Raw genomic sequence first — 72,089 nt, forward strand, 5'->3', positions numbered from 1 at the left:
CACCTGGAGCAAAAACAATAACAAAAATTTGATCACAGCCTCTCTTACAGGAGGAAGTGGCAGGGAAGGGAAGAATACTCCAGAGTTTCTTCAGCCTATTGCTGGGTCACAGAATGCCATGATTATTGAACCATTAAATGGCTCTCTCCCCTTCCTATATTTCTTATTTGCAGGATGATTGATTGACTTAAATGAATCTCCACGCCTTCTCGTGCAGGTCACTTGCAATAGATAGTGAAGAGATATTTGCAACTCTACACAAGGAGTCTGCACTTTTCAGAGAGAAGGGCGTAATGAGTAGAAATTTTCTATATTTCATTTATTGTTTGTCTCCAGGTCACTTCATTCACCAGGGATGTCTTCAGTGTCATGTTGTGACCACACGGTTTAATCAAAGGAATCACATATCAAACAATCGAATGTCACTGACTTAAGGCTTTTTATTATTTAGTTGCTCAGATCGACCCATTTTATTAGAAATCGTATTGGGATCACAGAAAGCCCATGCAGGGAGTATATTATTTATTTTTATTCAAATGATTTTTCTTTTAAATCTCTTCCTAAATTTTTTTTGTGGCTGACGTTTAACCAAAATCATTGACTGTAATAGCTTATGTGTGTGGATCTTGCCATGCGGCATTCACATATTGCTATATTCCAGAGTGTGAAATTTTCAATAAACTAAACATCAGCTCTGATGGTGTAATAACGTGGGTACCGGTGGTATAATTACAAAGAACAATGCAGCATAGGAACAGGGCCTTCAGCTTTCCAAGCCTGTGCCAACACATTTTGCCCTGCCATACTCGAACTGTCTTCACTTACAGGATCCATATCCCTCTATTCCTTCCTACTCATGTATTCATCCAGGTTCTTCTTGAATGCTGCTAATGTGTCTGCTTCCTCAACCTCCTCCGACAACGCGTGCCATGCACTCACCACCCTCTGTGTGAAAAACCTGCCTTGCACTTTTAAACTTCACCCCTTGCACTTTGAACCTGTGTCGCCTGGTAATTGACCCATCCACCCCAGGAAAAGTTTCGTACTTTCCACTCTTTCCATGTCAGTCACAATCTTGTAAATTTCTATTAGACCGCCTCTCAAAATCCTGTGTTCCAATGAATGCCAACCCAGTTTATCCAACCTTTCTTCATAACTAAAATCCCCCATACAAGGCAACATCCTGGTAAACATTTTCTGTGCCCTCTCCAAGTACCCACATCCTTCTGATAGTGTGGTGACCAGAAATGTATGCAATATTCCAAGTGTGGCCTAACTAACTATCTTAAGAACTGCAGCATAACTTGTCTGTCGTTAGACTCAATACCCCTTCCAATGAATGCAAGCATGCTGTAAGCCTTTTTTACTACCCTATCTACTGTGCTGCCACCTTCAGTGATCTGTGGATCAATACACTCAGATCCCTCTGCATTTCAATACTGCTAAGGGTTCTGCCATTCATTGTACAATTTCCACCTGTGCTTGACTTTGCAAAATGTATCACCTCTAGATTAGACTTCATCTGCCATTTTTCTGCCCATGTCTCCAACTGATCTACATCCGGCTGTATCCTCCAACAATCATCCTCACTATCTGCAACTCCACCAATCTTAATATCGTCCACAAACTTATTAATCAGAGCAGCTGTATTTTCCTCCAAATCGTTTATGTAGATCATGAACAGCAGAGGTCCCAGCACTGATCCCTGTGGAACACCACTAGTCACAAGTTTCCATTCGGATAAGCATCCTTCCACTGTTACCCTCTGTCTCCTATGACTAAGCCAGTTCTGTATCCATCTTACCAGCTCACCCCTGATACCATGTGACTTCACCTTTTCTACTAGCCTGCCATGAGGGACCTTGTCAAAGGCTTTACTGAAGTCTATGGAGACAACATCATCTGCTTTTCCCTCATCAATCATCTTCATCACCTCCACAAAAAACTCAATCAAGTTCGTGAGGTATGACCTTCCCTGTACAAAATTCCATGCTATCACTAATAAGTCCATGTGCTTCTAAATGTGTACAGATCTTGTCCCTGAGAATCTATTCCAATAATTTCCCTAACACCGACATGAGACTCACAAGCCTGTAATTTCCAGGATTACCCTGCTTAAACAATTGGACAACATTGGTTATTCTCCAGTCTTCTGGGACCTTGCCTGTGGCCAAAGAGGATACAAAGATGTCTGTCAATGTTCCAGCAATTTGTTCTCTTGCCTCCCTCAATATTCTGGGATAAATCCCATCAGGACCCAGGGATTTATCTGCCTTAATACTTGTTAAGACTCACAACACCTCTTCCTTTTTAATAGCGACTTGGCTTAGAAACTCGACACTCCCTTCCCTGAGATCATCCTCCATCAATTCCTTCTCTTTGGTGAATTCTGACACAAAGTTTTCATTTAGGATCTCGCCTACTTCCTCTGGCTCCACGCATAGATTCCTTCCTTTGTCCTTGAGTGGGCTGACCCTTTCCCTGTCTACCCTCTTGCTTTTTTCTTATGTACATGAGAACTGGTGGTGTAATAATCATAGTAAGATTATAAGATATAAGAGCAGAATTAGGCTATTCAGCCCATCAAGACTGCTTCACCATTCCATCTTGGCTATATTTTCTTGCCTTCTTCCAAAATCGCCTTACTTGCCTTCATTGCCCAGACCTTTGAGTATAGGAGATGGAACGTTGCAGTGTACAGGACCTTGGTAAGTCACTTTAAGTGTACTGTGTACAGTTCTGGTCACTCTGCTGTCAGAAGAGTATTACTAAACTGGACAGTGTGCAGAAGAGATTTACAAGGATATTGCTGGGACTGGAGGCTTTGAATTATAAGGAGAGGCTGGATAGGCTGGGACCTTTTTCCCTGGAGCATTGGAGGTTGAGAGGTGACCTTACAGAGGTTTATAAAATCATGAGGGGCATAGATAAGGTGAATAGCAAAGGTCTTTTAACTAGGGCAGGGGAGTTCAAAACTAGATGGCATAATTTTAAGAGAGGGTCATACAGCATGGAAACAGACCCTTTGCTCCAATGAGTCCACACAAACCATGTTCCCAAACTAAATTAGTTCCACCTGCCTATGCTTGGCCCATTTCCCTCCAAACCATTCAATTCATGAATTTATCCAAATGTCTTTTGATCTTTGTAATTGTACCCACATCCATCACTTTCTCTCTGAGATAATGGGAACTGCAGATGCTGGAGAATCCAAGATAATAAAATGTGAGGCTGGATGAACACAGCAGGCCAAGCAGCATCTCAGGAGCACAAAAGCTGACGTTTCGGGCCTAGACCCTTCATCAGAGAGGGGGATGGGGTGAGGGTTCTGGAATACTCTCTCCCTATTTATTCCAGAACCCTCACCCCATTCCCCTCTCTGATGAAGGGTCTAGGCCCGAAACGTCAGCTTTTGTGCTCCTGAGATGCTGCTTGGCCTGCTGTGTTCATCCAGCCTCACATTTTATTATCTCCATCACTTTCTCTGACAGTTTATTCCACACATGAAACACTCTCTGTGTGAGAAAGTTGCCCCCATGTCCTTTCTAAATCTCTGTCTTCTCACCTTAAAAATGCGCCCCATAGTTTTAAACTTACCCCACCCGAGGGAAAAGACCCTTGGCATTTATCTTGTCTATGCTCCTGTTGATTTTATGAACCTCAGTAAGGTCACCCTCAACCTCCTACACTCCAGTGAACAGTGTCCCAGCATTTCCAGTCTGTGTTGCTCCAGTCCCAGCAACATCCTGGTAAATCTTTTCTGAACCGTTTCCAGTTTAATAATATCCTTCCTACAACTAAGTGACCAGAACTGCACACAGTGCTCCAGAAGAGGCCTCAACAACTTCCTGTACAACCTCAACATGACATTTCAACTCCTGTACTCAAAGGTCTGAGCAATGAAGACAAGCGTGCTAAAAGCCATCTTAATCATTGTCTCTACCTGAACCTCAAGGTTTGTCTCTTCTACAACACTAGGGCCCTACTATTAGTTTTATCAGCCCTGTCCTCCATTTACCCAAACTAGCTAATAAACATACCGGTCCAGAGAAGATACACTCGGCTGATCCTGGGTACTGAGGGATTGCCTTATGAGGAGAAGTTGAGTCTGTACTCATTGGAGGTTGGAAGAATGAGAGGCAGCCTTATTGAAACTTATCAGATTCTTAGCGGCTTGACAGTGTAAATGTGGAGAGTTTAATTTCCTCTTGTTAGAGTATAATCTCAGAGTAAGAGGTCAGCCAGGTAGGACAGAGATAAGGAGGAATTTCTTGTCTCAGAACGTAGTGAAGCCGTGGAGATCTTTGACAAAGAGGGCTGTAGTGGTTAGTTCATTAAGCATATATGAAGATAGACAAATGTCTAATCAATGGGGGATTATGGGGAAGAGGCAGGAAAGTCGAGTTGAGGATTAATAGATCGGCCATAATCTCATCGAATAGCAGAGCAGATTGGATGGATGAAATAGCCTACCTCTGCTTGCACGTATTATGATCTTCCAAAATGTCATCTAAAAATACATCCATTTTGACATGTACACTGATGACTCCCAGCTCTACCTCATCACTCCTCTCAACTCCTCCACGACCACAAAAACTGTCAGCTCACTTTTCCAACATTTGTGGTTACAAAAGTAGAAATTTGCTCCAATTAAATATTGGGAAGACAGAAGCCATCACTTTTGATTCCCCATCAGAAACCATGTTCACAAGCTATGGATCTATTCCTCTGATATAACACAGTGTGAAGCTGGAAGAATACAGCAGGCCAGGCAGCATCAGAGGAACAGGAAAGCTGATGTTTCGGGTCGGGAGATCTTTGGACTGTGGGAGGAAACCAGACGAAACCCACACAGACACACGGAGAACGTGCAAACTCCACACAGACAGTCGCCCGAGGGTGGATTCGAACCCAGGTCTATGGCACTTGGAGGCAGCAGTGCTAACCACTGAGACACTGTACCGCCCCATTGAATGTGGTCCCCACTGAACCTTGGCAGCAGCTGCCCCAAGCTTTAGTGCGCCCCTCAGCATGCAGTCCTGCTCCTTGGAATGTGCCAGTCTGCAGCACTCGGTCAGAATCAAGTCCTTGTTCAGGAAGACCAGTAGGTTTCAGGCAGACCGCAGAGCATCTTTCACTGAGCTGATGGTCCTCCAGGCGCAGTCAATGGTGGCTCGGTGCGCGTCGCAGGGAACTGACCGCTTAGTTGGCTGGACAGCTGGTTCGTGATGTAGAGTGACGCCAACAGCTTGTGTTGAATTCCCACTCTGGCAGAGGCCGCCATTGAAGACCCCATCCTCTCAACCCCTCCCTCAATTGATGCGTGATATCCCCCAGCTTAACTCACTGCCAGCCGTCTCTGTCTGTTTCCAATGAGAGAGCAGTGGTCCAGTGACTGTGATGATTTTATCTTAATTCTGCCAGTCCTTTAGATATAACGGCCAGCATTTCATTAGCTTTCTTGATTTTTGACTGCGCCTGTTTGTACATTTTAAATAGCTGTGCAGCTGAGCCCTCAAGTCTCTTTGGACATCCATTGTCTAGAAAGTGCCCTGATTAATCCCTTTTCAGAGCAAAATGGATAACCTCACCCTTGCTCAAATCAACAGTGAGGATTAGAACTCGCTGTAATCTGGCAGGAATCCAGCAGAATTAGGGATAGTGGGTATAATGATTGGAACAAAGTCAGCCAGGTGGATGTCATTGAGTATGAGTTCCCTGACTGGGGCTGTTAGCCTGGGCTAATCAGGGAGCCCTGGCTGAAAGATATAAACAGGACTTTCTAGGATTCTCCTCATTCTAGGGACTGGCTGGTCAAAGCCCATGTGCTGTACACATGTAAATAAAGGGTGACAGATACTGGCCTCCATGGAGTTATTTCAATGGGGGGGAACTGAAGGGGGAGTCTGATTAAAACCTACAGAATTCTGAGAGGCCTGGATAGGCTGCAGAAGATATTTCCACCAATAGGAGAGACTAGGTCCTAAGGGCACAGCCTCATAGTGAAGGCCTAACTCTGCTCCACTATCTATAGCCTTATGGTCTAAGAAGAAGGGGAGATAGTTCCCAAACAAAATTTAATCCTGGCTACGCTATTGCAAACAAAGCAAAACCACTTTCTCCTGCTCCCACCTCAATGCCTCAGAGCGAAAGCGAGAGCAATGAGCATAAAGGAAGCTGCAGCAAGTTGACGAGTAAATTTGTGTCACTTTTACACCCTGATTCCGTCATGCCAGGCAGCTTTGTGTCTCTGAATCACACGATGATTAATGTGTTTTTTTTTGTAGAAGCCTCTCTGACACACTTTATCCTTCTCGGTCAGGGCTTCTCATTACCGATGTATCTGTGCATCAGAAACAGCGAGGGAAAGAAAAATATTGGGGCTCTTTTTGTAATATAATGGGTTGACAGGCGAATGAGGGCTATATTAATATTAGAGGTGGTGCTGGAGATACACACAGGAATGAATAGATCTGTCAGCACAGGAGCTGCAAATAACATCCAAGGTTCTCACCATCACTTTTCAGCACTGACCATGCGTGCCTGCAGTGCTCAGACCTCTCGCAGTCAATTTCGTCATTGGACAAGTACAATTAATTTGCCTTGCCCTCAGGAGCCCTTAGTTCCTGGACGAGCCCAGCTGGCCAGCTGCTGATAAGATGCATCTATTCGATTTGAGACGTTTGATTGCTTGAGCTGACAGGTTACAATGACTGGGCAGTGGGACACCTCATCGCTCTGATTGACAGATCTATTTATCCTCTGTCTTCTTCTGTCTCCCCCCACCACCTCTGCCTCCCCATCTCACTCTTGCCCATTAAGAGCCCAGTCTGAGTTTGCAAAGGGGATGGGATTGAAAAAAAACTCTCTCTTTAATATCACAATGAATATGTCTGCCATTCCCCGAATTCAGAAGAAGATAAAAACCCATCAATTCAATGTGTTTTTTTTTCTGCCTCTAATTCTGGGCAGTTTGATTAATGAAGTAAAGTGCAACCGGATCACTGTCCCCAAATCCCTTATTGTCTTCCATCCTTCCTTCTGTCAGCCATCACAGAGGGTCAGAAGTCAAATAAAACCCATTGAGGAACCAGCCTCACGTCAAATTAAAATAAAACCTTGCTGTTGCTGAAAGTCCAAACTTTAAGTGCTCCAGATATTTTTTTCCTCCAGCTCATAGTACAATGATCTGCAGTAATAACTTCTCATCCGACTGCTGATGGTAAAGGGATTTTTATCCATATGCTTTGATTAAAAGGGACACCCATAGATTCAATCGTCATTCCTTCACCTGAAGTGTCTGATATGAGGTAGAGCTGAACTGATGCCTGTTGAAAGGCCCTGTTAAACAGTAATGTTTCTTTACAATCTCCCCTTCTCCCAGAAAGAAGGATAATAAAAATAAAGGCAAACATTTAGACAACATCTTATAGAATCATATAATTTTACAGCACAGAAGGAGGGCATTCAACCCATTGTCTCTGTATTGGCTTCTGAAAGAGCTACCCGGCTGGTCCCAGCATCCAGCCCTATCTCCATAGCCCTCTAATGTAATAGAACATAGAACAGTTCAGTACAGTACAGGCCCTTCAGCCCACAATGTTGTGCCAACCTATTATCCTATTAAGATCAAACTACCCTGCATACCCTACATTTTGCTATCCTCCATGTGTCTATTCAAGAGTCGCTTGAAAGTCCCGAATGTATCTGACTCCACTATCACCGCCAGCAGCACATTCCATACCCCCACCACTCTCTGTGTGAAGAACCTATCTCTGACATCTCCCCTTTACCTTCCTCCAATCACCTTAAAATTATGCCCCCTCAGAATAGTCATTTCCGCCCTGGGAAAAAGTCTCTGACTATCCACTCTATCCGTGCCTCTCATCATCTTGAACACCTGTATCAAGTCACCTCTCACCTTTTCTCACTCCAATGAAAAAAGCCCTTGTTTCCTCAACCTTTCCTCATAAGATCTGTTCTCCAGTCCAGGCAGCATCCTGGTAAAACTCCTCTGCACCCTGTCTACAGCTTCCAGGTCTCTCCTATAATGAGGTGACCTGAACTGAACACAATATTCCAAGTGTGGTCTACCCAGTGTTTTATAGAGCTGCAGCATAACCTTGCAGCTCTTAAACTCAATTCCCCAGTTTTCTTCCTGAGTTCAGTTCAGTTTCTAGTCAATAGTAACCCCAAGGCTGTTGATAGTGGAGGATTCAATGATGGTAACAGCACTGAATCACAGAGTTATAGAGCCACAGAGCTATAGAATGGAAATAGACCCTTCAGTCCAACTTGTCCATACTGACCAGATATCCTAAATTCATCTATGAACCTACACTCCGAAGTCTCTCTGTTCAGGACCTTACCATTTGCCAACGTTTGGCCCATTTCTCTCTAAACCCTTCCTGTCCATATGCCCATCCAGATGCCTTTTAAATGCTGTAATTGCACCAGCCTCCACCACTCCCTCTGACAGCTCATTCCATACACACACCACCCTCTGTGTGAAAAAGTTGCCCCTTAGGTCCCTTTTGAATCTTGCTCCCCTCACCTTAAAGACATGCTCTCTCATTGGGGATTCCCCTACCCTGGGGAAAAGACCTTGACTATTCACCCTTATCCATGCCCCTCATGATTTTATAAACCTCTATAAGGTCATCCCTCAGCCTCCAACGTTCCAGGGAAAATAGCCCCAGAGTATTCAGCCTCTCCCTGTAGCTCAAGCCCTCCAAACCTGGCTACATCCTTGTAAATATTTTCTGAATCCTTTCAAGTTTCACAACATCTTTCCTTTAGCAAGGAGACCAGAATTGCACGCAGTATTCCAAAAGTAGTCTAACCCATGTCCTGTACAGCTGCAACCAGACCTCCCAGCTCCTATACTCCATGCACTGACCAATAAAGGCAAGCATACCAACTGTCTGCTTCTCTATCCTATCTACCTGCGACTCCACTTTCCAGGAACGATGAACCTGCACTCCAAGGTCTCTTTGTTCAGGATCTTTCCATTTAGTGTATAAGTCCTGCCCTGACCTACTTTTCCAAAGTGCAGCACTTCACGCTTATCCAGATTAAACTCCATCTGTCACTCCTCGGCCCATTGGCCCATCTGATCAAGGGTACGGTCTTGCAGGATCAGATTTTAAACTGAGGTCTCGTCTTGCCCTCTCAGAAAGGACTGAAGGCAGTTAAGTAAATTAACAGCTGCCTTACCACTGATGTTTAGATCATAGTTTTCAAAAGGGGATTGGAAGGAGACAGCTTCAGTGCAGACCTCACAATGGCACAGATGGACTGAATGGCCTCTGTCCTACTGAATAGCTCCTTATACACTTAGATTAGATTCCCTACAGTGTGGAAAGAGGCCCTTTAGCCCAACAAGTCCTCACTGTCCTTTGGAGCATTCCACCCAGACCCATCCCCCCATAACCCCCACACACCCCTGAACACTATGGGCAATTTAACATGGCCAATCCACCTAGCCTGCACATCTTTGGACTGTGGGAGGAAACTGGAGCACCCGGAGGAAACCCACGCAGACACGGGGAGAATGTGCAAACTCCACACAGACAGTTACCCGAGGCTGGAATCGAACCTGGGTCCCTGGTGCTGTGAGGCTGCAGTGCTACCCACTGAGCCACCAGGCCACCCTGTACCACATAGTGGTAAGATCTTGAACAAAGAGACCTTGGAGTGCCAGCTCCTGGAAAGTGGAGTTGCTGGTAGATAGGATAGAGAAGCAGGCAGTTGGTATGCTTGCCTTTATTGGTCAGTGTGTTGAGTCATTGTACAAGGAGATTTTCTCACGTTGGTGTGAGATTTGCAGGACAGGATTAAACTGCACGCACAATTGCGGCTTCCAGATGGCTGTGCCTCTCAGAGTTTAACTTCACAAAGGTAAAATGGTTGCCCTCATCCATTCGCACATACCCAGCTCCACCCATCCCACCAGCATAATATTACATTTTAAACTGGGCAAAACACAGCCATAATTCTGATCGGTAAGTAAATCTCTTTGCTGAGGTCCCCCAGTAAAAAGAAAGCTGATGCATTGTCAGATAATGTCACATGGCACCTGCTATTAACTTATTCATTTGCAGTCCCTACAACACACCTCTGGAGTCGGTGGGACCTAAACTCAGGCCTTCTAGCTCAGTTAAATGGACACTACCACTGCATCACAAGATTCCTCTCACACTGCACTGCTGCAGAGACCAGGCTTAGTTAACATTCATTTGCAGCATCAATGTACAAATACTTTAAAAAAAACATAAGAACTTGTTGCTATCTTGAGATTGTTGGGCAAGGCGATGGACTGCATAAAGGTTTAAAAAGCTGGAAATGCAAAAGGCCCTTTAAATAAAACAAAAATAGCCTGTGAAACTCAAGCTGGGCAGTGACCTCAGCCGAAGCTGCCATTTCACACGGACTGACAACATCAAGATCATTCTGGCTGATATTGGCTACAATAGAGATGAACTGTGGCCCCCATCGATCACATGACCCAGACCAAACAGAACAGAAACCCTCTCAGCTGCTTGTCTTCGATCAATGTTGTGTGATTGACGCACAACACAAGAGATTGGAAGCCAATTGGGAATCGCCTTCACTTTCAATCCTTTTTCATTTTCTCCTGCTTCTAATTCATGTAGCAGCAACAATTTGCATTTAGATAGCACCTCTGACATATCCCGAGGCACTTCACAGGAATGCAAAGCGTGTAAAGAGATATTGGGTCAGAAGACCAAATGAAGACAGTTTGAAGGAGCTTCATAAAGATGGAAAGAGAAGCCGGGGAGGTTTAAGGAGGGATTTCCAGAGATAAGGACCCTGGCAGGGGAAGGCGCCACTCTTGTCAGAGTATCTGGCCTTTAAAGGTGCCCACTCAGCATCAGTGCAGTTGCCCAGTGGGTCACTTTCTGAAATCATCAATCTGCATCAATCTTTCTGATCCACTTCGAAGCTGGGGAAAATCTGAGCCAGGCTCACCATTTCAGTTATGTGACCCCTGCACCCACAACATGCCCGCCCACCCCGCATACTCTGGTAAAGTGAACTGATGTATGAGGCCTGCCATAGTCAGTCTCACATGTAAACCACGGGCACTCAGGTGTGAGTGTGTACAGCAGGCAGTTCCAACAGAGGCTGTCAAAGGAGCCTTCAACAGATAAAATACTGAATATTCGGTGACACCGTATCCAGCCCTGCTCCTGGTTCAAGGTGTGGAGCGGAATGAACACAGCAGGCTAAGCAGCATCTGAGGAGCAGGAAGGCTAATGTTTTGGGCCTAAACCCTTCTTCATAAATGGGTCCAGGGGCGAAACGACAGCTTTCCTGCTCCTCTGATGCTGCTTGGCCTGCTGTGTTCATCCAGCTCCACACCTTGTTATCTCAGATTCTCCAGCATCGGCAGTTCCCATTATCTCTGCTCCTCATTCAGGCAACTTTTCTCTGATATGAGATAACGTTGGCAGAGAGGGTAAAGGAGAATCTAAAGAGATTCTGCGAGTATATTAAGAGTAAAAGAGTAACTAAGGAGAGAATAGGGTTCAACGGGGCCACCGAAGTGTGGAACCACAGGAGATGGGACAGATACTAAACAAATATTTCTTGTCAGTATTTTCCATATGAAGGAAGACATGGAAGCCAGGGAATTTGAGCAAATAAATAGTGATGTCTTGAAAAGGATCTACATTGTGTAGGAGGACGTACTGGAAGTCTTAAAATGCAAAAAGGTAATAAATCCCTGGGACCTACTTAGGTGTAAGCAGGGCATTATGGGAAGTTAGGGAGGAAATTGCAGGGCCCTGAGCTGAGATATTTATATCATTGAGAACCACGGCCGAGGAGCAGAAGGCTGGAGGGTGGCTAAATGCTGTGCCTTTATTTAGGAAAGGAAAAGCCAGGGAACTAAGGAGCGATGAGCCTGACATCAGCGCTGGGTAAGCTGAAGGAGGGGATTCTGAGAGACAGGGTCTACGTACATTTGGAAAGGCAAGCGCTGACTAGGGGTAGTCAGCATGGCTTTGTGCATGCGAAATCGCTTCTCACAAATTTGATCCAGTTTTTTGAAGAGTGACCAAGAAGATAGATGAAGGCAGAGCAGTGGACAGTGTCTACATGGACTTCAACAAGGTTTACCTGGTTAGATCTCATGGGATCCAGTCAATTGGCTTGACGGCAGGAGGCAGAGGGTTGTGGTCGAAAGTTCTTGCTTAGGCTGGAGGTCTGTGACCAACAGTATGCCACAAGGATCAGTGCTGGCTCCATTGTAGTTCATCATTTACATAAACAATTTGGATGAGAATGTAGGAGTCATGTTTAATAAGTTTGTGGATGACACCAAAATTGCCAGTTAGCTTAACATCTGTCCTTGGGAAAATCTGAGAGTTTATTATAATGGATGCAATAACAGTGTATTTAGAAACACACAGCAATATTAGACAGGGTCAGTGTGGTTTCATGAAGATGCCTGTCAAATGTAATGGACTGCTTTAAGAAGGTAACAAGCAGGATAGATAAAGGGGCAGCAGAAGATGTAATATATTTGAATTTTCAGAAGGCATTTGAGAAGGTACTTCACATTAGGCTACTTAATGAGATAAGAGCCAATGGTGTTAGAGGCAGCATATTGGTCATGGTAGAGAATTGGCTAACTAATGAAAAAGACAGAGAAATGTGGAGAAAGGAGGTATTTTCAGGATGGCAACCTGTAGCTAGTGAACTGCTGCAGGGATCAGTGTTGAGCCATAATTGTCTACAACATACTAATGACTTGGATGAGGAAAAGTGTATGTACTGCAGCCTTACTGGGAAGGCAAGTGGCGACGATAATTCAAAGGGTCTTGCAGGGAAAAATGCACGTGAAGAGAATGAGCAAGAGCTCGGCAGATGGACTATAATGCGGAAAATGTGAGGTTATGTGCTTTGGCAGGAAGAATGGGAGGTGAATATTATTAAAATGGGAAAAGACTTCAGGAATCCACAGCACAGAGGGATTTGAGAGTCTTCATGCATGAATCACTAATTACTAGCATTCAAGCTTAGCAGGTAGGAGGTAAGGCAAATGGAATGTTGTCCTTCATATCAAAGGAAATGGAGTATAAAAATAGGAAGGTTTGGCTAAAACTGTACAAGGCACTGGTCAGATCACAGCAGGAATACTGTGAGCAGTTTTCTTCCCCTTATTTAAGGAAGGATACATTGACATTGGAGGCTGTCCAGAAGAAGGCTCATCAATTGTCTTACGAGGGAAATCTGAGTAGGTTGGGCCTTTATTCACTGGGATTTAGAAGAATAGAGGGGGGGACCCCTTGGAAATGTATAAAATTCCGATGGGGCTGGACAGACTGGGAACAGGGAGGATGGTCCTCTCCTGGACAGGGGTATAGAACCAGGAGACACACTGTCAGGACACAGAGTAGACCATGTTGGAATGAGATGATGTGAATGTTCACTCAGAGGGTAGTCAACTTGTGGAATTCTGTACCACAGAAGGCTGCGGAAGTGAAGTCACTGAATAAATCTGAGAAATAAATAAGTATCAAGGGGTGTGGGGATTGAGATGGAGATCAGCCATGATCATGTTGAATGGTGGAATGGACTTGATGGGCCGATTGGACTCTCCTGCTCCATGTTTCTACTATCAGCTTTACTGATGTGCACGGGAGGATGTGTATTGGCTCAGACACTGGCGAGAACAGCCTTCTTCCAAATACAGGGGGTCCTGGGATTATTTCACCCTCGCACCACTCCCTCCTCTCCCCCCCCCCCCCCCCACACAAAAAGGAGCCTTTAATTCAACTTCTCTTCTGAAAGACCACACCTCAAACAGTGTGGCACCCCCCAGTCCATCACTGGGCCATTGGCTGGGAGTTGTGTTCAAACCCTGGGGGGAAGGGGGTGATTTGAACCTGGAACATTGTGACATGGGCCTGGAAACGCTTACCAATGAGTTTATTGATGGGGTCAGAGAGATTTATTCCCAGTTAGTGCTGCTCTGCCTGGGGCAAGTTCACATCCCATGAGCCTCCCTGACAGGATGAGAAATAGAGGGCATTAATTTGCCAGTTCCTAACTGGCCCTGGAGAAGGTAGTGGTGAGCTGCCTTCTTGAACCACTGCAGTCTACCTGCTGTGCTTTGACCCACAGTGGCATTAAGGGCGTTCCAGGATTTTGACCCAGCGTCAGTGAAGGAACGGCAATATATTTCCGAGTCAGGATGGGGAGTGACTCGGAGGGGAAGTTGCAGGTGGCAGTGTTGCACTGGTTGTGGGTTTGGGCAGATGCTTTTGTAGGAGCCTTGGTGAGTCGGTGCACTGCATTTTGGCCGGCAGTGCACTTCCCAGCCAGAAATACTTGCATCAGAAATAATGGGAACTGCAGATGCTGGAGAATCCAAGATAACAAAGTGTGGAGCTGGATGAACACAGCAGGCCAAGCAGCATCTCAGGAGCACAAAAGCTGACGTTTCAGGTCTAGAATCTTCATCAGAGAGCTCTCTGATGGAGGGTCTAGGCCTGAAACGTCAGCTTTTGTGCTCCTGAGATGCTGCTTGGCCTGCTGTGTTCATCCAGCTCCACACTTTGTTATCTTGGATTCTCCAGCATCTGCAGTTCCCATTATCTCTGTTAGCTAGTGCTCATTCCTGGAAAAAGTGGTCAGACTGCTCCCTCTGCTGGTGTCCCAAAGTAGTGCGCCGGTGGAATTTCAATGGGATAAACTTGTCAAGGGGTGAGGTGGAGGCCAGCTGACAGCCCTGGAAAAATGTGAGGGACAAGCAGTCATTGTTTGAACACCTGCAGGCCTGTCTGCAGATGGTAAGTGTTAATGACTCCCAGCTTCCACCAGAAAACAAAGTTTGCTCTTTTGCCAGGAAGCAGGAAAAGACTGTCACAACAGCAGCTTTGGCAAGCAACTACAGAACTCGGCACGAAACATTCGGAAAAAATCAGGGCACAAAAATTCCATGTATAATTACTTTTGTGTTAGCACAAAAACCACTTTAAAGGAAGCTATAGGAAAGCCAGCACCACGAGTAAAATCAAAGGTCATGTTTGTCATAGTGTGTATACTTGTGCCGCCAAGTCACAAGAATCTGAAGTTAAATATCAGCCAATTCAGTCACACTCTCTCTGGAAAATTATTACATTTGTCTGCAATTTTCTCTGCTGAAAGGGTTTCAGTGCTGGGACATGATTCTACTGGCTCTGCCCCTAACCCTGACACACGCAGACAACGCTCTCTCTATCCAGGGTACAGTCTGAGCTTAAAGGGAGTTCAGTAACCTCCTGACTCTGACTCTCTTGCCCACAGACACAAAGTAGAGCCAAGTCTGATTCTGTTCAGACAATGACCACTCTGCGTAGAATTCATGTCAGGAAACCAAACCAAATTTACCCCCTTGGACGCTGAGGCTTCAGGCGATACCACAGTGAAGAAAGCTTCGGTGAACCAACGTTAAAAAAAAACGTTTTTTAAGGATTTGAGATAACAAGGTGTGGAACTGGATGAACACAGCAGGCCAAGCAGCATCAGAGGAGCAGGAAGGCTGACGTTTCGGGCCTAGACCCTTCTTCAGAAACACCAGCTTTCCTGTTCCTCTGGTGCTGCTTGGCCTGCTGTCTTCATCCAGCTCCACACCGTGCTATCTCAGATTCTCCAGCATCTGCAGTTCCTATTATCTTGGATTTAAGGATTTACTTAAGTTTCAACAAAATTATTTACAGAAGCAGCCAGTTTTGCTTGAGCTAGTAAACAGGTTACTTAAATGAAACACGTGTCAAATTCTGAACCATCACAAGCATGTCTCAAAATGACTGTGACAAACAAATATGAAACAACTGGTTTTGAAGAAGGGGATATTTAACTATATTTTTGTTATCCAATGTCAGTGACTAGCCATCCTGGTTATTATAAAATGAAATTATGACAATTTTCACAGTAATTTTAGCTGCTTTGTAAGGTATTTGAGAATGTTTGAGAAGAATGGGCATTCAGTTGAAGGAACAAACTCACATTTGTAACAGATTTTGCTGCATCCCCTTAATAACCCACAGATAGTTTTAAAGTGCAGGAAACTGGGGAACAGGGTCACACACAGCAATAGGCAGACTGAAGCGGCCACAAGTCTATGAACGGCAAGACCTGGACAACAGGAGTCAAATAAAATGTGCAGCAAGGTTTCAGCAGCATCTATGTGGAGAGAGAATCAAAATTAATGTTTCAGGTCAATGGTCTTTCAGCAACAGGGGGTTTGGTTAATGAATGGCAAATAGTACTTGTGCCACACTAGTGCCAAGTAATGACCATCTCCAACAAGAATCTAACCATTACCCCTTGATTGCATTGCATCATTGAATTCCCTACTGTTCCATCCTGCATGTTACCATTGACCAAAACCTCAACTGGACCCATCATGTAAATATAGCGGTTGCAAGAACAGGTCAGAGGCTGGGAATCCAGCGAGAAGCTCAACTCCTGACTCCCTCAAGCTTGTCCACCATCTACAAATATGTCAAGAGTGTGATGGAATACTGCCCACTTGCCAGCAGCCCGCTTGATTGGCACCACAAACATCCCACTCCCTCCACCACCGACACTCAGTAGCAGCAGTGTGTACGTCTACAAGACGCACCGCAGAAATTCACCAAAGATCCTCAGACAGCACCTTCCAAACCCACGACCACTTCCATCTAGAAGGACAAGGGCAGCGGGTACATGGGAACACCACCCCCTGCAAGTTCCCCTCCAAGTGACTCCCCAAACTGACTTGGAAATATGTTGCAGGCCAAGCAGCAACAGAGGAGCAGGGAGGCCGATGTTTCGGGCCTAGACCTTCTTCAGAAATTCTTCAACCACCCTTCCCTCCCCACATGCTCATTTACATCATTTGTGAATAGCATAAACACCGAGGGACCCTCTATCTCTTGTCACTAAGCCAATTTTGGATCTAACTTGTCAAGTTACCCTGGATCCTACAAGCTTTTACCTTCTTTATCAGTCTCCTGTGTGGAACTTTGTCAAAGGCTTTGGTGAAATCCACGTAACTTCCTTACCCTATCTGCACACAGATTTAATAGGCATGAACTCCTTCTGACAAAGGTATGCTGACAATCCCTGATCAAGCCTTTGTAGAAACATAGAATCATTAAGTCATGAGTCTGTACTGTCAAAAATATGCCACCACCTAGTCTATTCCGCACTAGGCTCTCAGCCTTGCATGTTGACATTTCAAAAGTGCTCATGCATGTACTCTTTAAAGGTTGTAAGTTTCCTGATTCAATTACCTTCCCAGTACGTGCATTCCAGATCCTCACCCTCTGGGTATAAAGCTTTGCCTCAAATCCCTTCGAAACCTCATACATTTCACATTAAAATTATGTCCCCTTGTTCTTGACCCTTCAGCTGAGGTAAACAGCTTCCTAGTCATCCTCTCCATGCCCCTCAGAATCTTAGACATCTCTATCAGGTCCCCCCCGCACCCCCCCCCACCCCCCCGCAACCTTCTCTGCTCTGAAGAAAAACAATCTTTGCTTCTCTAAAGGAAGATTAAGTTTTCCCTTCAGAATTTTCTCCATAAGTTTCCCGCTCACCGATGAGCTATTGAAAAAGGTAAAGAGCAAACAGTAGTAAGCAATGACTCTCCAGTGGGATTTAATAGTGGAAATTAGGGACATTGCAGATGAATTGAATGGATATTTTGCATCTGTCTGCTCTGTGGAGGATACAAACTATACTCCAGAAATATTTGTGAATAAAAATATGAAAAAGGGACCAAGGAATGTGAAATAATTACAATCTCCAGGGAACGGGAACAGCAAAATTATTTGAACTGAAATCTGACAAGTCCCCAGATCCTGATGGATTTCATCCTGAGATAACAAGGTGTAGAGCTGGATGAACACAGCAGGCCAAGCAGCATCAGAGGAGCAGGAAAGCTGACGTTTCGGGCTCAGACCCTTCCTCAGAAATCTTCATCCTCAGATGGGTAAAAGAAATAGCTGCTGAGATAGTAGTTGGCTTGAATTTTCCAAAATCACCTAGATTCTGGAACACCTCCATCAAATTGGAAAGTATCAATCAGGGCTCGTCTAATCAAGAAAGAGAGAGATAGAATACAGAGAACTACCGTCAGGTCAGGTTAGCTTAGCATCCATCTTAGGGACAATAGTGCAAGGTCTTATTACGGTGCTTATAGCGAGGTTGTATGGGCTGGGACTATTTATCTGGAGTGTCAGAGGCTGAGAGGTGACCTTATGAAGGTTTATAAAATCATGAGAAGCATAGATAGGGTGAATAGCCAAGGACTTTTCATGGTTTTGCTGTAAGGGGTATCATACCAGCACGGAGTGAAGATTAGTTGGTTAACAGCAGAGGGTAGAAATACATGATCACACTCAGGCTGACAGATGTGATAAGCACTTTACTGCAGTAATCAGAGTTGGGGGCTGTACCTATAATTTAGCGGGCAAGTCCAAAACTAGTGGGCATGGGTTTAAGCTGTGAGAGGAAAGATTTAAAAGGGACCTGAGGGGCAACTTTTTCCACACAGAGGGTATGGAACGAGATACCAGGGGAAGTAGTGAAGTTAGATTCAATTACAACATGTAAAAGGCTTCTGGATGGGCACATGAATAGGAAGGGTTGAGAGGGATATATGCCAAATGGGGCTGGATCAGTTTCGGATATCTGATCAGCATGGACGAGTTGGACCAAAAAGTTTATTTCCAAGCTGTATGACTTTATGATTGTCATAAGAATTTAGAAATTTTAAGCAGAATCAGGCAGCGTTGACATGGTTTTGTAAAAGGGAAGTTATATTTCACTAATTACAGCTCTTTGAGGAAGGAATAAGCAACATAGATATGGGGGTGACCAGTGCATGCACTGCACTTAAGATCTGCAGAAGGCATTTGACAAAGTGTCACATGAAAGGTTACTGCAAATTAAAATGTGCATCATGCTGTAAGGGGTATCATACCAGCACGGAGTGAAGATTAGTTGGTTAACAGCAGAGGGTAGAAATACATGATCGCACTCAGGCTGACAGATGTGGTAAGCACTTTACTGCAGTAATCAAAGTTGGGGGCTGTACCTATAATTTATAAATTAGTGGTGTAATGGTAATGTCAGTGGTCTATGAACCAGGGGACATGGGTTCAATCACACCGCAGTAAATGATGACATTTCAATACAAGTAAATCTCAAATTAAAAGTCAGTCAAATGGTGACCACATAACCATTGTCATAATTCCATAAGATATAGGAGCAGAATTGGGCCATTTAAACCATCAGATCTGCTCTGCCATCCAATCATGGCTGATGTTTCTCAACTGCATAATCCTGCCTTCACCCCATAATCCTGGATCCTCTTAACAATCAAGAACCTATCTGTCTCTTGGCCTCCACAGCATTCTGTGTTAATGAGTTCCAGATTCACCAACCTGTGGCTGAAGAAATTCCTTCTCATTTCAGTTTCAAAGGGTCATCCCTTCATTCTGAGTTGGTGTCTTCAGGCCCTAGCCTCTCCTACCCTGGAAACATTTTCTCCATATTCTGAAGCCATTCCTTATTTGGAAAAATAGTTTATGTTTCTAATCTTCCTGCCAAATTGTGTAACCTCAAAACTTTCCCGTATCATATTCCAGCTGCCAACTTGTCAATTGGTTCATCAAGCGTCCTTTAGGGAAGCAAGCCATTCAGCATACATGCGACTCTACAGCCACAGTAATGTTGTTGGCTCTTAACTGCCGTCTACAATCACCCAATAAGCTGTTCAATTCAAGGGGCGATTAGGGATGGACAAGGGTTGGAAATTGAAAGTGACGCTCAAATTTGATAATTTTAAAAAAAGTATTTTGATGAAAGATCTAAATGTGTTGATCAACATTGTTTGGTGAAGACAATGAGTTGTGAAGGGAATAGGGCAATAGTACACTGGTAGGAAGAGAAGCAGCATATTATTTAACTGGAGGGAGATTTGTTTATTGGTAATAGGAGGCACAACAAAAAAAATGTAGCATGTAAGTACAGCAAGTGATTAAAAAGGTAAATGAAATACAAAGGTATGGATAGAATTGTACTGAGCATTGGTTAGATCAAATAGGGAAGAGCTTGTACAGTTTTGGTCTCCTTATTCAAGAAAGGATATAAATGCACAGGCAGTCCCAACTTCAAAGAAAATTTAAATGGAAAAGATAAGCTTGCCACAGATCTCAAATAAAATGCTACAAACATACAACTGGCCCAACAAGAAAGAAGAATTAATGTTTACAATGTAGACCTTTCCAACAGAATTGTGAAACATTTCCAATATTATTTATATTTTAGATTTATGCTTCCTAAAAACAGCTCTATCCAAATTTCTTCTATGTTGATTAGGGTATAGATACTCAAACTGTTGTTCTGCTATGGGTTCCTCTTTACTTTCTTAGAGTGGCTGAGACTGAAGGTCCTAGAATACTGTTTATAGCACTGATCATCATACTTACAAAAGGATGTCAATGCATTGGGAGCAGTTCAGAGAAGGTTCAAGACCATAAGGAAATAACTGCAGTGGCCCTTTAAACCCCTTGAGCCTGGTCTGCCATTTCAAAAGGATCGTGGCTGATCTGACATTCCTCACCTTCACTGCCCTGCATTTTCCCCATAATCATCAATTCCCCAGATGATCAAGAATCTATCTCAACCTGAAATACACTCATGGACTCTGCCCCCACTGTTCTCTGCATCAGGGAGTTCCAAAGACTCACAACTGAGAGAAGAGGTTCCTCCTCATCTCAGTCTTAAATTAGCCTGTCTTTATTCAGAGACGATGCTCTCTGGTCCTCAACCCTCCCACAAGGGGAAGCAAGCACAAGATCATAAGTTATAGGAGCAGAATTAGGCCATTTGGCCCACCAATCAATCATGGTTGACATGCTTCTCAACTAGATTCTCCTGCCCTCTCTCTGTAACCCTTGATCTCATCACTAATCAAGATCTGGTCTCAGTCTTAATTACACTCAACGGCTTGGCCTCTGTGGCAATATGTTCTACATATTAACTGTCCTCTGGCTGAAGAAACTCCTCACCCCTTTGCTCTGATGCTGTGCCCTCAGTTCTTAGTCTCTCCTACTGGTCATCAGTGGAGACATCATCCCCATGGCAACTATACCCAGACTCTGTGTGCTGTCAATTTCAATCAGACCCTAGATCCACTCCCCCAACACCCCACCATTCTTCCAAGCCCCAATACAGATCCAAAATCATGTCAGCATTTACCCTGTCATCACTCAAGAATCTTGCACATTTCAACAGATCACTCTAAAATCCAGTGAGTTGAATCTCAACTTATTTAGCCTCATAAGACAATCCTCCAAAGTAAGGATTGTCCTAATAACCCTTCTCTGAACCACTTCCAGTAAGATATTTTTCCTTAAAAAAGGAGAGCAAAACTGCTCTCATGACACCACACTAATCCCTGGAATGAGTGGATTACCTTATGAAAGGCCCAGCTAATATTTTTCCAGTTTATAACAATCAGACATCTCAATGAAAATAGAATTTGACTAGTTACATGGCAAAAGAATGTTTTCTCATGGGAACATCTAGAGCAAGGGCTCAATTTGTGCCCATTTAAAACAGATAAAGAAACATTGGAGACTAAAATGTGAGGCTGGATGAACACAGCAGGCCCAGCAGCATCTCAGGAGCACAAAAGCTGACGTTTCCGGCCTAGATCCTTCATCAGAGAGGGGGATGGGGTGAGGGTTCTGGAATAAACAGGGAGAGAGAGGGGGAGGCGGACCGAAGATGGAGAGAAAAGAAGATAGGTGGAGAGAGTATAGGTGGGGAGGTAGGGAGGGGATAGGCCAGTCCAGGGAAGACAGACAGGTCAAGGAGGTGGGATGAGGTTAGTAGGTAGATGGGGGTGCGGCTTGGGGTGGGAGGAAGGGATGGATGAGAGGAAGAACAGGTTAGGGAGGCAGAGACAGGTTGGACTGGTTTTGGGATGCAGTGAGTGGAGGGGAAGAGCTGGGCTGGTTGTGTGGTGCAGTGGGGGGAGGGGACGAACTGGGCTGGTTTAGGGATGCAGTAGGGGAAGGGGAGATTTTGAAACTTGTGAAGTCCACATTGATACCATAGGGCTGCAGGGTTCCCAGGCGGAATATGACTTGCTGTTCCTGCAACCTTCGGGTGGCATCATTGTGGCACTGCAGGAGGCCCATGATGGACATGTCATCTAAAGAATGGGAGGAGGAGTAGAAATGGTTTGCAACTGGGAGGTGCAGTTGTTTGTTGCGAACTGAGCGGTGTTCTGCAAAGCGGTCTCCAAGCCTCCGCTTGGTTTCCCCAATGTAGAGGAAGCCGCACCGGGTACAGTGGATGCAGTATACCACATTGGCACATGTGCAGGTGAACCTCTGCTTAATGTGGAACGTCATCTTGGGGCCTGGGATAGGGGTGAGGGAGGTGGTGTGGGGGCAAGTGTAGCATTTCCTGTGGTTGCAGGGGTAGGTGCCGGGTGTGGTGGGGTTGGAGGGCAGTGTGGAGCGAACAAGGGAGTCACGGAGAGAGTGGTCTCTTCGGAAAGCAGACAGGGGTGGGAATGGAAAAATGTCTTGGGTGGTGGGGTCGGATTGTAGATGGCGGAAGTGTCGGAGGATGATGTGTTGTATCCGGAGGTTGGTGGGGTGGTGTGAGAGAATGAGGGGGATCCTCTTTGGGCGGTTGTGGCGGGGGCGGGGTGTGAGGGATGTGTTGCGGGAAACGCGGAAGACGCGGTCAAGGGCGTTCTTGATCACTGTGGGGGGAAAGTTGCGGTCCTTGAAGAACTTGGACATCTGGGATGTGCGGGAGTGGAATGTCTTATCGTGGGAGCAGATGCAGCAGAGGCGGAGGAATTGGGAATAGGGGATGGAATTTTTGCAGGAGGGTGGGTGGGAGGAGGTGTATTCAAGGTAGCTGTGGGAGTCGGTGGGCTTGAAATGGACATCAGTTACAAGCTGGTTGCCTGAGATGGAGACTGAGGTGTCCAGGAAGGTGAGGGATGTGCTGGAGATGGCCCAGGTGAACTGAAGGTTGGGGTGAAAGGTGTTGGTGAAGTGGATGAACTGTTCGAGCTCCTCTGGGGAGCAAGAGGCGGCGCCGATGCAGTCATCAATGTACCGGAGGAAGAGGTGGGGTTTGGGGCCTGTGTAGGTGCGGAAGAGGGACTGTTCCACGTAACCTAAAGATGCAGGCATAGCTGGGGCCCATGGCCACCCCCTTAGTCTGTAGGAAGTGGGAGGAGTCAAAAGAGAAGTTGTTGAGGGTGAGGACGAGTTCGGCTAGGCAGATGAGGTTCTCCGGCATCTGCAGTTCCCATTATCCCTGAAACATTGGAGACCTGTCTCTTTGCAAGTCCCTCCCTCAAAAAGGCAGTGGATGCAGAATCTGAAAATATTTTTAAGGCAGAGGTAGATGATTCTTGGGGAGATGCAGCAAAGTACAGTTGAAGTTAAAAATCAGATCAACCATGATCTTATTGAATGGGGGAAAGGTGGCGTGAAGTGCCAAGTGGCCAATTCATTCCTGGTTTGTACATTGGCACTCAGGCTGACATGAAAATCAAGCAACCTATGTACGGGAAGTCTGGTGCAATCATCTTCTGGTTTTAAATTCAGACTAAGTTACAGCAACAAATCCTGCAACCACCAGGATTGTACTGCTCTTATACAGTGAGACTTGCTGTATAACTGCGAGTTATAAGATCAAGAAAGGGCACATCACAGGGACTGACCTGTCACTCGTGTTTTCGCTCTATTTTTATAGTGAGACCTTATGCCCTAGTACTATAGCCCACTGTTATAGTGGCAGACCCATCCTCACCACACTATACAGCTGTTAGTGACTGACCTGTTCTCACCAGCACTGTACCATGTAGTCTTATATCTAGATACTTCTATCCATCAGTATCCTAATGTTATGTAGTGACAGACTGTACAAACCACTACCAAACCCCAATGTTTAAAAGGTGAGCCCTGCTGCAAACTGTAGGCTTGGGATGCAGCCACCAGCAACACTACCCCTAGTTAAATACTGTGCAGAGCTTCACAGGGTAAACCAGCTACTCAAGCAATCACATCAAATCCTCTGGGGGCACAAAGCAGATACTATCAGCAGAGACGGGCTAAACTGCAACAGGAATGGGCAGAAGTGACTATAATGAGGGTGCATAATTTTAAAGGTGATTGGAAGAAGGTATAGGGGAGATGTCAGAGATAGTTCTTCAGAATGTTGGGTGTGTGGAATGTGCTGCCGGCAGTGGTGGTGGAGTCAGATACTTCAGAGACATTTAAGTGACTCTTGGGTAGGCACATGGAGGATAGTAAAATGTAGGGTATGCAGGACAGATTGATGTTAGTAGGGTAATAGGTTGGCACAACATTGTGGGCCGATAAAACAGTACAGGCCCATGTTCTATAAATGCTTGGACATGACAGGATTTGAAGATCAATGTATAAAAATACAAGCTCAGCACTAACTACCAATGAGTGAATAAATAAAAGTCTATTGTATGGGCTTTAAGTGCATACTTTGCCACAAACCGAGGACAAATTCATGATCAGTTCCTCATTCTCCTACCAATGTGCAAAAAAAAGTTAAATCTGTGCAGAGCATAAACTGGTTGGTTAGAATGTCCTAACATGTGCCGATGGAATAGGGTCTATGAGCCTTCACAGAATCACCCGTGTACAAGGTCAGTTAAAAACAGCCAAATCAATATTTTTTCAAACACTTTTATTTATAAAAGACAGGATTTTAAGTTGGCAGGTTCTGGAGGAGAACAAACACTGCTTAATGAGGTTTAGTTGCTGTCAACTGATGGGAATGCATAGAAATTCCACTGTTTTTCCCAAAACTGGAATTATAGGTTGAAAGAGAAATCCAGAAATGGTTTTACACTGTTCAGCAAGAGAGCCTTTCAAAATATCATTATCACAACAGGGTACAGGAACATTGGTTTTGATACAGGTGCTGAGAATTATGTACAAAACCAACGACTTAAAAAGGAGGTTTGGAGGCAGGCACCAGCAAATTTACTAATGGGCCCCAGCACTTTCAAATGTGCTCAGAATACCAGCCATTCCCAAACCTCCCCAGGAGAGAGAGAGAGAACTGTAACGTCTCCTTGCATTCTCCCATGTGGCCATTCCTCCTGCATGAACTTGGACGATTTGACCAAAGAGAGACTGAGCATTGTAAGTCATCCTGACATGTCCAATGCAATACAAGATGCAGTGAAGAATAATCAGGAGCAGGTAACACGACACACACACACACACACACACACACACACACACACACAGGGGCCCAGCGACGACTGAAATTAAAAATTCAGAAACTCCAATTGCTCTCTCAACTAATGGGGAAGGGAACAAAGCTGCAGAAAAAAAATCTTAAGAAGCCACATATCAAGTGTTATTTTATTTAAACTCAAGTTTCAAATCAAAAGAACTCGTTTGCACCATAAGGTTCAATCATTCCCGTCTAAAAAGCTAATGAATTCTACATCCAGCACCCATCTGCTGGTTATACCAAATACTAGCAATTCAAAGAGGAGATTTGCACCTCCCACTAGCCTTAGAAATGCCAATAAATTTGCTGGTGCATCCACTATCAAATCCTGCACAGTGACATTTAGTGATAATCAGTGTTAAATGGAGATGATCATACCTTTTCTAAATAGAAAGGAATCAACTCTTGTAGCTGTATTGGCCACATCTTAACAAAAGATGCAACAGACAGCAACTAGGGAAGAGGTAAATTAACCGCACCTTAACATGATGCTGAATATTTGTAGGTGGTTAGTTTAATACATAGACCTCCTGACATACCACATTCAGGACAAAGTTGTGATGTTCAGTTCAGTCTTCTCCTCTTCCTTCCAGGACGCCAATTCTGTTGAGGTATCAGCCCACGGTTACAAGGCCTCTGCATCTGAGCTGAGCTCCAATACTGTTACTTTGATCTCAAATTGCATCAGAGTAAGATCTGAGCCTGACCAGTGACATCTACACACTTTCCCAGTCAATAGCTGTGGATAACAGGTGGAGGAGTTTTGTCTGATGTTCCTATCAGAACTGTCCACTGCACTATTCCAGTTACTAGGCCAGCAACTGATCAAAGAGCAAACCAGAGACCAGCTGATCTGGATACCTGATAACACATGTACCTACCACTGAGGCAATGAGAATTTTCAATTCGAAAATTAATGTCAATTCAATCTGGAGCTTTTAGTTCCAATTTTCAGTTAAAGAATACATAGGTTCACACACACACACACACACACACACACTCCACATGCATACACCTTTCCCATGGTGGAAATTTGTGCTCTTAACCATAATTTAAACAAAACTGATTCCAAAAAGTGCTTTTATAGCTCTTGATATCAAAAGCAATGAAAAGCAGAATTAACTCCAAGCCCTCAGAGCAGTTAATTCTCAAAATAAAAAAAAGTTACCCTGGGTGAGAAAGGGTTCAGAAGTGTTCTTCCCTGCTGTGATAATTCAGAAATCTCTCGCCTGGACACTCTATCAAACACTCAAAAAGGATAGGAGAGTCAGCACACTTAAAAGAGCAGGGCTCCCATGCTTCCCACTTCACTCTGCTCTTTCACGAAGATCTCAAAGTACTGGTAAATGATGGTCACTGCCAATAAGATACCAGTCCCAGAACCTATGGCTCCCAGAAAGTCAGCAAGTACAGATAGTGCACCAATGCACAGGCCTCCAAAAGCTGCAGCAGTAGGAATATACCTGCAAAATAAAAAGTTGAGGATGCTTAAATACAAATTGCAGAATTTTATATTAACGATATTGCATTGCTAAACAAAACCAGTGATTCCATTTAAAATAGGCAGAGTTTAAGACATAGCCCAAAGTTCTAAATTGAGACTAGACCAATAGTGCAGGTTTAGGAGCCTTAATCCAGTGACCACTATAACCACAATATTCCCTCAACCTGGTCAGTGATAATTAGCCACCGCAAACCACAAGTGGGTTGATCAGAAGATGGAAATTTTCTCACGCTCCTTTCGGGAGTTTTGTTGTTTCTAACTCACACCTTGTCATACTTATTCCTCAGAACAACGAAACATCTTTGTAAGCACATAATTGAAATTGTGATCATCCCATGACCAGTGTGGTGCCACAAAGATCAGTGCCAGGCCCACTGCTTTTTGCCACTTATATAAATGATTAATATGTGAACATAGGGAGGTATGGTTAGTAAGTTTGCAGATGACACTAAAATTGGAGGTGTAGTGGACAGCGAAGGTTACCTCAGAATACAACAGGGCCTTGATCAGACGGGCCAATGGGCTGAGCAGTTGAGGATGCGGTTTAATTTAGATAAATGAGGTGCTGCATCTTGGAAAGAAATCAGGGCAGGACCTGGGGAGTTGCTGAACAAAGATCTTGGAGTGCAGGTTCATTGTTCCTTGAAAGTGGAGCTCCAAGCAAACAGGGTAATGAAGGCATGCCTGCCTTTATTGGTCAGTGCACTGACGATAAGCATTGAAAGGTCAAGTTGAGGCTGTAAAAGGACATTGGTTAGTTTCCTGTTGAAATGTTGCATTCAATTCTGGTATCCCTGCTGTAGGAAAGAGGTTATAAAACTTGAAAGGGTTCAGAAAAGATTTACAAGGACAATGCCAGGGTTGGAGGGCTTGAGTTACAGCAAGAGGCTGAATAGGCTAGGGCTATTTTCCCTGGAGCAGAGGCTGAGGGGTGACTTTAGAGAGAGAGGCTCATAAAATCATGAGGGGCACGGATAGGGTCAATAGCCAAGTTCTTTTCCCCAGGATGGGGAGTCCAAAACTAGGGGGCATAGGCTTTGGGTGAGAGGGTAAAGATTTAAAAGGGGCCTAAGGGACAAATATTTCACACAGAGGATGGATTGTATGTGGAATCAGCTGCCACAGGAAGTGATAGAGGCTGGTACAATTACAAAATTTACAAGGCATCTGGATGGGCATATGAATAGGAAGGGTTTATAGGGATATGGGCCAAATGCTGGCAAATGGGACTAGATTAATTTAGGATATCTAGTCTGCATGAGTTGGGCCAAACAGTGTTTCTATGCTGTTAGGCTCTATGACTATTTTGAGTACAAATGTACTTGACAGTATTCACAGTGCAAGGAAGTGGAAGCACTCAACACAGTAAACAGAATCCCCAGTGTGGTAACAGGCCATTTGGCCCAACAAGTCCACACCAACCACCCGAACAGCATCCCATCCAAATCCTTCCACTAACTCTATCCCAGTAACCTTGTATTTCCCATGGCTAATACACCTAACATCCCCAAACACAATGGGTTATTAAGCATGGCCTAACCATCTAAATTCATCATGAGTAGCAGGTGGCTGCATCTAGTTTGTTCTGGCACTGACGAAAACTAGGTGAAACTATTTTGCATTCAAATCTAGTACATGCTTCCCTTCCTGTTGTTCTCCTAATGCACCTATATTTCTGGTTACAATGCAAAGGAAGAGTGTGTGCCAATGGAAAGTTTTTGTACATTAATGTGGAAAACCAACTGCAGACACTGCCACTTTCTGGAATAGAGAGCCCCGACTTTGATTATCTGTGCAGAAATATGCCGTTTGTCCACCTATCTAAAAGTCGTGCCTCTTCTCTGTTGTATGCGTGGTACTCACTCCCTAAACCAGAGTGTTCTAGAATTTACCACTACAACTAAAGGGACTGCAGCAACTTGAGCCCATGGAGGGCAACTAAGGGTGGACAAGAGCACCATATAAAAACATTGTTTATATCTTTCACTGCATCTTCCTACAACCTTCTAAAAACACTTCCACTATCATGAGCTTTCTTTAAACAATTGGTTAGCACGTGTTTTAAAATTATTTACCGCCCCCCACCCACTTCAAAAATAGGTGGGAAGGCAAGTGAGGAGGATGACAAAGAGCCTGCAGATGGCTACAGACTGGGTAAGTAGAAGGTTAAAAACTTGAAATATCTTCCATCTTACAGGAAAATGTGAAGTTATACACTTTGGAAGGAAGAACAGAAGAGCTGAATATTATTTAAAATGGAGCAAGAAAGTAGCAAACTACAGTACAACAGGATTTAGCAGTCCTCATGCCTGAATCACAAGGAGTTAGCATCCAGGTTCAGTGGGTAAAAGGGAATGGAATATAAAAGTAGGAGATCCTGCTAACACTATACAAGGCACAAGGCACATTAAAGCTAGAATACTGTTAGCAGTTTTGGTCCCCTCATCTAAGATGAGATGTACTGGTAATAGAGGCAGTCCACAGCAAGTTCACAAGGTTAATCTGGGTATGGAGGCGCTGCGTTATGAGAAGTTGTTGGTTGGCCCCGCACTCATTGCAGTTTAGAAGAATGATAGGTAACCTATTAAAACATACAAGATTCCTAGGAGGCTTGACAGGATAGGTGTGAAGTGGGGACCAGAGGGCATAATCTCAGTTTAGGAGTCAGTTCAGTATTTCAGATGTGACATCAACTGTAGAATAGTACAGCACAGGAGGCAGCTATTTCATACATTCTAGAAGTACATTTTCACTTGTTTTTTTTAAAACTCTCAACAGGATGAGGGCACTGGTGGCTAAGCAGCATTTATTACAGCACCAGGCTCTGCTTCTTCTCTTCCCCAAAACCTTCTACCCTTCAGCTATTTATTGGATTCCTCTTCAGTGTCAGGGGGGTAACAACAGAATTGCACATAGCTCCAGCTCAGATGGGTTCAATACACAGCTTTAAAACTCAGCTGCATGGGTTTAATATAACATTCCTTGTTTTTGTACTTTGGGCTTTATAAATAGAGTCACAGCAGCCTACTTGTTTCATTAACTGCAGTATTAACGTGTCCTGCTAAATTCAAAGATTTCTGCAAACACCTCAAGAATGAACTGTCCCTCAATGTTCTCACCAAAATGCATTGCCTCACATACAAGACCACTAAACATATGAGCATAGGTGAGCCATTGACTCATTGAGTCTGCTCTCCCATTCAAGTTCTAGCTGATTTGATTATCTGCAAATCCACTTTCTAGGCTCCAACTTTAAATATTCAGCTCATCTTTTCTTCTTACTAAGATGCATAACCTCACATTTTGACATTGCGTTCCAACTGTCAAGTCTTTGTCCATTCACTCAACTTGTCTATGTCCCTCTGCTGACACTCATGCCTTTTCACCTATTTCAAGGTGAGACAATAAACTAGATAGAGTTCCTTCAGTTCCTCCATCCAAGTCATTAGTACATCCTGTAAATAATCATGGCCCCAGCATACACACCCCTTGCCTCTCTAACTGCGGGATGCCAGTCTGAAAACATCCCTTTTATGCCAATTCTATTAGTTAGAGAATCCTCTATCCAAAAGAAGGATAATTATTACGTCCAACACGATGGGCTTTTATCTTATTACATAGCTCTTATAAAAGAAATCACTACGGGATTCTTGCATGGCTGGAAGGATCAGTATTTATTGCCTGTCGGTGGTGGTGGTTCTGGTTCTGAGCTGCTTTCTTCAACCACTACAGTCTACAGAGTGTAGGTTCACCCCAATACAGTTAAGGAGGGGTCCAGGCTTTTGATCCAATGACACTGAACAAACCTACATTTTGGATCCCTCCCATTCTGCATTAGGGTGTCACAATGCTCTCACCACCACCAAAGCCCCCACCCCCTCCACCAATTTTCCAGAAGCCAAGGATTCTTGGAAGATTACTATCAGCACATCAATTAACTTTGCTGCTACTTTTAACGTCCTAGAAAACAACCCATCAGGTCCAGGGGTAGCTTTCTCTCTCTCCATCCAAAGTGTCAACTCAATGTCAAAAATGGTAAAAGGCTTCAAGTGTTTGATCAGCCTGGCTGCATCAAATGGCATGACAGGCTCAACAGCTGATCTAGTTCTGACCTCAACACTTCAAATGCCATCACACTACTGGATAGCGTACAATGGAAAATACATTGCTGCTCAAGTATTTACGAACCAACACGCATCTGATCGGATCAGAGGCAAACTGTCCGATACTGACATGAAAACAATTACTGTTTTAATAGAAAGATCCAACTATGTGAAATGACCCACCTGTTAAGTTCATGGACCATTGAGGTGTCTCTGTGTCCTCGCATCACCATCTGCTGTTCTTTCAGCTGTTTGGCTACCTGTAAATCAAATGAGATTAGAACATTCATGTTTAATACTGCTACCAGAGAACGTTCAAGATTTTATCAATACAAGTCCTTTACTGTTTCAGTGACAGTCTCTGATCTTGGACCAAAAGCAGCAATCCAATTATTCCAGCAAACCCAAAATAAAACACAAACAGCAGTTGGATGGAAACTCAACACCAAACACTGGACCAATATAAACATTGACCAACAAGGCAATCATTGCAGCGCAAGCTGAAGAAAAAATATCATGACAGACCAGCTGATGAGTTTTAGTCCCTTTTCTGAATCAACTCAGCAATATCTTTAAAGCCCAACCAGATCACCTGCTTTCCCAAGAGATTATTTACTGTGCTGGTTCATGCCAGCTTCACTCAACCACAGAAAAACTGGTGGGAAAACAAACTTTGTTATTATTCACTCTCCACTTGTTTGACAGGGGAATGAACCTGGAACTTCTAGGGATGGGTCACCAGACTTGAAACATTAGCTGATTTTTCTTCAGATGCTGCCAGATCTCCTTAGTATTTCCAGCAATTTGTTTTTGTTCTTGATTTACAGCAGAGGTTCCTTCTGTTTTTAAAGGGAGTGAGCCTGCTCGTTGCAAATATTTCCAAAGCTATCACCAGACTACACTGTACCCTGGAGCCCAGGTCTAAATAACATCAACTAAGAATCTCACCATTTGGATCTTTTAGGATGCTCAAAATGGGTGTCAATGATTTTTTTCTTTTTTTTTTAAAGAAACAATCTGGCAGAAACCAACTGATCAGGTCACCATATTGGGGATCAGCAGAGTTTTGATTCAAATTACAGGAGTCAGTTCAGATGAACTCCCATCTTCTCAACCCGTGCACAAATTCCACATCTTAGGAGGAGTGGGAGGACAAGCAAGAGACAACAGGAAAATACAGTGGGCCATCTCAGAATCTCTTTGCACTTGACTCCTTGCTCAGCACCAGTCCCAGATGTCTCTACATTCTTGTAATTCATATTTTTAAATTAAGCTGCTATTCTTCTCTTGCAATCAAATGTCAGTGAGCTATTCAACTGTGAGGAGTACTGCTTATATGAGAGGTTACTCCTCTAGGGGGCCATAGCAATGGGACTGTGTCATTACACAAGTAACAAAGGCAGATTCAATAGTTATCCAACTTTTTAAAATTTGGAAAGCAACTATCCGAAGAGAAATAAAAAAGTTCCAGGAGACAAGTCTGAATGGAAATAACAGAGCTGCTCACAGAGAACCAAAGGCAAAAGGCTAAATGGCCTCCATTTGCACTGCAACTTTCCATGATTCTGTGAGCACAAAGTACTGAGGGGTTAGGTCCAGCAAATATGTCTAGTAGCCTCCACTGTCTCAAATGTTATAAGTTACCTGCTCCACGGAGTCAGAATTGTACGAGGTAACTTGTGATTTTTGCGAGTAATTGCCTTTAGTGCTAAACTAGCAGTTTAACAATGAGATCCAAAACACACTAAAGAACCAGACTGAAATGAAATCCAGGTCCGGAGAGAACTGAGCAAGGTAACAACAGTTTGAAATTTTAACATCAGGACAGAGCTAACAGCAAGATTCCCACAGAGTAAAAAAAAACCTTCACTGTGTGGACACTTACATCTTTGGCAGAAGAACCAGACACCTCGATCCAGGTCTTGGAAAAGAACGCACAGGAGCCCAACATGAAGACAATATAAATCACTGCATGAACAGGGTCATCCAGCACCGAACCAAATGACTCTGGAGGGGAGAGGTAATAGCACAGACCTCCAACCGGATACGCACGGGCTGGACCACCACCTGTGTTATCCTTCAAAAGCAAAGATAGGAAACAAATTGGGGTGAAAGGGCAATCCTAATTTGCTGTCAAAACCCAAATTTCAGCTGAAACACAGCCTTCCTTCACTTTCTCCCCATCTATTGAAGATCCTGATGCTTACTGCAGGTTTACGTGGCTGTCAGATATAATCACCAAATGCCCAGCCTTTGGAAGAGTATAGATTGATGGGATAGTGTCATACTGATCTCAGCTTTCTAACTTCCAGCACAGGGCTGTACTCTGCAAGAAAAGCTATGATACCATCTCCAAAGAGGATCAAGGGCACCAGCAGTACTTGAATTCTAAAAACCAGTTAGCTGTACATAAGGATCCCTGCTACATCAGATGAGGCATCTACCAATAAGTCAGAAAGCAGCCACCGGTGTCTCAGTCTCAGCAATATCCCTCCCTACCCTATTGATCAAGTAATCTATTCAATTCCTATTAAAAAAGGAAAAAAAAATAGAGAACTCAAATTTTATGAAAGCTGAATGACTGATACATGGAGTCATTTGAATTTTCAAACCTGTTGCTGTATCAAAATTTTTGAAGCACTAGAACAGACTCTAGTCTCAAGCCTCTCGTCTCCATAAATCCAACAAAACATTGGTTCTGCTACACAAGTCTGCTTCTCTACTGCTTTTTGACCTGCAGCATGTGGACAAGTTCAGTCTAGGAAAATATCAACAAATACTTATATGGTCTTTTCCACAAAGTTCCACGGGAACATTATTAAAATCAAAATCTGACACTGGCCCTCAAAAGCCATGACTAGGGAGCAAGGTGAAGACGCAATTCCTGAAATTGAGTTGCAGGGAACTTGAGATGGCCATCAATGTTGGAGAGCCTAAAGCTTGGGATCCACATGAGGCCAGAATCAGAGCAGCACAGGTACAATTAGAAGGTAATGGATTGGGAGAAGTGTGGCCTAAATGTGACTCCAAACCCACTGCACTGTTGATTTTTAACTGCTCTCTGGGCAATAAACGCTGCCTAAACCAGTGACACCTCTTAACCTGTGAATGACTGATTAAGAAATACAGGCTTCCCATCACAAATTCAGCAATCCAGGTGCTACAAATGGCACTCCTCATGTATGGTCTTTGAGATCACATGAAGACACAAGCAAGACCATATCAACTTTATTAATTTTGGTTTGTTCGCTACTTAAGGTTTTTGGTTTAAAGACATGTCCTTCACACCTCTATCAAAAAGAAGATTTACTTACAGACCATGTACCCAACAGATTGACTAGAAAATTGCCACTGAATCTTGTAGACAACATCTGAGAGATGACGTAGAGGTTGGAGACTAGAGCAGACTGGAGGATAATAGGAATATTTGATGTGTAGAAAAGCTTGATGGGATAGGTGTTGTATTGTCCACGGTAACGGGCAGACTTGATTGGCAGATCCACCCTGAAGCCCTGCAATGTGCAAACAAAGATGTTTTAAATTTGGCTATTATTGAAGTGATTAAAATTTAAAAATTAAGACCAGTAGAAGTTAAAGCTGCAGCAAACAATTTTCTTTACTTATATTAGAGGCAACTGGAATAAACCAAAAATCTATTGCCCACACTAAATTCAACAAAGCTGGCATTTAAAAAAAAATCTACCAGAGTATTACAGAACAGAAAGAGGCCATTCTACCCACCATCCCTATGCAAACAGTCTTAACACAGGTGAATCCTCTCACTGGCTCTTAGTCTTTAGACCAGAATGTTAAGACATTTCAAGTGCATACCCAAGTATTATTTAAATGAAATGAGGGTTTCTGCAACCGCCTCTTTCAGGTCAAAATTACTGGGCTCCACACCCTTTCCAAACCGACCTGCCTAGTCAAAATATTTCTCCTGAATTTCCCTCTAATCCATCTAATCTTTAAACCTACATCCCTCATTACTGACTTTTCTGCTAACAAAAGTAGGTCCTTCTCCTCCATTCTAGGTGCTCTAGTTTATACACAATTATATCTCTCCTCAGCCCCTGCTCCAAAGTAAATCAAACTTAGTCTTCAAATCTCGACTCATCACCGTAATGCTCCATTCCGGATAGCATTGCCTTGATCTGCTCTCCGTACCCATTATTGTAATCACATTCTTCAAGCCATGAGGTGCAAGAACTACGCAGCTCATCACCAGGGAAAAAGCTGAAAAGGGGCGCAAGACTGCTTCAAAATCCAATCTGCTCACAAATGTTCTTCAGTGATCAGAAGCTGCTGTTCACATGCACAGAGTCTGTTTTAAGAGTCCAGCTTGTCAATGCCCTCTCCCCAGGTAGGGTAAATATATATTCTTAAGCACTACATTACCTTGATCATGAATAGACAAAAATAATACAGCTGCAACAAGAAAACAAAAGCAAAGTGATAGAAGCTGTAGATTAAAGAAATGTTGGAAAGCTTCCAGCTGGGTCACATCTGTGAAAGGTGTTAACGTTTCAGTTCTAATGGAAGGCTCACTGACCTGAATTTAACCTTATTTGTCTTTCTACAAACATGGCCACAGTACATCCCTACAGTCAGTAATGAACTGATCAAGTGTTAATCTTCCTGCCAGCCCTATTTTCAGCACTCACTTGGAAGTATATCACTACTGCAAAAACAAAGATGGTGGCAATGAGGTTCATCAGATTTGGCAGGTTCTGACGGTAAAAGGCTTCACGAAGAGCACGGACTTTGTCCTGCCGTGTGGCTAGCAGATGGAACAAGGCAATGATTGATCCCTCAAACTCTGTCCCTGTTGAAAACAAGATCCACAATTGAAAGGAGATAAGTGTTAGACTGTGTATAGAGCGCATAGCTCCATAGAGAGTACCAATGTAATAAAAAGTGAGGGATGTCCGAGTGAGGGCGGGGGTGAGAACGCTCTTTGCTGATATGTTAAGGCAAAATTGCATTTTAAAAACTTAATTTAATGCTCAATAATAGCAATGTATACCCCCTGCCATTATAATTCTATTACTTTGTGTTTTTACTTTGGTAATGAGGAACTCTTGATCAATGTGAATTCCTGGTCCCTTAGGTGCTGATTCATAAAGTGTTTGCTGTATAAAAGTGAAGAAATCATTCTGATTACCTCTTCCAGTGTTCACTGTGGTTGGGCTGAAAGCTTTCCACACGATGGTCTCACAGATGTTTGTAGCAATGAAGAGAGATATACCAGATCCAAGACCATATCCTTTCTGCAGCAGTTCGTCTAGCAGCAACACAATCAGGCCAGCAACAAACAACTGAGAAAAAAAAATTCAAAACCCTTTATTAAAGCCCAATGAAACTCCACAAGGAGAAAGCTAAACAGCGTGCCTGAACAACTCAAAACATTTCAAAATTACCCACTTCAGCAACAAATCAGCAATTTCATGGCCTCTGACAACATGCAGCAGCAACACTGGTTGCTTAAACAACATTCAAAACAGAAAAGGACAGCAATATAATTAAGTGACTATATCACTTCTCAGTACTCCTAGACTCAATTTGTTTTCCCCAGCTAAAACCTAATTTCTATTTGAAAGGATCAAAAATGCTTCCACTACCTCTCTCGGGAATCTATTTCCTAGTCATGACTATTATTTGAGATTTTGTAATTGGAAACTGTTGAGTTCAGTTCAACTAAGGACCCACATTTTCAAACCTAAAGATGAAGTTCAGGAAAAAATTTGTCCAAGACTGATTTCAAAAGATAAAAGATTACATATATTTTACCAGAGCAATTGCCAGAGGGCTTAACAACTACCCACAGCATTACCTGAATGATGATCAGTAGACAGATGCCTGCTCCCATTTCTGATGGATCTCCATACATCCCGGTCATGACGTACACAATGGCTTGTCCAATAGTGATGATCATACCAAAAACTGCAGGGTGCAAATATTTATAGTTAAGCTGTGTACAAGAGACCTCTGATGAAAGTTCGGCAACGTGCAAATATACAGATGAACTTGAAGCAGAAGCAGAGCAGTCACCCGTTTGAGTCTGCTTCACCATTCAACAAAATAATGGCAGATCAGATTGTGACCTCAAATCCACATTCTAGACTACCCCTGCAACCAATTTGCTCATCTTGCTCTTCTTCCATCACCTTTTCAGGAGAAGAGCTGCAAAGAGGTAAGAGCCTCTTGAATGGGCAAGATCTTAATGTGAAACAGTAATTGCCAGATCCAGCACGGGTGGCACAGTGGCATCAGTGGCGAGCACCATGAGGCCCAGGTTAACACATCCATAACATCTGAATGTTGTAAAAAAAAAAGTCCCAAGATGGTTCACAGGAGCAGAATCAGAAACACAGAAGGTTTCAGAACAAAAAGGATCAGCTAGGTTAGATCCTTTCATCAATGCTGACTGGAGGAAATGCTGGACTACTACTTTGTCTAAACGTTCAAGCAAAAACTGGTCATTATAATATTAAATGTGAGGATGCGACAGGCACAAATTGACCACTATGTTTCCTGCATTACGGCACAAACGACAAACTGTTTCATGCACCATCAAGTCGGGGCTTCTGGGAGGTTCTGAGAAATGTCATTGCAATGCAAGTTTTTCCCAAAAAGGTGCTGCCTCCCATGAAATCAGAGACCTCTGCTTGAAGGGCAGGGGATGTTTTACAGACATTGGCCAGCCTTCTTTTCGCATGCATCATTTAAAAATATTTATTCACAGAATTTAAAACATTGCTGGCTATGCCAGCATTTAATGCCCATTCCTAATTGCTCCAACAATAGTTAAGGGTTAAGCACCATGGGCCTGGATTCACATGTGGGCAAGGTGTGGCAAGGAGAGGAGATCTCATCCCTAAAAGATTGTGAATCTGATGGGCTTTTCTGGCAATCAACAATGGATTCACTGTCATGATTAGACTCTTAATTTGACCTGAAGTCCCCAGAACGTTCCCCAACGTCTGGATTAATAGTCTCAAGATAGTACCACTAGACCATTGTTGCCCTCGTATGTTTCACACAAGGCACAAATACACTGTGATAGCTATCTACACAATAGCAATTACGTCAGCAGATGCAAAATAGTTATTTTTGTTTACAAACTAATTCACTACACTTGTGGTTGTCTTCATCCTGCAGTTATGCAATTCCTAATTCATTATCCGGATCATTAAGATTTGTGCAGTAGTGTGCAACTATAGGTCTGTAATTATGTAATTATGTATAGTACTGAGACTTTAACTGCAAATTGCAGTATTGGTGACTACTGGTATGGCATTGGGGCCAGAAAAAATTCAGAATATTAAAACAGAAGCATCTCCAACTGAGGCAGATTAACATTTATCAGGAAGCAGATTCTGCACAAGGTACCAGCTACTAGACCAGGGACAAAAGCACAAACACTAAAATTCATGCACGGGTTTTCACTTTCATGACCAGCATCTATTGTCCATCAGGTGGGTGGTCAGCTCTTTTCTTGAAGCATCACAGTCCTCCTAGTGTAGACAGACTTCAAAGTTAGGTCAGTGTTCCAGGGTTTGATCCATTCTGAAGAAAGCCATCCTTTGAGTGTCCGCTACTACTAGGAAGGACAAGGGAATAGGTGCATGGGATAAAACAGGCGGGACCAGGTTCACATAGTACACAACTACTGGCATGGACCTGTTAAGGTGAATATCCTATTTCTAGCTTGTAGTATTACAGAAAAAGCAAACAAACTAGTTGCTGCATGTCAAACTGGATCGTGCTACTCACGTTTCTGTGCTCCATTGAAAAGAGCTCTGTCTTTGGGAGTGTCACCAACTTCAATAATTTTTGCACCTGCCAGAAGCTGCATGATGAGACCAGATGTGACAATCGGCGAAATACCAAGTTCCATCAGTGTACCTAAATTTAAATTTTTTTAAAATATCACTAACAATCATGTTTCATTACTGCATTTACAACTTTCAAACTGCACCATGTATTTTGGTTTTAATGTTAGTGATGGTAATCATTTGGATTTTCATACAGATACTGTTGACATTAAAAGAAAGGCTCAAAATCTTTATGCCGAGTAACATAACCTGGGATAAAGATCATAAAATACAATTAGAAAAACTCTTCCAAAACTAGATGGTTTCCTGGGAACAGCAGTTCGAAGTGGAAGAAAGCTAGTTGCATTGTTGGTCACTAAGAAACAATTAAATCGAGTAAACGAAAATGTTTATCAAATGTATTGTGTAAACTAGCTTGTCTGTTCGAAACAAAGTATACAAAAGAACAAATTAACAAGACAGACTGCATGGAAGTATACAAATGTAAAAGAAAAATTGAGTGTTAGGAAAGAGTCATACATAAGGCACACAGAGGAGTGAATGAGAGATTAGAAAAAAGTTAAAAAATTAACCTGGAAAGACAAAAGGGCACTTTGAAATAAAATTCATCAAGAGTCATTAAACAAAAAGTGAGAATTATTTTACAAGAAAGAAATAAAAGTTGTGAAGAGGGTAGCACCTTAAAAGGGATAGACAGGATAATACCACAGGTAATGAGGGGAGCTGGCAGAGAGGCTAATATTGCTTGGTTTCAGTATGAGGAATGTAGAGTCAGTAGGCACTGAAAGATGATCACCAAAATAAGTGCATTTAAAACAGAAAAGGAGTATAACTGAAGGTGCAAACATACAAGTTGGAGTGGTAACTCATTCCCTTGAACTTGCTCCAATAATCAATGGGATCATGGCTGATTTGATTTCTCCAGAATTTCTCAACCCAAATAACCTTTCACCCTCGTGCTTATCAAGAATTTACTTCTGCCTTAATATCAAAAAACGTTGCTTCTGCTTTTCAGGGTCTCAGGCACTCAAGACAAAATAAAACTCATCTGTCTTAAATGGGTGATGCTTTTTGTGAGCATTGATGCCTTAACTCTGGATAAAATTCCAGATTGAGAAAGAGGACATTCACATCTCTTGATAGAATCCAGTGAAGAAATAGGAGAGCAATTAGGACAGATGCAGTAATTTGTCAGAAACGCAATCAATGCCAGAGGACTGGTAGACTGCTCATGTAGTTCTTACATTTGAGGACAAACCATACTCAGAGAAGGAAAGACAGGAAAATTAATGGCAATCCTCTAAAACATAGAAAGGATCATTTTGAAATTAAAAGCATGCATTTCAAAAGGGAAAAATCTTGCTCCACCATCTCCATTGACACAATAGTGGGGCGTGTAAAATTTCTGATACAGGGAGAATGTTGCCTCTGTAAGAAATAGCATGACTACAGACCAAAATGAGTTCACCAGCAAGAGATCCAATGGAGAATTCAGTGAATCTTTACAGGAGGAAGAATGCGCATTCACTACCACAGGGAGCAGTTGAAGTACAGTACAGATGCAGTTAAGCAGAAAACAGGAGACAAGAGATGTAGGTGCAGCAATTTAGGAGTAGACTTGAGTGGAGCATGAGGAGAGGCATAGATAGTTAGGACTATGGTATGCTTCTCTACTGTGTACACTCCAAGTGTAAGTTTAACTCAATGTGGAGGTGCTGGGGTTGGACTGGGGTGGACATGGTCAGAAATCATACAATACCAGGTTATAGTCCAACAGGTTTATTTGAAGACTGTGCGGACTAAAACCTGGTGTCATGTGATTTTTGACCAAGTTTAAGCAAATTTGTTCAGGAGACAATCCTCCTACTTCAGGTGATTTAATCAGATATTCAATACTCTAGAACCTCAACCATCCAAGCAGGAATAATCCAATTTATGGCACCAGAACACGATTAAGGAAGAGCTCTGTATTAGTGTTAGTACTGGAGTTCAAAACGGTCACTCAGAGCAAATTAAAACTGTACACCAGACGTCAATGTGCAGGTGAGAGAAACCTACAGGAGAAATAGCTCTCAGGTGAACAATACTAGAGCTACAGAGACTGGTGTGGCCATATTAGCTATTTCCCTTCTTTTCTTTCCCATTCCAGAAAGAAATGAGAGAATATCATTGAGTTCCAATTCAGTGATGTGGCCTACAACCGTAAGGAGCAAAGATCCATGGACACAGCACCTCACCTACCAACAGACACAAAGAGGAGGTAATTCCCAAGTGACTTGAGCCACATAAGTGCCACCCCTCTACCCGAACTGTCGACGTTAAGATTAATCTTAAATAAACTTCCATTACCTCTGTTTGAAGCCAAAATAACTCTCATCCAGTAGAAAGGATCTGCGGAGTCTGAGGACATGATACCAAATAAAGGAATCTGAAGACATTAAGAACAAATATTTAACATGTAATTGCAGATTTCCTAATTCTAATCACACACAAAGCAAATAGTAGGAAACCAAATGTACTGGTGACATTCTGTCTCTCCTGATCAGAGGTGTGGTGAAGCTGTCAGCTAATTTCTTCTCTTCAGATTCCACTTAGCATTTTTATTTAATAATTATCATACCACTTTAGAAGTGTACTGTAAATTAAGCAAACTACCGCAAAATGAAAACTTTGTTTCCAGCCAAAATGTTTGGTGGTGCCAAAAGTGAACAAGTAACTGGAACTGACCTGGCAGCAGACTAAGAAGATGAAGAGTGTGATTGCTGTCCATAGTACTTTTTCTCTAAACTGAATCTAAAAAAAAAATGCAAAATTAGAACATTTAAATATTGGGTTAAATCCACAAAATTCTAATAGTAACAAAAGGGGTGTATTCAGCCCTTCATGCCCCTTTACCATTGAATTATACCACAGCTGATTTGCATGCACCTCTACTCCATCACCTAACTTGAATATCTTTTAACAATAAAATGTGAGGCTGGATGAACACAGCAGGCCCAGCAGCATCTCAGATGCTGCTGGGCCTGCTGTGTTCATCCAGCCTCACATTTTATTATGTTGGATTCTCCAGCATCTGCAGTTCCCATTATCACTGATATCTTTTAACATGCCTGGTTATCAGAAACATGGAAACATAGAACAGGAGATCATTTGGCCCTTTAAGCCTGCTATGCGATTCAATACGGTCATGAATAATCAGCCAAATCATTATCATGTTCCTGCTTCCCCACACCTCCCTCCCAACCAAACCCTTTGATCTCTTTACACCAAGAACTATATCTATCACTTTCAAATTATTAAATGTTTGGCTCAACCACTTTGTGGCAGAGAACTTCATAAGGCCAACACTTTCTCATTTGTGTTAAATGGCCTATCCGTTCTGTTCCGTCCCCTCCCCCCATCCTTAAACAGCGATCGTAATCTAATTTCAGAAACTGTTCCTGAAATTGTTCATTCAGCCAGCATCTTTTTCGATTTAAGAGCTTTTCACACTTTTACAAATATTTGTATTGAATGAATGGTCTTGTAGCTTCCCTCACCAGCAAACAAGATCCGCCCTTATTGTTTCAATCAGGTCATTTATAATTGGCAAGGTTGCACACCATCTAAGCGTGGAGGACACAAGCAAACAGCAATATATACAGCTATCGCCAATACTGAAAGGTACATGCAAGGTAAACCCAAAATTTTATTTCAAGGCGAGTCAGACCAAGAAATACAAGCTAAATCTAAACACTGAGAAAAAGTATACTTAAGGGAGAGATCAGGGAAAAATGTTTAGATGTCAAACTTTGAAACAATCTACCTAGTTAGTGAATGAAGTCATTAGGCGAGTCAGAAACAAGCTACATCAGAATATCCAGAATATGTTCAAACCTAATTTAGTATCCAATCTAAAATTTTCAGTGTCAAATAATCAATATCTCACAAATTAGGCCAAATATGGGATTACCTCTAATCACCTTGTTTTTCTAGTGTGCAAGACACATTACAACACACTTTTCAACCAGTTTTCAATTGTGCTTTTCAACACAAGTAACAGAAAATTTATATTCATCATAAACTAAAAAAGTTTCCCTCTCAAATTGGTGGCGACTGTAGATATATTGTCTAGGTACAGCAAAACAGCCATGTTGGTGGACTAAAAATCTGGGAACATGAGTACACATCCTATAATGGCAATTCAGGGATTTTCTTTCTACTCATTCACGTGATATGGGTATTACTGACTTGGTTAACATTTGTTGCCCACCATCAAGACTACAAGATGAGCCACTTTCTTGATCAGCTGCAGTCACTGGACCGTAGGAGACATGCACAGCACTGTTATAAGAGAGTTCCAGGACTGTCAAACAAAAGTGAAAACAAAAACTTTGTGCCCTTTCCAGGACCGGTCCATAAATTACTCCAGACCCTCAAGATGGCCCAGTAAGCTATTGAATTGTACTCAAGGCTGCAGTTCTAAGGGATAACAATGAATGCTGGCCTTGCACAGATAGAAGAAATAATGGGAACTGCAGATGCTGGAGAGTCCGAGATAACAAAGTGTGGAGCTGCATGGACACAGCAGGCCAAGCATCTTAGGAGAACAAAAGCTGGCATTTCAGAAAAATATGATGAAGGATCTAGGCTTGAAATGTCAGCTTTTGTGCTCCTAAGATGCTGCTTGGCCTGCTGTGTTCATCCAGCTCCACACTTTGTTATAAAATTACACCCTCTAGCTTTGAGCTCCCCTACCCAAGGGAAAAAGATCTTTGCTATTTACCTCATCTATACCCCTCAGGACTTTACGGACCTTGAAAAAGAATCACTTCTTCAACCTCTTACACTCCAGTGAACAAAGTCCCACCCTATTTAGCCTTTTCATAAGGCTCAAATCCTCCGAACCCAGAAACATCTTTATAAATTCTTTCTGCACCCTCTCCAATTTACTATATCCTTCCTAGAGCAGGGTGATCAGAACTGTACACATTTCTCCAAAAGCAGCCTCAATGTCCTGTACAACCACAACATGATGTTTCAATTCCTGTACGCAATGATCTAAGCAATGAAAGCAAGTGCTAAATGCCTTCATCACCCTGTCTACCCGTGGTGCCACTTTAAGGAATTAAGTACCTGAGCCCCTAGGTCTGTTTGTGGACACTCCCGGAGCCCTACCATTGGCTGTGTAAATCCTGCCCTTGTTTAAAGTGGCAGATGCAGATGGAGCCCACTGAAGAGACATTTGGAAAGGCATATAAATAGGAAAGGTTGAGAGAGATGGGCCAAACACAGGTAGGGGGGTCTAGTTTAGTTTGGGTAACTTGGTCAGCATGGATGATTTGGACCAAAATTGTATGACTATGACCATTTTAAAACAAAGACAAAATAGCTATATCAACTTCCTGTCCTTTGCTAATAGATGTAACTGAGAAAATATAGCAAAGCAATGGGGAGATTGCATCACCTTTTCTCAGGTGGTAATATCATTGCAATGACTCAATTTCAGGTTTGAGCTCCAGAAACTGAGCATCTCATCCAAGTAATACTGCAATGCAGCACCAGGAACACAGCAGCGCAGTGTTGCTGTTGCCTTTGACAAGTTAAAGCACATCATTTCAGGTGGTCAAAAATGAGCTCAGCTGACTGAACAAAATCAGATTAGCAGTCTCATCCTTTTCCTGTTTGAGAGATTAATTAAAGTCAGAGTAGTCGACATAACAACGAAGGCACTTCAAATTCTTTCACCGGCTGCAAAGGAATTTGGGATGAGGTGAGTTGATCCACATATTCGCAGAAGACAAATTATCCATCTTTCTGCAACACTGCTTTTACGAAAAAAAAAACTGCAGATGAAGAAAATGGTTGACGAATTTACCTTTCTTTCTGGCTTTTGGATTTCTGGTAACACCGCACAGAATGGCTTGATAACTTCAAGGAATTTTACTGGAAAGCAAATCAAGGACAACTGTTTACAAGTGACAAAAAAATACAAAATCAAAACCAAACATGCAACAGTAGATAATTGCTAGGTCTGGCCAGGTTGTTGCAGTAAGAAACTTTTCATTACCAACCAACTTTTGGAGACTTTTTTTTAAAAACCCAAGTAACTTTGCCCGAAGAAATTGGCTCCATGCTAGGGTACAATTTCCAAGACAATTCTTCTCTAACACATGTATCTGTTGAGTATTCTTCAGGAAGCACAAGTCTACTCAACAACAGCAGAAATATATTAAAGCTTGATGTCTGCAATCAACTGACAGCCACGGGATTTCATCCAAGACAGACCAAATATCAAAAGAAATAGTAAGAAATCAACTATTCTCCAACTAGGGATCAAGGGAAATTGCAGCTCTTCTACTGATATCCTGTTCAATAGTAGCTAATTTGCCATCAGAGCAGAAAGGCAATTAAACCCATATTTGTTATGACTCAAGTACTCAATGTTCCATAAATAAATACTATCGTAATGTCCAGGTTCAGAGATTTCAGGGAAGAATAATGGAAGAAAGCTATCAACTCAATTTAATCCAACAGAACCTTGGAAAAAAAAGCTTCTCAGCTCCACAACCACCAGCAATCTATCACTTGATGCTGAAATCAACAGCTGCAACTTTTGAGATGTGGGTTTTGTCCCAAGCTGAGTAAGAGTTTGGAACTCGAGCAATCTGACTGCGAACAACAAATTACAAGCCCATGAAACTTGCGTACAGTTCTGGTCACCGCATTATAAGAAAGATGTGGAAGCTTTGGAAAGGGTGCAGAGGAGATTTACTAGGATGTTGCCTGGTATGGAGGGGAGGTCTTACGAGGAAAGGCTGAGGGACTTGAGGCTGTTTTCGTTAGAGAGAAGGTGGTTGAGAGGTGACTTAACTGAAACATATAAAATAATCAGAGGGTGGATAGGGAGAGCCTTTTTCCTAGGATAGTGATGGCGAGCACAAGGGGACATAGCTTTAATTGAGGGGTGAAAGATATAGGACAGACGTCAAAGGTAGTTTCTTTACTCAGAGAAGTAAGGGAAAGGAACGCTTTGCCTGCAATGGTAGTAGATTCGCCAACTTTAGGTACACTTAAGTCGTCACTGGATAAGCATATGGACGTACATGGAATAGTGTAGGTTAGATGGGCTTCACATTGTTGTGCCGACCTGTCATACCATCGAGGGCCGAAGGACCTGTACTATGCTGTAATGTTCTATGCATTAGAAACAGGAAAGGACAGGTCACCCTGTTGGGAGTTTTCTATAGGCTTCCGAATAGTTCCAGAGATGTAGAGGAAAGGATAGCAAAGATGATTCGCGAGCGCGAGCGCGAGAGAGACACGGGTAGTTGTCATGGGGGACTTCAACTTTCCAAATATTGACTGGGAACACTATAGCTTGAGTACTATAGATGGGTCAGTTTTTGTCAAGACTGTGCTGGAGGGCTTCCTGACAAGTATGTAGATAGGCCAACAAGGGGCAAAGCCACATTAGATTTGGTACTGGGTAATGAGCCTGGCCAGGTGTTAGATTTGGAAGTAGGTAAGCACTTTGGTGATAGCGATCACAATTCTGTTATGTTTACTTTAATGATGGAAAGGGATAGGTGTATACCACTGGGCAAGAGTTATAGCTGGGGGAAAGGCAGTTACGATGAGATTAGGCAAGATTTAGGGAGCATAGAATGTGGAAGGAAACTGCAGGGGATGGGCACATCAGAAATGTGGAGCTTAATCAAGGAAAAGCTCCTCTGTGTCCTAGATAAATATGTACCTGTCAGGCAGGGAGGAAGCTGTAGAGTGCGGGAGCCGTGGTTTACGAAGGAGGTGGAATCTCTGGTCAAGAGGAAGAAGGCGGCTTATGTTAGGATGAGATGTGAAGGCTCAGTTAGGGCACTTGAGGGCTACAAGGTAGCCAGGAAAGACCTAAAGAGAGAGCTCAGAAGAGCCAGGAGGAGACATGAGAAGTTGTTGGTGGATAGGATCCAGGTAAACCCTAAGGCTTTCTATAGGTATTTAAGGAATAAAAGAATGGCGAAAGTGAGATTAGACCCAATCAAGGATAGTAGTGGTAAGTTGTGTATGGAGTCAGGTGAGATAGGGGAAGTGCAAAATGAATATTTTTCAACAGTATTCACTCTAGAAAACGACAATGTTGTCGAGGAGAATGCTGAGATACAGGCTACTAGACTAGGTGGGATTGAGGTTCACACGGAAGAGGTATTAGAAATCCTTCAGAGGGTGAAGATAGATAAGTCCCCTGGGCCGGATGGGATTTATCCTCGGATCATCTGGGAAGCCAGGGAGGAGATTGCCGAGCCTTTGGCATTGATCTTTAACTCATCATTGTCTACAGGAATAGTGCCAGATGACTGGGGGATAGCAAATGTGGTTCCCCTGTTCAAGAAGGGGAGTAGAGACAACCCTGGTAATTCTAGACCAGTGAGCCTTACCTCAGTTGTTGGTAAAGTGTTGGAAAAGGTTATAAGGGATAGGATTTATAATCATCTAGAAAAGAATAAATTGATTAGGGATAGTCAGCACGGTTTTGTGAAGGGAAGGTCGTGCCTCACAAACCTTATTGAGTTCTTTGAGAAGGTGACCAAACAGGTAGATGAGAGTAAACCGGTTGATGTGGTATATATGGATTTCACCAAGGCATTCGATAAGGTTCCCCACAATAGGCTATTGTACAAAATGCGGAGGAATGGAATTGTGGGAGATATAGCAGTTTGGATCTGAAATTGGCTTGCTGAAAGAAGACAGAGGGTGGTAGTTGATGGGAAATGTTCATCCTGGAGACCAGTTACTAATGGTGTACCGCAAGGGTCGGTGTTGGGTCCACTGTTGTTTGTCATTTTTATAAATGACCTGGATGAGGGCGTAGAAGGATGGGTTAATAAATTTGCAGACGACACTAAGGTCGGTGGAGTTGTGGATAGTGACGAAGGATGCTGTAGGTTGCAGAACGACATAGATAAGCTGCAGAGTTGAGCTGAGAGGTGGCAAATGGAGTTTAATGCAGACAAGTGTGAGGTAATGCACTTTGGTAGGAGTAACCGGAAGGCAAAGTACAGGGCTAATGGTAAGATTCTTAGTAGTGTAGATGAGCAGAGATATCTCAGTGTCCACGTCCACAGATCCTTGAAAGTTGCCACCCAGGTTGACAGGGCTGTTAAGAAGGCATACAGTGTTTTAGCTTTTATTAATAGAGGGATCGAGTTCCGGAACCAAGAGGTTATGGTGAAGCTATACAAAACTCTGGTGCGGCCGCACTTGGAGTATTGTGTACAGTTCTGGTCACCGCATTATAAGGAGGATGTGGAAGCTTTGGAAAGGGTGCAGAGGAGATTTATTAGGATGTTGCCTGGTATGGAGGGAAGGTCTTACGAGGAACGGGTGAGGGACTTGAGGCTGTTTTCATTAGAGAGAAGGAGGTTGAGAGGTGACTTAATTGAAACATATAAAATAATCAGAGGGTTAGATAGGGTGGATAGGGAGAGCCTTTTTCCGAGGATGGTGACGGCGAGCACGAGGGGGCACAGCTTTAAATTGAGGGGTGAAAGATGTAGAACAGATGTCAGAGGTAGTTTCTTTACTCAGAGAGTAGTAAGGGAATGGAACGCTTTGCCTGCAACGGTAGTAGATTCGCCAACTTTAGGTCCATTTAAGTCATCATTGGACAAGCATATGGACGTACATGGAATAGTGTAGGTTAGATGGGCTTGAGATCGGCATGACAGGTCAGGACAACATCGAGGGCTGAAGGGCCTGTACTGTGCTATAATGTTCTATGTTCTAAACCCGCAACTTTAAGACACGGACTGCACATGCCAGACAGGGGAAAAGGCGTTACAGTTTCCACCTACGCTGTCTCAAACATATCCTAGACAGGGTATGGTCACCAAGTTAATGATCCTGAAGCATATCAATTCTATCAATACTCACTCATTGCTGAGCCAACAACCACACTCATTTAGAGGATGATGACACCACAAACACCCACTGAATGATGAAATGGCCACTGGATCATGACCTCCTGTGCATCCATACTGCCACTTTTAAGAACACCTGATAGCAGGATACAAAGATTGCAATCACAGCCAGTTAAGGAGATAGGCACTGAGGGCCCTGATATCTGGAGGATTACTATTTGGTTGTGCACTGCGAGAGACAAATCAGAAAAGAAAAGCTCAGCTGGCAAAAGAAACCCGCAAACTATGCTCGTTCTCAGCTTGTATTCCTTGGTAGCAAGTGGGCAGAGACTGCCAGGCTAGATCTCCAGAGCTGCAAGAGGCCATGCTTAATAAGGTTGATCACCAAAGCATAGACAATCATCTTCTAAAACAGAAGGCTGCAAACTGAGTTGATGTATATTTTTTAGAAAAGCAAAGACCTGATGAATGAGATTTTTTTAAAACAATAAGACAGTTAGATTACATACACACAGGGCAAGTATTTAAAGTAAACAGGTTAAAAATGAAACTGGGCCACATGTATTGATTACGTGAAAGCTCAGATTGGATATTAGTTGTTTCTTTAAACATTAATACATCTCCCAAGCAGTCTGATATGGCTTCAAGTAACAAATAGACTTGCTTTTGGCTGAGGTGGAGATCACAAGCCAAGAAATATTCATTTTCCATCATACAGATCAATGCCAAAGTAAACTCCTGAATGAAATTCAATGGCCTAAGTGGCCTGGAAAAGGATTTTAGTGTGGGCGCAGAAGAGTAAGGTACATAGAGTAGGTTGGATAATGATGGGATAGTGTAGGGGGAGGGAATTAGATTAGTTCACAGGTCGGCGCAACATTGAGGGCCGAAGGGCCTGTTCTGCACTGTATTGTTCTATGTTGGATGGATGGACCTTGAAGTCACTTGCTGGCCATTATTTACATTCGCTGGTATATAATGTGTTAGAGTACCTTCACAATTACAGTCATACAAAGTGACATACATCATAAAGGCAACTAAGGTTAACACTTAACCATTTATATATTCCAACAGCACACGATCTGAACTTAATTATCTGCGCATGTGGAGATGCTTCAGGTGATGGACCGCAAAAAAGAAGACATAGCCACAACTAGCTGGTGCTGTTAAAAACATCACTTTCATATTTAAACTCAAATTCACAGAGATGGGGTGAAACGCCGTGAACATCTTCAATCCAGAATATAGGAACATCCGTACATGGTCTCCTCCATAAACTAACCAAACAACAGCAGTTGGCTAACCAACATGTCCGAGGCATAAACAAGATTACAAAAGTACCCTGGAAATTTTAAGTTTTATTGGATTGGCACATAACCTTTCGACGCCACTACACAGGGAAGCGCATGACCATACAGGCCAGATAATTGCCTGAAAATGTTCCTACCAGATAAAGTACAACTGATTTTTGGTTCGATGCAATTAAACCATGCACATAACATTTTACAGGCTGCGAACGCATTACACTACTTTAAAATCAAAGCAAGGTTGCTGGTTCCTTGGCAAATATTTATCCAATGTCAAACAAGGGTGAGAGAACAGGAAGGGAAACCAACATAGGTGATTTTTGCAGCTACAACTTAAGTGCGCAGCCAGACCATATTCATCTGCACCCCAATGCTATATCTGCCCAAACAAAAGATACCACAGTTACTATTCCTAGAAAATCACAGGAGATCTCCCTGGTGCTCTAAGTGGAACATCAGGCAGCAAGCAACAGCTCCAAAATCATTGATGGTGGCAGCCTGCTCTGCACAGCATTAATCCTTCAGATGTATCATGCCAGGCATTTATCTTTTGAAATATCCAACAGTCATGGTTATGGGGATAAGGCAGGAACAGGATACTGATAGTGGATGATCAGCCATGATCATGAAGAATGGTGGTGCTGGCTCAAAGGGCCGAATGGCCTACTCCAGCACCTATTGTCTATTGTCATAAGAAGGTACCCCTAGCAATCTTTCATTTAACACATCCAGAAGGTCAATCCTAGGCTGCAGACTACCCATAAGGAGAAGTGCTGCACAGGGTCATTGTACACACAGCAAACTTAACACATTCATCCTCTAAAAGAGAAGTTAGGACATTAACAACAATTTGGCACCAAGAAGTCCAAATCAAAAAAAATCGTGCATTGAGAAGAAAAAACCAGAAAACGAAATCAAGTCAAATCAAATCAAATCAGCTGTCAAGAACTTGTTGCAGTAGACTGTCAGTCAGGGTGGGAGAAGTTTGAAGGAGTTAACTGGAGAATGGATTGAAGGACAATAAACTGGATAAAGCTGAAGTCTGCTGCTGATGATGTTGATGTGGAGGATGATGATGATACAGCAGCATCTGACAGCGAAATACTGGGCGACGTGGCACCTAAACTAACCCCCACCACAGGCCCTAGCATCGCTTCCCCGAGGTCCTTGGGAGAAGCTGCCCGACTGGGGCCGCGGGGCGGGGGAGGCAGTAACTGACCGTTTGCAAGGGCAGTTGTTCTTCTAAATTAAATCCTATTCAAGTATTTACCTCCGACCGGGGAGAGGCCGTCACTCCCTACTTCGAAGTTTGGGTTAAATCAGAGCAGAATCCCAACCCACATCAAACCAGGCAACAACAACGAGACTCCTCTGGTCCAGGCCTTCACCTGGGGATAGGGGCGCTGAACCCCGGGTTTTAAAAGCAAAAATCACGCGAGGCCCAGGCTCGGCCGAGGCCTCGGGGATATACTTTATTCACCCACCACCCCCCCGCGGGGTACTCACTGCCCATGTTGGTGGCGGTCCCTCTGTTTTCCTCGCGGTCCGACTGGGTTACGGGCCACTCCGGCCGCTCACTTTCTCACTTCCACTCGGAGGAAAGTCCACTCGACGCCCGAAAGACACGTCAGCTCCCGGCAACGGCTGTGGGGGACCAGCCCTCAGCCAATCAGAGTGCGTCTCCAGGTGCCACCTGACCTGAGCGCCTGATTGACTGGGCTATCAGCCACTTGCGTACTACGTACACGCCCAACTATCCCGGCGGTCGTCCCATCACCGCGCGACAGGGACGTAGCTATCCTCCAATCACATCCCGTTCGTGTGTCCCGCGTGTCGTCCAATCGTGGCCAGCCCTCGGATGCCACCTGAACCGCCCACGCACGGGCAGAGCTCTTAGCCAATCCTGGCTCCCGTGTCTGCACCACGTGATTTTACACGTCTGCCGTCCGTTAGCCAATCGCACACTTCAACGGTGTTGGCAGCCTTTATCCAATCACAGCCCTCTTTTCCCTCCATGGCGGGCGGGTCGGGCTCGGGGGTCGACGGACATTGCCGAGGCCCAAAACAGGTGCGACGGAAAAACCCGAATTGGTTGGAGGCCCACTGACGGAAAAACCCGAATTGGTTGGAGGCTACCCGACGGAAAAACCCGAAGGGGTTGGAGGCTACCTGACGGAAAAACCCGAAGGGGTTGGAGGCTACCTGATCCCACAGTGTCGTGAGGATAGGGGGTGTACTGGTAGGGTCCCTACCTCTCAGTGAGGAGGGCGTGTAATAACGCCTGTGATTTTGTGACAAGGAAAAATACGTTAATGAAAGAAAAATCAGTCAGATGCACTGCATTAACTCAGTGCTTTTCGTACAGCACCTTCCAAACCAATGACCATTACCATCTGGAAGGAACAAAAACAAAGTTGCTGGAAAAGCTCAGCAGGTTTTTCAAAAACTTTGTTTTTGTTACTGATTTACAGCATCGGCAGATCTTTTGGTTTCCATCTAGAAGGATAAGGTTGCAGATTAGTTTCCCTACAGTGTGGAAACAGGCCCTTCGGCCCAACAAGCCCACACTGCCCCTTGAAGCATCCCACCCAGACCCATCCCCCTATAACCCACACACCCCTGAACACTACAGGCAATTTAGCATGGCTGCTCCACCTAGCCTGCACATCTTTGGACTGTGGAAGGAAACAGGAGCACCCGGAGGGAACCCACGCAGACGTGGGGAGAATGTGCAAACTCCGCACAGACAGTCGCCCGAGGCTGGAATCGAACCTGGATCCCTGGTGCTGTGAGGCTGCAGTACTAACCATTGAGCCACCATCCTGCCCCCTGCAATAACTCCTCCAAGCCACTCTCACCATGAATTGGAAATATATCGCCGTTCCTTCACTGTCATTGGGTCAACATCCTAGGACTCCCTCCCTCAGGGCAATGCGGGTGTCACTACACCCTAAGGACTGCTTTGGTTCACAAAGGCAGCTTACCAGCTCCTCTGCTGAAGTTATTCAAGGATAGGCATAAATGCTGGTCCAGCCTGGAATGCCTACATCTCCTAAACAGATTAAAAGATCCATTTGTTGCTGATGTAATGAGGTCTTGATGCCACTTTGGGGCGCCTTAGCATCAAGCTGTCAGGGACCTAAGTATGATTCTTACTGAATTTAAGAAGGGGATTCTGCTGATTTAACTTAGGAGTAACCAAGCCCAACCAAGAGCCACATGATTTCCAAGAAATGCCTTGGTTAAAATAATATTCTGAAGCACTGACTTTTAAATAAAATTATCCAGGCATCTGGGAACATAGGAACAGGAGTTGGCCATCCAGCTCCTTTAGCCTACTCTGCCATTTAGTAAGATCATGGCTGACCTTTGACCTAACTCAAATACCTTTGCTTAACAATAAAAAATCTATTTCAGATTTTAAATTAACAACGGATTCAGAAACCACTGCTGTTGTGGAAGTGAGTTGCAAACACCCACTGCCCTTTGTGTGTAGAAGTGCTTCTTACAATCTGTCCCTAATAATCTGGCCTTAATTCTCAGACTATGCCCCCAGTTCTAGAATCCCCAAACAGTGGAAATAATTTATTTAGCCTGTCTTTCACAGTTAATACCTTGAGGGGTTGAATGGTCTTTTCCTGTTCCGTGTTCCTAAAACAGGCCAAATTTGTATAATAAAGATAACAAGGTGTGGAGCTGGATGAACACAGCAGGCCAAGCTGCATCTTAGGAGCACAAAAGCTGACATTTCGGGCCTAGACCCTTCATCAGAAAAGGGGGATGGGGAGATGGTTCGGAAATAAATAGGGAGAGAGGGCCTATCTCCCCACCTACACTCATCTCTACAGGCTCTATCCCCGCCCCTTTAACTTGTCTGTCTCCTCTCCACCTATCTTCTCCTCTATCCATCTTCGATCTGCCTCCCCCTCTCTCCCTATTTATTTCAGAACTCTCTCCCCATCGCTCTTTTCTGATGAAGGGCCTAGGCCTGAAACGTAAGCTTTCGTGCTCCTGAGATGCTGCTTATCCTGCTGTGTTCATCCAGCTCCACACTTTGTTATCTCGGATTCTCCAGCATCTGCAGTTCCCATTATCTCCGAATTTGTATATTCTCTTCTCATAGCTTAACCCCTGAAGTTCCGGTATCATTCTTGTAACCTAGTTCCCCAGTCCTTCAAATGTAGTTCCACAAAAAATTCAATCTTTACAACACTAAACTAAGTCCAACTGGATACGCTGTGTGTGACTAATGGTCTATCAGTGAAAATACAACAGTTAGTGCAGAAACATCAGCAGTGTGAAGAACAATTGCAGGAGCGAGACAAAGGCTGCAGGAAAATGAGACTGTAAAAGGAAGGTTAATGAAAGAAATAAAACCAAAGCTGCTGGAAAAGCTCAGCAGGTCTGGCAGCATCTGTGGAGGAGAGAATAGACTGGGGTGTGTAGTGACAGGCTATGTGGTAACAAGGCCTGGTGTGTGGGGTGGGGGGCTGGGACATGGGAGAGTTTAGGCCCTAAAGTTATTGAACTCAATATTGAGTCTGGAGGGCTGTAGGGTCCCCAAGCGCAAAATGAGACGTTGTTCCTCCAGCATGTGCTGGGCTTCACTGGAACACTGTAGCAAGCCAGAGACAGAGATGTTGGCCAGAGAGCAGGGTGGTGCATTAGTGGCAGGCAACAGGTAGTTCAGGGTCTTTTTATGAGCAGAACGTAAATTTTCTGCGAAGCGGTTGCCCAGTCTATTCTCTCCTCCACAGGTCTGGCAGCATCTGTGGAGGAGAGAATAGAGTTAACGTTTCGGGAACTGATGGTGGCTGGGAAAACGTCAGATTATATGCAGAAAATAGGGAGGTGGGTGGGATAGGGTGTAAACGATAAGACAGAGCCCAAAGAGAGAGAGAGACAGTTGGACAGACAAAGGAGTTGCTAACGCTCAGGCTGGGAGGGTGAATGGTTGCTAATGGGGTCTGTTAGTGGCTAACAACAGGGGTGTGTAGTGACAGGCTATGTGGTAACAAGGCCTGGTGTGTGGGGTGGGGGGCTGGGACATGGGAGAGTTTAGGCCCTAAAGTTATTGAACTCAATATTGAGTCTGGACGGCTGTAGGGTCCCCAAGCGCAAAATGAGACGTTGTTCCTCCAGCATGTGCTGGGCTTCACTGGAACACTGTAGCAAGCCGGAGACAGAGATGTTGGCCAGAGAGCAGGGTGGTGCATTAGTGGCAGGCAACAGGTAGTTCAGGGTCTTTTTATGAGCAGAACGTAGATTTTCTGCGAAGCGGTTGCCCAGTCTATGCTTTGTTTCTCCAATGTAGAGGAGACCACATTGTGAGCAGCGAATGCAGTAGACTAGATTCTTGGAAGTGCAGGTGAAGTACTGCTTCATGTTTGGGTCTGTTTGGGCCCTTGGACACTGGGGAGGGAGGAGGTAAATGGGCAGATGTTGCACCTTCACCGGTTACAGGGGAAGGTGCTGTAGGGCTGTGGGGAGGTGTTGGGGTTGAAGGAGGTATGGACCGGGGTGTCCTGGAGGGAATGGTCCCTGCGGAAGGCAGACAAGGGAGGGGAGGGGAATTTGCATCTGGTGGTGACATCTTGCTGGAGGTGGCGGAAATGGCGTCTGATGATCTTCTGGATGTGGATGCTGGTGGGATAGTAGGTGAGGATAAGGGGAACCCAATCGCTGTTGTGGGAGGGAAGAGAAGGGGTGAGAGCGGAAGTGTGGGAGATGGGTTGGGCCTGGTCAAGGGCCCTGTCGACAACGGAGGTGGGGAATCCTTTGTTGGCGAAGAATGTGGACATTTCGGAGGCTCCATTGTTGAAGTTGGCCTCATCCAAACATATGCGACGGAGACGGAGGAACTGAGGGAATGGGATGGAGTGGGGTGTGAGGATGTATAGTGCAAATAGCTGTGGGAGTCGGTGGGTTTTTAACGGATATTAGTGGCCAGTTTATCCCCAGAAATGGAAACAAAAATGTTGAGGAAAGGAAGGGAGGAGTCAGAGATAGACCAGGTAAAAGTCAGGGCAGGGCAGAAATTGAAGGTGAAATTGATGAAGTTTCCAATTCCAGACGAGAGAGGGAAGCAGCACCGATGATTTCATCGATGTATTGGAAAAAGAATTGTGTATGGGGGCCGGAATAGGACTGGAACAAGGAATGTTCCACATACCCCATGAACAGACAGGCAGAACCAGGGCCCATGCGGGTACCGAAGGCAACCCCTCTTACCTGAAGAAAATGAGAGGAGTTGAAAGAGAAGTTGTTGAGGGTGCAGACAAGCTCAGCCAAGCGGAGGAGGGTGGTGGTGGGTGGGGATGGTTCAGGTCTTTGCTCCAGGAAGCAGCAGAGAGCCCTAAGACCCTCCTAGTGGTGAATGGATGTGTTAAGGGATTGCACATCCATGGTAAAGAGGAGGTGGCTGGAGGCAGTAAACTGGAAGCTTTGAAACTGCATAAGGCGTCAGATGAGTCATGGATGTGTGTGGGTAGGGATTGAACCGGGTTGGGGGAGAAGACTGAGTCAAGGTAGGAAAAGATGAGCTCTGTGGGCCTTGAGCAGGCTGAAACAATGGGTCTGCGTGGACAGACCAGAATTATACATGATGCTCCAGGTGTGGTCCACCGATGCCTTGTACAGTTGCAGCAACAATTCCCTACTTTTGAACTCTATTTCTTTAGCAATAACTACCAAAGTTTAATTTATAAATTATTAATTTATAAATTAGAAATTCATAATTCAAAAATTTCATGAAGAGAAATTCACAAGTTTCAATGAACTCAGAGTGTGAAGAATTAATAGTCATTTTTTTGGATCAAATCAATTAAAAAATGTTTAGAAAAGAAGTTTTAAGAAATAGATGATGATCTCACACAGGATTTGGAACAATAGCATGTAATTGAGAGTCCCCTTATCCACCAACTATGACACTCAGTTTGTATGACAGCTCCTCGTATAAATTTATAGAATCAGTCACAGAGTCATACAGCATGAAAATGGGCCCATCTGCCCAACTGGTCCATGCCGATCAGATTTCCTAAACTGAGCTTGTCCTATATGCCTGCATTTGGCCCATATCCTTCTAAACCCTCCGATCCATGTACCTATCTAAAAGTCTTTATTGTAGCCCTGGTACCATGCTCTAACACTTCCTCTGGCAGCTCATTCCATTTACGCACCACCTCAGTTCCACTTCAGGCCCTTTTAAAGTCTTTCCCCATCACCTTAAATGTATTCCCTCTAGTTTTGAATTCCCCTACCCTGGGGTAAAGACCTTGGCTATTTGTCTTATCTCTGCCCCTCGTTTTTTAATAAACCTCTATAAGGTCACCCCTCAAATGCTCCAGGGGAAAAAAGATTCAGCCTATCCAGCCTCTCTTTAAAACTCAAACTTTTCAGTCTCAGTAACATCCTTCTCAATCTTTATTTATCTTCACTTTATTTCCTATAGCAGAGAGATCAGAATTATACACAGTACGCCACATGCGGCCTTATACCAATGTCTTGCAGAGACAGCATTCCTCGTCAAGTGGACCTTATAGATAACAGTCTTCATCAAGCAGTCTTTGCCAGGAAGATGAAAGATGGACGAGGAGGAGCGGAGGAAGACACAGGAAAAAGTTCCCTGACACCTCAGTGGGAGAGCAGGATGTTACTCCCATCTCAATAACAAAGTGTGGAGGTGGATGAACACAGCAGGCCAAGCAGCATCTTAGGAGCACAAAAGCCCAATGGTATCAATGTGGATTTCACAAGCTTCAAAATCTCCTCTTCCCCCACAGCATCCCAAAACCAGTCCAGTTCTTCCCCTCCTCCCCCCACTGCATCCCAAAACCAGCCCAGCCTGTCTCTGCTTCCCTAAGCTGTTCTTCCTCTCACCCATCCCTTCCTCCCACCTCAAGCCGCACCTCCATTTCCTACCTACCACCTCATCCCACCTCCTTGACCTGTCCATCTTCCCTGGACTGACCTATCCCCTCCCTACCTCCCCACCGACACTCTCCTCTCCACCTATCTTCTTTTCTCTCCATCTTCGGTCCGCCTCCCCCTCTCTCCCTATTTATTCCAGTTCCTTCTCCCCATCCCCCTCTCTGATGAAGGGTCTAGGCCCAAAATGTCAGCCTTTGTGCTCCTGAGATGCTGCTTGGCCTGCTGCGTTCATCCAGCTCCACACTTTGTTATCTTGGATTCTCCAGCATCTGCAGTTCCCATTATCTCTGTATCATATCTAAATACTGCTTCTGAACAAATTCAATAAACAATCAGAAAATTACTTGCAAATGGTTGACTGTGACTATTAACAAAACCCTGAGGGATTTTCAAAAGGCAGTGGAAACAGAATCTTTCAATGTTTATAAGCCAGAGGTAGATAGATTCTTGATTCTTCACACCACCCCACCAACCTCCGGATACAACGCATCATCCTCCGACACTTCCGCCATCTATAATCCGACCCCACCACCCAAGACATTTTTCCATCCCCTCCCCTGTCTGCTTTCCGGAGAGACCACTCTCTCCGTGACTCCCTTGTTTGCTCCACACTGCCCTCCAACCCCACCACACCCGGCACCTTCCCCTGCAACCGCAGGAAATGCTACATTTGTCCCCACACCTCCTCCCTCACCCCTATCCCAGGCCCCAAGATGACATTCCATATGAAGCAGAGGTTCACCTGCACATCTGCCAATGTGGTATACTGCATCCATTGTACCCGGTGTGGCTTCCTCTACATTGGGGAAACCAAGCGGAGGCTTGGAGACCGCTTTGCAGAACACCTCCGCTCAGTTCGCAACAAACAACTGCACCTCCCAGTCGCAAACCATTTCCACTCCCCCTCCCATTCTCTAGATGACATGTCCATCATGGGCCTCCTGCACTGCCACAATGATGCCACCCGAAGGTTGCAGGAACAGCAACTCATATTCCGCCTGGGAACCCTGCAGCCATATGGTATCAATGTGGACTTCACCAGTTTCAAAATCTCCCCTTCCCCTACTGCATCCCTCAACCAGCCTAGTTCGTCCCCTCCCCCCACTGCACCACACAACCAGCCCAGCTCTTCCCCCCCACCCACTGCATCCCAAAACCAGTCCAACCTGTCTCTGCCTCCCTAACCGGTTCTTCCTCTCACCCATCCCTTCCTCCCACACCAAGCCGCACCCCCAGCTACCTACTAACCTCATCCCACCTCCTTGACCTGTCCGTCTTCCCTGGACTGACCTATCCCCTCCCTACCTCCCCACCTATACTCTCTCCACCTATCTTCTTTACTCTCCATCTTCGGTCCGCCTCCCCCTCTCTCCCTATTTATTCCAGCTCCCTCTCCCCATCCCCCTCTCTGATGAAGGTTCTAGGCCCGAAACGTCAGCTTTTGTGCTCCTGAGATGCTGCTTGGCCTGCTGTGTTCATCCAGCCTCACATTTGATTATCTTGGAATTCTCCAGCATCTGCAGTTCCCATTATCTCTTAGATTCTTGATGACTAAGGCGGGGGGAGGGGCAGTGAAGAAACATCGGGGGATATGCAGGAATGTAGGGTTGAGGTTAAAATCACATCAGCCATTGAATAGCAGTGCAGTCTTGAAAGGCCGAATGGCCTACTGTTGTTCCTTGTTTGATTGTGAAGATGGTTAAATGGCTGAAAAGAACTTCGTGCCATCCTGAGTCACGGAAGCCACTATTTAAATGCAAATCTTTCTGATAATAGGCAGTCAAAGAATATAACTGTGAGGAACGCTGCTTGGTTTAACTCAAGCTATGAGTGAGTGGAGGAGCAGGTGGGGACAAAGGGCAGCACGGTGGCTCAGTGATTAGCACTGCAGCCTCACAGCACCAGGGACCCGGGTTCGATTCCAGCCCCGGGTAACTGTCTGTGTGGAGTTTGCACATTCTCCCCGTGTCTGCGTGGGTTTCCCCCGGGTGCTCCTGTTTCCACCCACAGTCCAAAGAAGTTCAGGCTAGGTGGGTTGGCCATGTTAAATTGCCCGTAGTGTTCAGGGGTGTGTAGATTAGGTGGGTTATAGGGGTGGGTCTGGGTGGGATCCCCTGAAGGTCGGTATGGACTTGTTGGGCCGAAGGGCCTGTTTCCACACTTGTAAGGATTCTTACAATGAAATTAAATGCAGTTCAGTGATATTGCAGATGTGACATTCAGAGGGAGTGTCTGTTCCAATATTCACAATAGCCCAGGGATCGTAGGAACTGCAGATGCTGGAGTTGGAGAGGACACCGTGTGGAGCTGGAGGAACACAGCAGGCCAGGCAGCATCAGAGGAGCAGGAAAATCCCCCACCCAAAAACTTCACAATAGCCCTGATCTGTCCAGAGGAAAATGGTCAATATAGCAATGCTAGACTCTGTGTGTGTGTGTGTGTGTGTGTGTGTGTGTGTGTGTGTGTGTTGTAAATCCTGACACAGTTTACTCTGCATTAACTGCCTGGGCAGTTGAAACTGGAACACTCCAATAAAGTCCCCATTTCTGAGTTCAGGCCTTTTGGTGGTGATAGCTCACTTGCCTGAGCAGATTAGGCATGATCCATAACAGAAACTCAAGCTTGTTCTTAACTCCCAGCACCACAGCCCCTTACCCCCTGCCCCCATTCTAACTCCTTGCAGGCAGGCTCCTGACAAACTTCTCACTGCTACCCACTACCTGCACTCCCACCCCCTGTTATACCCAAAGCCCTCCCACCACAACTTCCCAAGCACACTGAACAAACCAGCTGTTCCCCCATTCCCTCCCACCATCTTGGCCCTAAACCAACAGCATGCACCTAGCCTAAGGCCCTCACCCACTCACTGATTATCCACCAGTGGGCATCTGTACCCACTACCCACCTGGCGGCCCACACTCCATCCATTTGGTACCCTACCATTTGGCACCTGTGGCATCTGTACCTCTCACCCACATGGCACCCTCAGCCCTCAGTGAACAGCCACCTGTACACCCCAATTTTATTAGCAAGTTACCTAGGCACAACTTTCCCTTAAGAAATCCCTGCTACTTGATCTGTATTACAAGACAATAAAAGAAACCACAATGGGGAGAGCATAGCTAGCGGTTATCAAGACAAGATCAGTTCTCATGGACAATATGACATTCCTCCTTTCAGGAATTTGCTCTGCGCTAGCTGGCTTCTGTTTTTCCTAAATCTTAATCCTGACTGCACTTCACAATTGCTTTATTATCTGTTAGATGGTAGAAGTTGCAAGAAAAATGCAGATTCTCTCTGAGCCATGATATCACCCACAACCTTCAAAATTCTCTCCCTCCACACCAATGCTCAGAACTGGCTATGTGTACTAATCTACAAGATGCACTGCAGCAATTCACCAAAGATCCTCAGACAGCACCTTCTAAACCCACGACCATCTTCGTTTAGGACGAGGGCAACAGATACATGGGAACTCCTCCCCCTGCAAAGTTCCCCTTCAAGCCCCTCACCATCCTGCCTCGGAAATATATTGTGGTTCCTTCAGTGTGGCTTGGTCCAAATCCTGGAGTTCCCTCCCTAAGGGCATTGTGGGTCTAACTACAGCACATGGACTGCAGCAGTTCAAGAAGGCAGCTCACCCCCATCTCCTCAAGGGGCAATTGGGGACGGGTAATAAAAGCTGGGCCCAGCCAGTGATGCCCACATTACAGGAGTGAATCAAACAGAAGTCACTGAGAAATCCAAATGGGAATTCAGAAGGATTTTCTCAAGTAGAGGTGTAGCTGTAAAACCCACTCCGACAGGAAGTGGGTGCAGTAAATAGAATTGGTGCATTGAAAGGGAAACTGAGCAAACAGCCAAAGGGAGAAAGCTAAAGTGAGGGGCACATTGATACATTCAGAGGAGGAAAGATTGGAGGGTGTTCAGGGGGCATGTAACCACTGACATGGACTAGATAGGCCAGATGGTCTATAATTTTGTGGTACATCCTTTGTAACCCTATGCAGTTTTTGAGCTCCAGATGGTGGACTCTTGCCAACCTACGCAGAGCAGTTCAGCCTGATTCGATAATATCCTGCTGTCTATTGGTCTGTCCATCAATGCACTGAGCCATCAGAAGGTTCTGGGAAGACTGTAAGGTCATTTATTAATAGGATCCCACATTCCCGTATGAAGGCTTCCAAACACCAAAATGACCCTGTTCCTTTGAGTTTTATCAACACAATGAAGTCTGAAATCTCAGCTTGTGATTTCCTGAAGGGAATGTTCATTGTTTTAAAGTTAATGGTTTGACATTGAATTATCCTATAATTTAACAGCAGCTCTCTTGTTTTAAACTCTGTATGAACCCTGGTTAAAATCTTCAGCATCCGAATCTTCAGTGTCTTTTGCAGCCTTCAAAGTGTGTTATTATTTGCGTTTATCGACCCGTGGCTAATTGAATTTTGCAACGTATGAAAGTTCAGCATTTCTATAGAACGTAGAGAGTCAAATAGTTATACAGCACAGAAGTAGACCCCAGGGAATCCCAAAGCACTTTACAGCCAATGGAGTACTTACAGAGTAAAACAGGAAACATTGTATACACAGCAAGATCCCACAATGAGACAATGGCTAAATAATGTCTTTAACCTTTACTTCGGAATCAGTGTAGGATTTTGGATCCCTCACCAGAGAAATGGGCCCAATATTAAGAGGAGATGAGAAGGCAGCCATGGTGAACTACAGCAAATTTAATGGCAGGGTATGATTTTAAACATTTTGGCTTGGCTGAAATACAAAGAAAATCAATAAATAAAATTACAAGGCCTCTGTCTCCAGCTTGCCAGGGTACAGAGAAAAGGGAGGGAGAGATTTTTGGACCAAAAACAGAAGTTGCTGGAAAAGCGCAGCAGGTCTGGCAGCATCTGTGAAGATTAAATCCGAGTTAATGTTTCAGGTCCTTCCTCAGAGCTACTGTCAGTTCTGAGGAAGGGTTGCTGGACCTGAAACGTTAACTCTTGATATTTTTCTTCATAGATGCTACCAGACCTGCTGCACTTTTTCAGCAACTTCTGTTTTTTTGTCCTTGACTTACAGCAGCTGTTGTTCTTTCGTTTTTGTTTTTATCTAGACATTTTTGGATGGTTTAGGTGACAATCCCAGGAGGAATTTTTTATCTTTATTCGTTCACGGGATGTGGGCCTGGCCAGACAGCATTTATTGCCCATCCCTAAGGGCAGCTAAGTGTCAATGGAATGCTCTGCCCCAGAAGGCAGTGGAGGCCAAGTCTCTGGATAGTTTCAAGAAAGAGATAGATAGAGCTCTTAAAGATAGTGAAATCAAGGGTTATGGGGATAGGGCAGGAACAGGATACTGATTGTGGATGATCAGCCATGATCATAATGAATGGTGGTGCTGGCTCGAAGGGCCGAATGGCCTACTCCTGCACCTATTGTCTATTGTCTATTGTCAACCACATTGCTGTGAGTCTGGAGTCACGTGTAGGCCAGACCAGGTAAGGATGGCAGTTTCCTTCCCTAAAGGACATTAGTGAACCAGGTGGGTTTCTCCAACAATTGACAATGGATTCACAATCATCATTAGATTCTTAATTGCAGATATTTATTGAATTCAAACTCCACCATCTGCCATGGCAAGGTACAAACCTGTCCCCAGAAAGTTACCTGGGTCTCTGCATTAACAGTCCAGTGATAATACCACTAGGCCATCGCTTCCCAGTATGATGTGATTGCAGGGCCCGTATTTGTTGGAGTTGGACGCATGTGAGTTTGTTGCCTGGATACTCGACTCTTCATCCATCACCTACATCTGAGCTCACCCAAAACCCTGCTGCCCCACGTCCAAACGGGTCCCATTCACCCACTGCCCTCTATCTCCCAAAACCAAACCAAATAGGAACAGGATTAGGTCATTTGGACTCTTAAACTCTTCAAGTCTGGTCTGCCATTTAATACCAACATAGCTGCTCAGGCAACTCAATTCCTGTCCTCTATTTAAAGTTAGCCTAATTTCTAAAAAAATGTATTTTTTATGTACATAAGCAGAAAAATCTTGCATTCTTCTCATGGTCTGCCTCTAATCAAGACTAGAGTTCGTCTCCAACAAGAGGCAGCTGGGAATGGGAGGCTGAAGAGTGACCTTATTGAGGTTTATAAAACCTTGGGGGGGGGCATGCATAGGGTGAATAGACAAGATCGTTTTCCAAGGATGTGGGAGTCCAAAACTAGAGAGCTTAGATTTAAAATGGAGAGGGGACAGATTTAAGAGGGATCTAAGGGGCCATGTTTTCACACAGAGGGTGGTGCGTGGATGGAATAAGCTGCCAGAGGAAGTGGTGGAGGCTGGTATAATTACAACATTTAAAAGGCATCTGGATGGGTACGTGAATAGGAAGGGTTTAGGGGGATATGTGCCAAATGCTGGCAAATGAGGCTAGGTCAGATTGGGACGTCTGGTCGGCGTTGGACGGGTTGGGGTCCATGAGAGATCTCAGTTGCATGGATGAATTGGGAAAGCTGGGTGCTGCCCCCATGTGAGAAGAGAAGATCAAGAGGAAATTGCGGAGAAGTTGTTTCTCTTGTGGGAGAATCTAGGACCAGACGGCATCATTTCAGAATAAGGGGTTGCACATTTAAGACAGATATAAGGAGGATTTTTTTCTCTCAGAGGGGAGGGAAACTGCAGAATTCTTTGCCACAGAGGCTGGGTCATTAATGCTGTGATGTACAGATTTTAATCATTAAGGGAATCAAGGGTTAAGGGGTGAAGGCAGGAAAGTGGTGTTGAAGATGACTAGATCTCATTGAATGGCAGAGCCGACCCGATGGGCTGAATGTCCACTTCAGCTCCTTTGTCTCATGGTTTTAATTTTGATGTACAGCTTAGTGGCAGCAGTAGGATGCATGGCCTCATGAGTGTGCTCCAGCACTTGGTAGGATCATGGTGAGGTGGTTAGACCACAGCCAACATCCTTTCACACTGGCCTTTGCCCTTCAAGGAGCTAAAATCTAAAGATAACCAAAGGGCCTGCCTTCATCGCATTGTCCGAGATATTCAACATCACGAGGGGTCTGGACAGGTTCGGTAAGGAGACACTGTTCCTATTGGCTGGGAGTCTTGAGAACCAGAAGTGATTAAAATAAAAACTGCAGATGCTGGAATCCGAGAGAGACAAACAGGAGGCTGGAAGAACACAGCAGGCCAGGCAGCATCTGGAGGAAAGGAGCAGTCAACATTTCAGGTGTTACCCTTCAAACTATCTTCAACATCACTTTCCTGCCTTTATCCCTTAACCCTAGATTCCCTTAATGATCAAAATCTGTCAATCATATCCTTAATGATCTACAACTCCGTAACTGTGAAGACTTTCCCACCATCTCCCTCTTTCTTACTCAGTTCTGGGTCAAATTTTTAACAAAACCCATCTCTCAAGTTAGCCCTTCTCCTTGTAAGTCACTTCTGTGTCCATTTGTTTAATTAGAATTAGATTTTATTGTCTTGTGCATTCAAGTACAGAGTGAAAAGTTTACAAAGTCTCCATTCTCCAGTGCCATCTTGAAATGCAAAATGCAAAACTGGATTTTTAAAAAAAAAACGCAAGAGACGAAATGAAAGAAACAGAGGCAAAAGAGAAGGAAAATGTCCAGATTTTAAAGTTTTATGCCTCTATCAATCAGTACTCTCACAATAAAAGGGCTATTTTTCACTTCAGAGATAGCACGAACTGCAGATGCTGGAGAATCTGAGATAACAAAGTGTGGGGCTGGATGAACACAACAGCCAAGCAGCATCAGAGGAGCAGAAAGGCTGATGTTTTGGGCCCTTTTCTGAAGAAGGGTCTAGGCCCGAAACTGCTGTGTTCATCCAGCTCTACACCTTGTTATCTCAGGTTCTCCAGCATCTGTAGTTCCCATTATCTCTCATCCAGCTATACACCTTGTTATCTCTATTTTCACTTCACATGCCTGTTTCTTTGGAATTATCCTGATGAATGCAAGGTGGAAAGCTTCAACATTTATCTATCTTCAATGATTCTCAAATGCTGTACCACCAAACGACTAATTAAAAGCAAGGAATTAAGCTCAGCAGTTTTATTGAGGGATGTAAGAATGCAGGCAGAGACAATGTCCCGGGATGTGTTGTGATGTTTAGCTGTGGAATAACTTTCAATTAAAATTTTAAAAGGTGATGGTAACCACCCCCCCCAGCACATAAGTGCCCCAGGTCAGGTTTAAGCTGGAAAATGCACACTTGCCCTCCCCTACACTCTGAAGGTGCTGGCCCTGGTAACAGCTGTGACTCACACTGCAATCTCATCTCATGAGAAAGTTGTGGTTTCATGTTCCACTGTGAAACATGAACATATGATCTATATTGGGACCTCAGAGGAGACATTAAACCAAGGCACTAGCTGTCCTCTCCAGCGACTGTTAAAAAGGGTGGGTTCAGTTCCATACAACGGCTGGGGTTAGCATGAAGCTTCTCCATCTCAACATCTCCCCTCATTAGGCCACTTTCCAGTTAAATTACCACGTGTCATCTTTCTCGAATCAGACAGCAGCCCTATGGTTCATTTAAAAATGCAACATCACACATGCCTGCCTCCTCCAACTGTCCTGGTGGTCTCTCTTTACATCATTTTGAAAAAAGTGGTTTTAGAGAGGTTTACCCCAGGATGTTGCCTGGATTAGAGGGTATGAGGCACAAGGAGAGGCTATAAAAACTCAGATGGTTTTCTCTGGAGTGGCGCAGGCTGAGGGGAGACTTGATAGAAGTCGATTAAAATTATGAGATTTATAGATAGGACTGATGGTCAGAATTTTATTCCCAGAGCTGTAATGTCTAAAACTAGGTGGCATGCATTTAAGGTGAGAGGGGAATGTTCAAAGGAGATGTGAGGGGCATGTGTTTGTACACAGAACGTGGCAGGAGTGTGGAACACACTGCCAGGAGTGGGGGTGGAGGTAGATAGGACTGAGGCGTTTAAGGGACTTTTAGACAAGCACATGTATATGCAAGGAATGGAGGGATGTGGACCAAGGGCAGGCAGAAGGGATTGGTTTAATTCAACATCATGTTCATAAGAACTAGGAGCAGGAGGAGGCCATCTGGCCCATTCCACCATTCGATAATATCATGGCTGATCTTCTCATGGACTCAGCTCTATTTACCCACCCACTCACCCTAACCCTTAATTCCTTTACTGTTCAAAAATCTAACTATCTTTTCCATAAAACCATTCAATGAGGAAGACTCAACTGCTTCACTGGGCGGGGAATTCCACAGATTCACAACCCTTTGGGTGAAGAAGTTCCTCCTTCAGTCCTAAATCTGCTCTCCCCCTTATTTTAAGGCTATGCCCCCTCGTTCTAGTTTCACCTGCCAGTGGAAACTACCTCCCTGCTTCTATCTTATCTATTCCCTTCATTATTTTATGTTTCTATAAGATTGCCCCCCATTCTTCTAAATTCCAATGAGTAGAGCTCCAGTCTGCTCAATCTCTCCTCATAAGCCAACCCTCTCAGCTCTAGAATCAACCTTGTGAACCTCCTCTGCACCCCCTCCAGTGCCAGCACATCCTTTCTCAAGTAAGGAGGCCCAAACTGTACACAGTACTCTAGGTGTGGTGTCACTAGTGCCCTATACAGCTGTAACATAACCTCTCTGCTTTTAAACTCCATCCCTCTGGCAATGAAGGATAATATTCCGCTTGCCTTCTTAATTACCTGCTGCACCTGCAAACCAACATTTTGTGATTCATGCAAAAGGACACCCAGGCCCCTCTGCACAGCAGCATGTTGCAATTTTCTACCATTTAAATAATAATCGATTTTGCTGCTACCCCTCCCAAAATGGATGGCCTCACATTTATCAACATTGTGCTCCAGCTGTCAGACCCTTGCCCACTCACTTAACCTATCTACATCCCTCTGCAGACTTCGCTGCACCACTCATCTTAGTGTCATCTGCAAACTTTGATAAACTACACTTGGCCCCCAACTCTAAATCATCTGTGGAAATTGTAAATAATTATTTGGCACAACGTCGAGGTCTAAAGGGCGCATTCCTGTGCTGTTCTCTGTTTTATATAACCTAAATTCGACCAAATAGAACCAAGGTAACAAAGTGTGGAGCTGGATGAACACAGCAGGCCAAGCAGCATCTCAGGAGCACAAAAGCTGATGTTTCGGGCCTAGACCCTTCATCAGAGAGGGGGATGGGGAGAGGGTTCTGGAATAAATAGGGAGAGAGGGGGAGGCGGATTGAAGATGGAGCCATCCCCAAATTGAAACAATGTGGTTAGGCTGCAAGTCCTTGAAGGGGCACCATTACTGAAGATTAAATCCCAAATCACATGATGAAAAGGTCACTTTCATTGATATATCCCAGCTCCTGCGGTGCCCATCAGCCACTGAACAGTCTCTCTCTACAAGTGCTCAGAATACTTTTTTCACAAAACCATATAACAAAATGCGGAAAAAGTGAAAACAAAATGCAATACCTCCTTAGGGCACTGTAACTTAAATGGAAATTTTAAAGGAAACTCAGAAAATCTTGACTCGGGACGACATTTATCAGGGAAATCCTGCAGCCCAGCCCCCACAATATTCTTCTGTGGCAAAAATCTTTAAGTGTGCCAGTGGACTCTGCATTATGTGATCTCAGTATGGAACCAAACAATGCCCTTCACCTTTGCACCTTTACGATTGAATTAACACACCTGTAACATGACACAAATGTTTGACCATACAGGGACGAGTGGGATCAGGTCAGGCGGCCCCTAAATTGGTGCGAACAGTAACTGGAGGGAGCGACTAAAAGGGGTGATCAATGACAAGTGTAGGAACCAAACGTCACGCATGCTACTGTGATCAAGGGCTGGCAAATTGGACCACATTTGTACTGGCTGATAACGTTTCGACCAATGCATCTAGCGGCAATATTATGACATTTTAAGCCAAAGAGAAAATCAATGGTCCACAGCAGAGATACTCTCCCACTTTTATTTCTGAGCGACAGGAAAGGAAGATTCGCATTTATGTAACATCTTTTATCCTACCCCCAAAACATCTCATGAGATATTCTTTCAAATGTAGGGATGCAATTTTCACAAACTCTAACAAACAACAATATGATAAGCTCCACAAAAGCTACATTTAATGATGTCGGTTGGGGCCAAATTGTTGACCAAAGTATGAGGGAATACTCCACAGCAGTTCCTCAGAATGGGCGAGCGGGTGTTTTACATCCAGCCGAGAGGGCAGACCAAGTCTTAATTTAACAGCAGAAAATTAGCACCTCCAACAGTGCAGCACTTCCTCAGAGTTGCAAGGACACTCTCGGTGTCAATTTGACATCCAGGGCTTTGGCTGGAGGACTTGAACCTACAACCTTTACACTCAGAGGTGAAAGTGCTTCCTGCTGAGCCACAGCTGAGCTGAAAGAGCACCCCTCCCATCCCCTCACCCAATAATCTGGTCCACCCATTCCTCATTGGTCCACCAAGTCTGTCGGAGGAGGAATGAGGTCCCTTGGGTTGAGTCTTGCAACCAGGCAGACATCGTAGCTGTCATGCATGAGGACATTGTGGGCCACTACGTTCCACCGATGCTCCCAAGGATCCAATTCCAAGATGTCTTTGACAATGACTTCATGTCGATCTAGACAAAGGAAGACAATTAAATGCAGTGAATAAAAACAAAGTACCGTGGGTTCCGGAAATTAGGCAGAGAATGCCAGAGAAACTCAATGGGTTTAGCAGCATCTGTGAACAGAGAAACAGAGTTAACGTTGAGTCGAGTTTGATTCTTATAGAGTCACACAGCATGGAAACAGACCTTTCGGTCCAACCAGACCATGTCGACTATGTTACCAAACTAAACTGTGCTCCACAAGCCTGCATTTGGCCCTTATCCCTCCAAACCTTTCCATTTCATGAACTTTTAAATGTTATAACTATATCCCCATCCACCACTTTTTTCTGGCCGTTCATTCCACACACGAACGACTCTCTGTAAAAAAAAAGTTGCCCCCATGTCCTTTTTAAATCTTTCTCATTAAAAACCTCAGCACCTGACTTGAAATTTAATTTTGTTGCTCTCTCCACAGATGCTGCCAGTTAAATACAATGGTCAACAGGCTGAGTATTACAAATTTAGGGACTTGCTTTCAGATACTCAATTGGGTATGGCAGTTGTAATCAATCCTGCAAGTTGCGACATGAACAAGTTCGGCCGAAGGGCCTGTTTCCATGGTGTAGACCTCCAGGACTCTATTCTGAGTCTCTTTTGTGTCCAGAAATGGCTACATTGCCCAACATGTAATTGCAAGGCTCTCGCTGTCTGCATTAATAGCATTCATGTTTATCTGTGCTTCCCCACCCCCCCAATCACCAGGCTTGACCATTCCCACCCTTTCCAAGCAGTCTGCCATCCATGCTCCAGCCTGAGCCTATAACTCTGTTGCCTTTATTCCAACTACACAGAGACCTGTTGACCCATTAACCCCTACTCTCCCTATCCTGATCCACCAGCATTTTAAAATTCTCAACCCAGTGTGGTTAAAGACCCCCACCATGCTCCCTGGTCTTACTGACTTCTCTCCTTCTGTAAACCACTCCATCTCTGCAACTGTCCAGAATTCCTGCAAGCCTCCAACCGCCCAGATTCTGACCTCCTACATTTCCAATTTTAACTAATTACAAAAGCGAAGCACCCTGAAATCTTAAATAAAGGCAGAAAGTACTGGAGAAACTCAGCAGATCTGGCAGCATCACCGGAGAGAGAAACAGAATTAGTGTGTTGATTTCAATATGGCTCTTTGGAAAATTTTTAACCCTCCCTATTATTGTCGCTTCAGCTAAAGCCAGGATTTCCCTGTGAGGGGGCTGAGACCCCAAGTGGGATTGCCAGCTGGAATTTTGGGAACTGTGGAAGCCATGTGCATACAACTGCATTAAGACAGTTATATTTCCACTCTCGGCTCTCACTGGGGCCTCAATTATCAAGCATTGCAATGCAATCACGGAAGGAAAAAGTTAGGGAAACACTGACCTCAGCTCTAAAGTCTGCAACGCCCTCTCAAAACGCCACCTCTCTATCTGCTTTTGAGGCTCTGTTTAAAGCCAATATTTTTGGCCAAATCCCTACAATGTGGAAGCTGGCCATTCAGCCCATCTAGTCCACACTGACCCACCAAAGAGCATCCCGTCCAGACCCACCCCACTATCCCTGGAGCCCTGCATATCCCACAGTTAATTCAATCACCCCTGGACACTATGGGGCAATCCACCCTAGCCTGAGCATCTTTGGACAGTGGGAGGAAACCGGAGCACCCGAAGGAAACCCACACAGACACAGGGAGAATGGGCAAACTCCACACAGACGGTTCAACGGGGGATTCGCACCTGGATCCCTGGCGCAGTGAGGCAGCAGCGCTAACCACTGGGCCACCATGCCATATGGCCACTAGCCCTTCCGTTCCCATGCTAACTCTTCTGTCCTGGGACAACAGCTTGCAGCCTTGAGGTCTCAATATTGAATGCAATACAGAGTGGTTGGTGTCTGCTCTCGATTTTTCTTACACCCTCTTCCCATCCCCTCCCTCACAGCCGTGGCGTATTTGTATCACGTTTACTTTGCACTTGCTGGGAAGAAATAATTTTCTCCCCTTCCCACTTTAATTTACACCCTTTCGATGTCTCTATTTTTTTACTCTCCATTACTAGCAATCCATTTTGTCTTTTGCACAACTGCACCACCTTCTCTGAGATAACAAAGTGTGGAGCTGGTTGAACACAGCAGGCCAAGCAGTCCGAAACGTCAGCTTCTGTGCTCCCAAGATGCTGCTTGGCCTGCTGCGTTCATCCAGCTCCATACTTTGTTATCTCGGATTCTCCGGCATCTGCAGTTCCTATTATCTCAGGCCAAGCAGTCTCCAGCTTCTTCTCTGCCTCTTTCAAAAGAACGAGGTAGCTTTCTCTGCCGACAGTGGTCACTCCCATCACCCTCTGCACTTGTATTCTGCCACACAATCCATTATTTTTACAGAGTACTCTTAGGACACAGTGGTAGGGGCCCTACCTCTGAGTCAGGAGATCCAGCTTCAAGTTCCATTCCTTCAGAGTTGCACAATAACATCTCTGATCAGGTTGATTAGAAAACATCCTTTTTTTTTAAAGG

At 44.3% G+C, this 72,089-nt stretch overlaps 2 protein-coding genes across 3 annotated transcripts in view; both read right to left on the bottom strand.

Moving 5' to 3' along the window:
- Positions 1 to 24,745: 24,745 nt before the first annotated feature.
- Positions 24,746 to 51,643, bottom strand: LOC125460340 (protein transport protein Sec61 subunit alpha-like 1). The gene is made up of 12 exons (XM_059649722.1): positions 51,481 to 51,643; positions 44,629 to 44,696; positions 41,499 to 41,564; positions 41,121 to 41,199; positions 38,710 to 38,841; positions 36,767 to 36,876; positions 36,098 to 36,251; positions 35,598 to 35,758; positions 34,248 to 34,445; positions 32,819 to 33,010; positions 31,117 to 31,193; positions 24,746 to 26,789 (listed from the first exon to the last, which is right to left on the bottom strand). Exons 1-12 carry the CDS (start codon positions 51,485 to 51,487, stop codon positions 26,603 to 26,605), a joined length of 1,431 nt encoding a protein of 476 aa, XP_059505705.1. The 5' UTR covers positions 51,488 to 51,643; the 3' UTR covers positions 24,746 to 26,602.
- Positions 51,644 to 68,946: 17,303 nt separating this feature from the next.
- Positions 68,947 to 72,089, bottom strand: part of kbtbd12 (kelch repeat and BTB (POZ) domain containing 12) — a 54,948-nt gene continuing 51,805 nt past the window's right edge. For both annotated transcript variants that reach the window (XM_048547924.2, XM_048547923.2), the window contains one exon: positions 68,947 to 69,569. In XM_048547924.2, coding sequence (XP_048403881.1) covers positions 69,400 to 69,569 — 170 coding nt within the window. In that variant the 3' untranslated portion in view covers positions 68,947 to 69,399. The remainder of the gene's footprint in view (positions 69,570 to 72,089) is intronic.

This window comes from Stegostoma tigrinum, chromosome 11 (assembly GCF_030684315.1).
Source record: "Stegostoma tigrinum isolate sSteTig4 chromosome 11, sSteTig4.hap1, whole genome shotgun sequence".
Classification (NCBI taxonomy): Eukaryota; Metazoa; Chordata; class Chondrichthyes; order Orectolobiformes; family Stegostomatidae; genus Stegostoma; species Stegostoma tigrinum.

What these genes read in the sequence shown, in the direction of transcription:
- LOC125460340 (XM_059649722.1), bottom strand. An exon ending in TATTTTGGCTTCAAACAGAG is followed by an intron (nt 38,842 to 41,120) that starts GTAATGGAAGTT and finishes ATTTAAATTTAG; the next exon opens with GTACACTGATGGAACTTGGT. An exon ending in CAGTAGTGATATACTTCCAA is followed by an intron (nt 34,446 to 35,597) that starts GTGAGTGCTGAA and finishes TGCACATTGCAG; the next exon opens with GGCTTCAGGGTGGATCTGCC.